This window comes from Carica papaya, chromosome 8 (assembly GCF_054855325.1).
Source record: "Carica papaya isolate Zhongbai chromosome 8, ASM5485532v1, whole genome shotgun sequence".
NCBI lineage: Eukaryota > Viridiplantae > Streptophyta > Magnoliopsida > Brassicales > Caricaceae > Carica > Carica papaya.
In genome coordinates this window covers 25,723,863-25,778,010 of record NC_142316.1, presented here as the reverse complement: position 1 = coordinate 25,778,010, position 54,148 = coordinate 25,723,863, and the positions used below count along the sequence as shown (strand labels likewise).

Genomic DNA, 54,148 nt, shown 5'->3' with positions numbered 1-54,148 from the left:
ATGATCGGACAAACGAGATCAATCGTGATGAACGGTTCAGATCGACGCGTGATGGTATAAACTTCGCGTCGCATGAGAACCCAAACCCTAACTGCCAGCCCCCGCCGGAGAAGAAGAATTAGGCGCCAGAGAAAGAGGCCGATCACTGACCTCTGGCACACCGGAGCCACTACCCACCGCCAAAAAAGATAAAAATTTCCTCTACCTGCTCGAAATTCTATTTCGAGCATCCCTATGGCCAAATCAGAGTAAAAGGGACGACGGGGGAGCCGAAAATCGTGGGCAAAGCCCGAAGGCGCCGCCCCAACTAAAATTCAAAAATCCCTCCGATGAGCCCATTCCCGTTCCCGTTACACGCAATTTTTTGATCAATGTGTTCATCGTACTTTTTTGTGTAGGTTAGTCAAAGAAAGAATCCTAGCCGTGAATGAGGACCGGCAAGCCGCCGTGCTTGGAGGTCCCTTCCCCCCCCCCCCCCCCCGGCCGGTAGGTTCGGTTTTTGTGATTTACAAGCCAACTGAGGCCTTTTAATGTATTTTTCTGCAAGGATACGTATAAAACTTGCCAAAACTAGCAAAAATCGGCCAAAACTGAACAAGTCGGGGTGAATTGCCGCTGTGGGAGGCGGGGCCAGCACCGGAGCACGACGATGCCGCCCCCAAAATTGGCCGAAAAGAGTTTTGGACACCGATTTTGGATGTTTATGGTATTTTTAGGTATGTGACAAGTGTTTTAGATTTCTACAGAAAAAAATTAGGAAATCTGATACCTGTTGGAAGGTGTAGTAGACAGTGTGACGTCTCGAAACACCGATCCGGGTAAAGATCCCTCACCTTATTCTACGTTATGATAAATTGAGGTTTAGTGATGTATAGTTTTGTATTTTCTATGAAAAATTAGAGAACTCTAAAGATAATTATATGTTACTAGTGGAGGCAGAACTGGTTAGTTTACGATTGTCCCGATTTCCTATTTATTTCCTATACTGCTCTATTTGCTTATTATTATATGGTGCATATTCTTAAATTATATTTTCTATAGCTTTATCAATTTATCTGGTTTATCAATTTATCTACATGTTCTTAAATTTATACCGTCAGCATGAATATAGTTTAATTGATATGTAAATATAATATGAGATATTGGTGTGCATGGGTGGTTGTTCTGTTGATGGAAATCTTTATGTGAAAGACTTATTGGGTACCCAGAGAAAAGGTGGATGGGCTCAGTATATATAGAACCCTACCGTGAATGTTATCTTAGTCGAACGGGGCTAGAAAGTCCCTTACCGAAAAAGTTTATGAGATATGGTTCATTCTCATATCAGACAGGGTATTAAGGCGATGGAATATTTGACACTCATTACCAGATGAGGTATGAGGACGACTGATTAATTATTTAAATTGGATATTGGGTTCACGAGTAGGGAAACATCCTTATAGACCCTAGGGGTACCAGTAAAAAGGTAAGAAATGAAAGTTATCGTCTCTTGTTCTCTTATGCGTGAAAATAAAAAGTAGTATGAATATGGGTCTTCATAGGTTGTTTTTGAAAAACTCGTTACGGTAAGTATGGAATAAACGATTTTCTTTATATTGAATGAATTTACTCAAATTAAGGATTCCATTAATTGTTTTATGATTTTTACTAATCTTTAATTTTTTGTATCTGTGATTAGTGTGATATTCTTACTGAGCTAGTGTAGCTCACCCTTTCATTAATTATTTTAAATCAAGAATACAAAGATCCAGATCCCGATCAGTAAGAGGGTTGTGAGTAGTGCACCACCCAGACTCCCTTCAAGTGTTAGTGAAGGTTATCTTAGGAAGCTTATTTATTTGTTATTCTTTTTATTTCCTTAATTACCGTTTTTCTTTTAGTAGGGACATTTCTATAGCCCTATTGGATATTCTAAATTATTGTGTAAGGAATGTAAACCTTAACTCTATTAATTGCTTCCACATTTAAATTATAAATTCATTTCCTTTAAGGTTTCAAGTTTCTACAGTATGTGTGTAGGTGTAAAATAATGTAGGTAGTTACGTAGGTATAGAAACCGCTTATATGCATATTTGAATTGGGAATATAGATGTATATATTTTGTATGAGTATAAGTGGTTTATGTATGTTAAGTCATAATTAGATAAAATATGTATTATTGTAAGAAAGTATATATATGTACATAATTAGAGTAGGTTTATGGTTAAATATAATGGTAACAAGGTAAATTTAAGTAAGTATTATGTGTAGATATGGATTGCGGTTGCTTGTTGCTTACGTAGTACATTGGGTGTATGTTTAATACGATATAAACTGTATATGTTGGACATACATGTATACATGTGATTGCTTGCTTAAATGATTTTGTGTGAGTAGTTTGTTGCTATGTATACTCGTTATGAGTGGAATGAGTCTGCATCTTAGTTATGTAAATAGGTGTGTGAGAGTGATAAGATTGGTTATTGGTTGTGTGAGTGAGAATATAAATTGATACCACTGTTGAATGTGAATTTTCTTTCAAAAATATAAATATAATATTTGGGTAGAAAAAGAATAAAATATCAAGAATATTTGGGTTTTTGAAATTGGAATATGAAATAGAAACAATCTTTGAAAAAGAAAAAGCTTATCGGGTATCATGGGAGAGAGTGTACGGACTTGATACATAGGGTAAACCCTACCGTGGATGAATTCTCAGTCGTACGGGGCTGAGAAGTCTCATACCGGACGGGGTTGAGAATTGATTTAATTATGCTCATAGTAGATGGGATATTGAGATGGTCTATAATTGTGGCACTTTTTACTGGACAGGGTATGGGAAGGCCGATGAATTGTGAAGGAAATATTTGTACATCCGCATGTAACGGGGATCCCTATGGGCCCCCAATGATACCGGTAAGGAAAATGACAATATGTAATGAAAATATAAATGATCTGGATACGTACTTGGTGTGGTTTATGGTATTTGTGAACGAAACGAAATTATCTGAATACGAATCTAATACGATATGATGATATTTATAAATGAGAATAATATGTACGGTACCTAGATATAAATATATTGAAATAGGTAATGAAAAGGATGTGGTTCTTGATTGTTTCTTTTGTTATATTTGCTATAATGATGATGAATAAGGTTGTCTTGCAAATTGGATTTTTATGAATATGAAATTTGAATTGGTTTTATCAAGCCTGTATGCATGTGTGTTTGCATATCTCTACTTTGAAACTACTTTATTCTTACTGAGTTCGTGATGCTCACCCAAATTTACATCCTCCCAATGCATATTAGTTTAGGTCAGGAGGGAGTTCAATATCAAATGAAGACTTCAAAGAATCCTTTAGCTACCTTTGATGCTTATTGTAAACTAGATATGAATGTATTATTATTATGAGATTTTAAAAAATTATTGTGAATATTATGAATTATGATTCCGTACAAGAGATGTATTGTTGATTTATGGAGATCAACATAATGTTGTGTAAAAATTCATCAGGTTCACATGTACGGCAACGCTTTTTTCTCTTTAGAGAATTTGGGTCGTTACAGTTGGTATCAGAGCTGTGTTCCTCAGAACTATTCCTTATATCATGAGGTGTAGGGTTATTATGAGGTTTAAAGTCAAAGGAAATTAGGTGATATACACCTTAGAAGATTTTTTTAAAACTTCCTTCGAAAACATGGGAAAGCATAATTATAAGTTTGGAATTCTAAGGAGATAGGAGTTTCATAATATGTTGGAAAGAAAATGAAAAGGATGTAGTTCTTAATTGTTTCTTTTATTATATTTGCGATAATGATGATGAGTAAGGTTGTCTTGCAAATTGAATTTCTATGAATGTAAAATTTGCATTAGTTTTATAAAGTCTGTATAAATGTGTGTTTGCATATCTCTGCTTTGAACACTACTTTATTCTTATTGAGTTCGTGAAGCTCACCCCAATTCACACCCCTCAGTACAGATTAATTCAGGTCAGGAGAGAGTTCAAGATCAAAGGAAGACTTCGAAAAATCCTTTAGTTACCTTGAACGCTTATTGTAAAGTAGATTTGAATTTATTATTATTATGAGATTTTGAAAGATTGTTGTGACCCTCATGAATTATAATTATGTACAAGGGATGTATTGTTGATTTATGGATATCAACATAATGTTGTGCAAAAATTCATCAGGTTCACATGTGAGATGATGCTCTTTTCTCTCTAGAAAATTCGGATCGTTACACTTCAAGTACTAGTGGAGGTTAACCCCTATAATATCTATTTATTTATTTTTAATTATCGTTTGTCTTTTTTTTTTCAATAAATGACGAATGAACATTCCCGTATCTCTATTAGACATTTTAATTTACTGTATAAAAAATGTAAACTCTAACTTTATTATTCGCTTATGCATTTAGATAATAAATTTTTTTCTTTTAGTTTCGAACTTTTATATTTTAAATTAAAAAATTATTTTAATTAATTAATAATTATTATTTTAATTATTATATAAAATTCACAACTACCTGGTCTCATCTGAAAGACAGTACGATATAAAAGTCTGGTTGTGTTATTTATACTCTTTCAATATATATATATATATATATATATATATATAATATTTTACAATAATAAATGCTCTTTTGGTGTTTCATGCGAAATTAATCTTTAGTAAAAAAAGTATCATATTTAAAATTTGTTAGAAAAAGTGTAATCATTATATAATATAATATTATGACTAATTTTTTGTTTTAAAATTAGGAATAAATAATGAAATCATAAAAAACGATAAGTGTATTTGAAGTTATCATTTTTAGCTTTTAAAATATAAATTATTCATATAGTTTATAATAAATATAGAAGGTGTAATAATTAATTATCATCATATTATATTTTTAAATTATTATCAAATGAGTATATTACAAGTTATATTACAAAAATCATATATATTAATTTTTTAATTTAATTTTTATCAAAAAAAATCTGAAATAATTTAAAAACTGTGTAGAACATTATGACATTCATCTTAATTTAATTATAGATGATACAAATTGTATTAAAACCGTATAAAATTAATTTTTTAATATGAAATTTTTAAGAAAATAAAAAATTTTACCGATTGTGTGATGAAATAATAGAACTGAAAATTGTCACGTACCATTTTTCAATTTTTGAAATATCTTTTAAACTTTAATATTTTTAAATATAAAAATAAAGTTAATCTAATAACATACGTTTGTTGCCAATTAAATTTGTTATTAAATTTTAAGTAAAATTTAATAAAAATCACAAATTAAAAATTATCGAAATTTTCAATTAATTTAGTTAGTTTTAAATCATATTTAATTAATTTTAAATAATTAAATATAAACATGTAATACTAGATCCGAAATTTAGTCCGCGATCAAATTTTAGTATAAAAAAAATAAATAAATATTATTTTTAAATCAATTTAAACTTAATTTTATTAATTAATTTAAAAATAGGTTATGGATGTAATTAAAAATAATTTAAAAAAAAATGAGTGAAAATTTGAATTCGATAGGTGTTTTTGAAAGAAAAATTAGAAATAAGGGGTCAAAGTAAAAATAGAAAAAGTTCGGTCACGTATGACTGTCCAGTCAGCAGTTCCGACGAGCCAGAGCACGCCGTGTGGGGAGGCACGCTAATGTCGGTGCCATGCGGGAGATCCATATGCCTCACGATCGGACGATCCAAGATTGATCCCACGTGTATGAACGGTCCAGATTTGTTTTCTCTTTATGCACGATCGGACGGTCAAGATCAATCGCGATGGACGACCCAGATTCGTTTCCTCCTTATATGTGATCGGACGGACGAGATCAATCACGATAGACAGTTTAGATCAATGTGGAATGTGCATAAATACTTCACATCGCAAGGGAACCCAAACCCCAACCGCCAGCCCCCGTCGGAGAAGAAGAACCAGGCGCCAGAGAAAGAAGCCGACAACCAACCGTCGCTGCACTGGAGCCACTGTCGGCCGCCAAAAAAATGTAAAAATTACCCTTATCCACTCGAAATTTGATTCCGAGCACCCTTGTGGCCAAATTGAAGCAAGAGGAACGACATGTGAGCCGAAAACCGCGAGTAAAGCCTGATGGAGCTGCCGCGGCCAAAATCTCAAAATATCTCTAATGAGCCTCTTTCCGATTCCTGTTTCACGCGATTTTTTGATCATTGTGTTCACCGTCCTTTTCTGTGCAGGTTAGCTGAAGAAGAAGCCCCAGTTGCGAAGGAGGACCAGCAGAGCCGCCGTATTCGGTGACCCCCCGTGGTAGATTCGATGTTTTTGGTGATTGTTTTGCCAATTGAGACCCCATAACATGTTTTTTCGCATGGATATGTGTAAAACTGGCCAAAACCAGCCAAAACCAACTTGGTCGAGGCAGACCACCGCCGTGGGCGACAGAGCCCCGCTTTGTCAGAACCCCAAATTTGGCCAGAAAGAGTTTTGGATACCGGTTTAGATTTTTGGAGTATTTTTAGATACGTGACGAGTGTTTTAAATTTCGCAGAAAAAATTTAGGGAACCCGATACTTGTTAGGAGGTGTGATAGACAACGCGACATCTTGAAACATCGATCCAGGTAAGAATCCATCACTCTATTCTCCATTACGGTAAATTAGGGCTTAATGATGTATAATTTTATATTTTTGTGAAAAATTAGAAACTCTAAAAATAATTACAGGTTACTAGCAGAACCGAAACTGGTTAGTTCACAATTGTCTTGATTTTCTGTTTATTTTTCTGTACTATCCTACTTGTTTAATTTTCATATAGTACATGTTCTTAATTTATAGTTTAATGGTTTTATCAACTTATCTGGTTATATACCGTCAGCATGAATATGGTTTAATTGATATGTGAATATGATATAAGATATTGGTATACATTTGTTGTTTGTTTGTTGATACAAATTTGTATGTGAAAGACTTACTTGCTACCTAGGAAAAGGGCAGACAGGCCCGGTACATAAGAAACCCTACTATGAACATTAACTCAGTTGGACGAGACTAAGAAGTCCCTTAGCGGAAAGGTTTAGGAGATATAATTCACCCTCATACTGGACGGGGTATCGAGGTGATAGAATGTTTTGTGTCCATTACCGGACAGAGTATGGGGACGGCCAATCAATTGTAAAATTAGGTATTGAGTTCATGAGTAGGGGGAACATCCCTATGGACCCCCAGGGGTGCCAATAAGTTATTCTCTCTTGTTCTCCTATGCGTGAAAGTGAAAAGTGATATGAATATAGATCTTTATAGGTTATTTTTAGAAACTCGTTACGATTAGTATCAAACAAACATCTTCAAGTTTAAAGGTATTTGAATGAAGCAAGGGCTTCATTAGTTATTTTTCTGATTTTTACCAATCTTCAGTTTTTTGTATATGTGATTAGTGTAATATTCTTATTGGGGTAGTGTAGCTCACTCTTTCATTAACCATTTCAGATTAAAAGGACCAGGATCTAGATCCCAATCAGTAAGAGGGTTGTGAGTAGTTCACCACTCGAACTCTCTTCAAGTACTAGTAAAAGTTGTCTTATGGTACTTTTGTATTCACTCTTTTTCATTTTTTTAATTACCGTTTGTCTTTCAAAAGGGACATTCCCGTAACCCTATTGGGCATTCTAAATTACTGTGTAAGAAATGTAAACACTAACTCTATTAATCACTTCCGTATTTAACTTTATGAATTCATTTTCCTTCAAGGTTTCAGGCCTTTTACAGTTAGTATCAAAGTCGCGTTCCTCGGATCCATTCTTTACATAAAAACTTAAAAATACTAAATATAAACTATCGCTCAACTCTTTCTTGTGAAATGCAAGTACAAGAAAATGAGGAGAGGAAGAACTTCACTAAACCGAGCAGCCCAGGATGGCTAACTTCGAGAGGATATTGACCACCTCTTTGAGATGCTGGAAAGACTCATCTTTGGTTAGCAGGCCTAGGAGGAAAGGAGGGATTTCTCTGACCCTCCCCCACTGCCACAATTTGAGCCACCGAAAAGATCTGGAGCCACCCCGATACAACCCTATTCCTCCACTATACCATCCGGCACCATGATAGTACAATCTAGTGCCTCCACTACATCATCTGGTACCACCACAGTATAACCCGACGCGTCCACCATATCATCCAGCATTACCACAAAGCCACCAAGTCCATTCCCAGCACAATCCAATTCCTCTTCCATGGGACCTAGTTCCACCCATGATGGACTCAAGCTACATTGAAAGGTACAAAAAACTAAACCCATCTACCTTTGCAGGAACATCCTCTTTTAAAGAGACTGAGTATTGGTTAGCTGAGACAGAGAAGGCTTTCGCGACTCTTGGGTGGTTTCTGAACAAAAGGTTGTACTTGCCACCTACATGCTTGTGGGAGAGACAAACCACTAGTGGCAGCTCAAGAAGGCCAATGTGCCCATTTCAATCACTTGGGAACAGTTCCTAATGGTTTTCAATGTAGAATACCTCTCAGAGCACCTCAAACATTTAAAGAAAATAGAGTTTACACACTTGATCTAGGGTGATATGACTGTGTTTGAGTATGCCCGAATGCTTCTAGAGTTGGGTCTGTATTCCCCTAGAGCATGATGGATGAAGGCAAGAATACAAGGAAGTTCGAGTGGCTGCTCTGCACTGAGATTAAACAGCAATTGTATATATTTGAGCTCAATACCTACTTAGTTGTTCTGACAAAGACACAGCTAGTGGAAAGGAACCTTTGTATCTTTTCTCTAGCAGTAGAGAATCCTAGACTCCCGGTTTCATACCGCAGACAAGCACCCACTGTACCAGTTCAGCAGAACAAGAGGCCTAGGCCAGTGACTTAGACTCCTCCTTAGGCTCTGATAACAGGACGCAGTAGGACTTGTCAGCACTGTGGCAAGAATTATGGGGCCTGACCCTACTATATTCTCAATAATACCTGTCGCATATGTGAGAGTACCCAACATTACGCGAGAGAGTGCCCGCAGAATTAGAACCAGGCCAGACCTCCTATTTAGGGCAAAGCTTACAACCTTACTCAGCAGGATGTTGAAGTCAACTCGGATGTGATACATGGTATGTACACTATTTGTAATCATTTTGCACATGTTTTGATCGATACTGGTGCTTCATATTCGTTTGTCTCACACACTTTTACACAAAACTTAAATGTATCACTGAAAAAACTTTATTTTGTGTTGTTTGTATTTACTTCTGAAAGAAGAACACTACTAAGGAGTGTTATATGCAAAACTTGTATCATAGACATAGCATGTAGAAAACTGAGTGTGGAGCTGATAGAGATTGACATGGGTACTTTGATGTAATCTTGGGAATGAACTGGTTAGCAGCGTACCACGCCACTATAGATTATTTTCATAAAAATTATTTAACCCTCCTAACGAAGAGCTATTTACAAGTTAATGAAAATTTTAAATGTTATTTCCCCAAGGTAATTTTCTCATTATATAGTGCTTTAATTCTGTTATCTTCTTTATATTAGGCAAATCTAAAAAAGAAGTTTGCATTCAAGAGATCCCGGTAGTACGAGACTTTTCGGATATATTTTCTGCCGAACTATCCAGATTATCGGTGGACATGGAAGTTGAGTTCACCATAGATCTTCAGCCTGACACCCAGCATATCTAGGTGGCCCCTTACCGCATAAGCCATATCGAGATGGAATAATGGAGAAAATAGATCAATGAATTATAGGATAGTGGGTTCATCCAACATAATATATATCTTTGGGGTGCTGGAGTCACATTTATAAGGAAAGGGGATGGGATATTATGATTGTATATTGACTATAGAGGATTGAACAAAGTTAAGATCAAGAACAAGTATCCCATCTCTAAAATTAATGACCTTTTTGACCAGTTGCAGGGTGTCCAAATCTTCCCCAAAATAGATTTGCATTCAGGTTACATCCAAGTAAAGATCAAGACAGAGGACATTCCCAAGACAGTTTTTAGAACTAAGTACGAACATTATGAGTTATTGATCATGCCCTTTAGATTAACCAACGCACCAGCCATTTTTATGAATTTGATGAACATAGTTTTTAGAGAATTTCTGGATCAGTTCGTCATTGTGTTTATCAATGATATTCTGGTCTATTCAAAGAGTAGAGAGGAACACGTTTATCACATGACTCAGGTTTTGCAGGTTCTCAGAGAGAAGAAACTGTATGTAAAATTGAGTAAGTGTGGGTTCTGACTTGAGAAAACTAATTTTATAGGGCACATCATATCAAAAGATGGAGTATTAGTAAATTCCGAAAAAGTTGAAGTAGTATTTGGATGTGAGAAATTGACATTGATCAAGGAGATTCGTAGCTTTCTGGGAATGACAGGTTATTACCGCAGGTTTATAGAAGAATTTTTCAGCCTAACTGCTCCTTTAACTTAGCTCATAAAGAAGAACATTAAGTTTAAATAGAACGAAAATTGTGAAAGGAGCTTTACAGAACTCAAGAAGCAGTTGACTACTGCTTTCGTGTTGGCCTTATCGAGTGGGACAAGTGAATATACAGTGTACAGTGATGCCTCATACTTGGGGTTAGGTTGTATTCTGATGCAAGATGGTAAAGTCTAGGCAGTTAAAGAGTCATAAGAAAAATTACCCCACCCACGACTTAGAATTTGCCACCATTATCCACATCTTGAAGACTTGGTGCCACTACCTTTATGGGCAGACTTTTGATATTTTTACTGGCCATAAGAGCTTGAAGTACAAATTCGTTTAGAAAGATCTGAACATGCAACAAAGGTATTGGATAAAGCTCTTCAAGGATTATGATTGTAATATCTTGTATCACTCGGGCAAGGGCAACGTAGTAGCTAACGCACTTAGCAGAAAAAGTACAGGTATGTTAGCTCACCTAATGGTTTCTGAATATAGGGTAATAGAGGCTGCACAATTTATACGACTTCAGAACCTAAAGAGAGTTATATGTTTCGCCCGCCTAACTATCTAACCCGAATTGATATAGAGAATAATAGAAGCCCAATTAACCGATTCCACCATAGTCGCCCTCAAGAAAGATGCAGAATAGGGAATACATCCAAATTTTTGAATCTCTACCGATGGATTGCTCAGGTTTCAAGACAGAGTATGTGTTTCAGATGACAGTGAACTAAAAAGGGACATCATGATAGAGGCTCACCGCTCCAAGTTTTTCATACATCCTAGAAGTACTAAAATGTATCAAAATATGCAACCCCGATTTTGGTAGAGCATAATGAAAAGAAAGATAGTCGACTTTATCTCCAAGTGTCTGGTATGTTAACAGGTTAAGGCTGAGCATTAATGACCAAGCGAGTTTCTTCAGTCATTACCGATCCCGGAGTGAAAGTGGGAGCATATCACAATGGATTTCGTGATATGATTACCTAAGGCATGCACGGGGCATGATGCTATTTAGATAATTGTCGACCAGCTCACCAAGTCCTCTCACTTCTTGGCTATTAAGATGACCGACCCTTTGGACAAACTAGCAAGAACGTATATCCAGGAGATAGTAAGGCTACATGAAGTTCCAGTGACAATGGTATCTGACAGGAACCCCAGATTCACTTTTCGATTTTGGTCTAGTTTTCAGCAAGCCATGGAAACGAAGCTGTCCCTTAGTACTGCATTCCACCCTCAAACCGATGGATAATCAGATATGAGGATCCACACACTGGAGGATATACTCTAAGTTTGTGTTCTAGATTTCGGAGGCCATTGGGATGATCACCTACCTTTGATAAAGTTTGTCTATAATAACAGTTACCAAGCAAGCATCGGCATGACCTCATACGAGACATTGTATGGCCGCCCCTACAAGTCGCCGATCTGTTAAGAAGAGGTGGGTGATAGAAAATTGTTCGACCCAGATTTTATAGAGGAGACTACAACCAAGATAATTAAGATCAGAAAGAATATCCAAATAGATCAGAACATGCATAAGAGTTATTCGGACACCCAGAGGAAGGATTTAGAATTTTAGAAAGGTGATCGAGTATTCCTCAATGTCACATATTTCAAGAAAATCAGTAGGTTTAGCAAGAAAAAATCTCCAGTTCATTGGGTCATTTGAGATCTTAGACATGATTGGTACGACTGTCTACAGACTAGCACTACCTCCAGAGCTATCTAGGGTTCATAATGTGTTTTATGTGTCCATGCTACGAAAGTACAACTCGGAGCCCTCACACATCTTGTCCCACGAGCCCCCTTCACTCCAAGATGATTTATCCTATAAAGAGGTACCATTAGATATTATAGACCAAAAGGCATAGTACTCTATAACAGAAAAATTCCCTTCATCAAGGTCCTATGACATAATTACACACAGAAAGAGGCCACATGGGAGCTAGAATTAGACTTCAGAGTCTAGTATCCTCAACTGTTTGACTAGTGAGAGGGTGAAAAATTTGAGGGACAAAATTTCTTCTTAAGGGGAGAAGAATTGTAATAACCAGGCCTATAATTTGGCATGGGATCAAATTTTAGTATCAAATAAATAAATAAATAATTATTTTTAAATCAATTTAAACTTAATTTTATTAATTAATTGAAAAAATAGGTTAGGGATGTAATTGAAAGTAATTTTGGAAGAAATGAGTGAAAATTTGAATTCGAATGGTGTTTTTGAAAGAAAAATTAAAAAAAATGAGGTCAGAGTACAAATTAAAAAAGTTCAGCCACGTAGGACTGTCTGGTCAGTAGTCCCAACGAATCGGAGCACGCCGCATGGCAAGGAACGCTAACGTCGGTGCCACGCAGGAGGCCACACGGGCGATCTGCGTGCCCCGTGAGCAGACGACCCAAGATCGATCCTGCGCGCATGGACGGTCTAGATTTGTTTTTCCTTAAGCGCGATCGAACGACCGAGATCAATCGCAATAGACGGTCTAGATTAGTTTCTTTCTTAGGCGCGATCGAACGGACGAGATTAATCGCGATGGACGGGCTAGATCAATGCGAGATGGGTATAAATACTTTATGTCGTATGGAAACTCAAACCCTAGTCACCAGCCACCGATGAAGAAGAAGAATCAGATGCTGAAGAAGGAGGTCGATCGCCGACTGCTGCTGCACCGAAGCCACTGACGGCCATAAAAAAAGTAAAAATTCCCCCCACATTCTCGGAATTCGATTTCGAGCACTCCTGTGGCCAAATCAGAGTAAGAGGGATGGCAGGTGAGCCAAAAAATACAGGCAAAGCCTAGTAGAGCAGCCACAGCCAAAAACCCAAAATTCCTCCAATTAGCCATTTTTTGATTCCTGTCTCACGCAATTTTTTGATCATTATGTTCATCGTCCTTTTTTATGCATGTTAGTCGAAGAAGGAACCCCAGCTGCGAAAGAGGACCGACAAAGCCATCTCAACCGATGACCCCTTGCTGATAAGCTCGCTGGTTTTGGTGATTTTTCGGTCAACTGAGGCCCTCTAACGTGTTTTTTCGTAGGGATATATATAAATCCGGCTAAAACTGGCTAAAATCGGCCAAAACTGACATGACCGAGGCGGACCGTCGCTATGGACGGCGGAGCCTACGCTAGAGCACGGCGGTGCCGACACCGGAGCACGGCGACACCACCGTGTCAGAATCCCAAATTTACCGGAAAGAGGTTTGGACACTAATTTTAGATTTTTGAGGTATTTTTATGTATGTGACAGGTGTTTTGAATTTCGCAGAAAAAGTTCAGGGAACCTAATACCCGTTAGGAACTGTGGTAGGCAAGGCAACGTCTCGAAGTAAGAATCCATCACCGTATTCTCCGTTACGGTAAATTGGGGCTTAATGATGTATAATTTTATGTTTTTGTGAAAAAGTAAAAAACTTTAAAAATAATTACATATTACTAGTAAAGTTGGAACCAGTTAGTTCACAATTGTATTGATTTTTTATTTATTTTTCTGTACTGTCATACATACTTAATTTTCGTATAGTACATATTCTTAATTTATAGTTCAATGGTTTTATCAACTTATGTAGTTATTTTGGTTATATACCATTAGCATGAATGTGATTTAATTGATCTGTGAATGTGATATAAGATATTAGTATGTGTTTGTTAGTTGTTTATTGATGAAAACTTGTATATGAAAGACTTGCTGGTTACCCAGAAAAATGGCAAATGAGCCCGGTACATAGTGAACCCTACCGTGAACGTTATCTCAATCGGACGGGGGTAGGAAGTCCCTTACGAGAAAGGTTTGGAAAATATGGTTCACCCTCATACCGGACGGGGTATCAAGACGATGGAATGTTTAGCACCTATTACTGGAGGGGGTATGGGAACAGCCGGTCAATTGTAAAATTAGATATTAGGTTTATGAGTAAGGAGGGACATCTCTATGGACACCAGGGTACCAGTAAGCAGGTAAAAAAAGAAAATTATTATCTCTTATTCTCCTATGCGTGAAAGTGAAAAGTAGTATAGATATGGATCTTCATATGTTATTTTTAGAAAATTCGTTACGGTTAGTATCAAACAAATGTTTTTAAGTTTAAAAGTATTTAAATAAAGTAAGGGGCTCTATTAGTTGTTTTTCTGATTTTTACCAATTTTCATTCCGTATCTATGATTAATGTGATATTTTTACTAGGATAGTGTAACTCACCATTTCATTAACCATTTCAGATCAAAAGGACCAAGACCTAAATCCCGATCAGCAAGAGGGCCATGAATAGTTCACTATTCGAACTCCCTTTAAGTACTAGTGAAGGTTATTTTACGGTACTTTTGTATTTACTACTCTTTTTATTTCTTTAATTATCGTTTGTCTTTTAAAAGTGATATTCTCATATCCCCATTAGGTATTTTAAATTATTATGTAAGAAATGTAAGCTCTAACTCTATTAATCGCTTCCGCATTTAATTTTATAAATTCATTTCCCTTTAAAGTTTCGAGCCTTTACAAAAAATATAATTTAATTTTATATATTAAAAGACATTCTTCAATTAATTAATTAATATGTATGATATTATAATTGTATATAAAGAGTTGTTTGCTTGAAATATGATTATAATATATTAAATTAAATAATTAATATGAAAATAAATTTAAAGGTATAAGTGTGAGTGTGTGTGTATATATATATATATAGGTACGTATATATACATAATTAAAACTCTTTTCCTTTTGAATTTGAAATAATTTTTAAATATAAAAACAAAATTAATGTAATAATATTATATAATAGTTATTTATTTTAATTTTTTAAGTAGAAAATAAACTTTTATTTTTGGTTAACTATTTAACCCACTACTTACATATTTTTATAAATTATTCACAACATTTTTTTAAACTATTATTCATTTCCATATTTCTCTTACATTGCTTCATGATTAAATTCAAATTTACTATCATTAAATAGTAAGTTTTATTTTCATCATTTCTAATCAATCATTATAAATTAATTAAAAGTATGATATCAAAAATAAATTTTAAGATATATTAGAGATAGAACTCTGCCTATTTAATAAAAATTTTATACTTTATTATATATTTTAATAGTTTATGAATTTATTATTAATTGAAAAATTACATTTTAAGTCATATTTTTAATAACTTAAATAAATTACTAAATTTAGATTAATAATTTTCTGTACAAAATATTAGATATGTTGTATGAAATGAGACTCAACTTATCCAATTAATAGATTTATTTCAATTCATATTAATTTATTTTTTTGTGTATTTATTTACGTTAATATTAAATTAATTAATTTAATTTTCATCACTTATTTAATTAAAAATTTTGAATTAAGATTTACCGAAATTTATATAATTAATTAAAAATTGAGGGGTGATTTTGTAATTTTGCCATCACTAAATATCCTGCTAATATACGTAGTAAAAAGAAAGTCCAAACAAATAAGCTATGGCTGTTATTTTTCCCAAATCCCAGTTCCAGCTTCTCCCATTTCTCTCAGACCAGATCAGCTTCTCCATTTCTCTCTCCAAATTCCTTCAGACAGAAAAATAATAATAGTAAATAATAAATAAATAAGAAAAGGTCAATTCTCAAATAAATTCCATTAAATATACAGTAGCAGTGATGTACGTACATAAAAATGGTCATTCTCAATTCAGAGCGTATTCAACTGAGCAGTACTAACTCGTTTCTTCTGTAAGTAACTTTTTTGGGGTCATATTTGAAGAAGAAATGGAGAAGTTGTTAAAGGACTTCGATTTGGACGGCAAGAATCCGTCGGAAGAGGCTAGGAGGAGATGGAGATCTGCTGTTACTATTGTAAAGAATCCTCGCCGAAGGTTCCGTAATGTCGCCGATCTCGCCAAGCGAAATGAACTTGAGAAGAAGAAGCAAAGGATCCAGGTGATTTTCTTTTGCGTTTCCGTTCGTCTTCAATTTCTTTTATCAATTTTTGTGTTTATTACTTAATACGGGACAATCTGCGGATTTTCTCCTGGGATATTTTGTTAATATGTTTTTTTTTTTTTTCTTTTTGTGAGGGTGAGGGCGTTTGTTTGCCAGGAAAATCGAGTAAAAGAATTTCGACTTCATTTTGGACTTCTCTTTCTAACGGATTACCATTTTCTTTAATTACTTTCTTGATGGCCACGATTGGCGGACTTCTCTAGTATTCCCACCTTTTCGCCCGAAACGAACAGAAACCAGCCATCGTTATTGCTACTTTCTGATTTTATGTTTTCAATATAGGTTTACTTGAAATTAGCTCAAACTTAATAACTTGTTTCTAATTACTTTTGTTTTTTTTTTCTGTGAGATTGTGATAAAATATTAATATTTTTCAATTAAGGAAAAATCTCAGTTGCCTGAGAAGCTTCTTTTAAATTTTTAAACAAGCTAAAATTTGTAATTTTTGATTTTTATCAAATGTTCTTTTCCGATGAAAAAAGTTTCCTTTTTGACTTTTCGTCACATACAATGACAGACGAGGAAACTTCCTTGAAGTTTCGTAGTTATAGTTTAGTGGGGTTTTTCTTATTTACTTACTTTTTGAGAGAAGAATTAAGCTCCTTGTCTCATCTTAATTGCTCGGAAAAGCGAATTTAAGATACGATCAATAGTGCTTGGTTAAACCTGAGTTGTTTATAAACATACATGATTAATTTAGTAAATTAAAAAGTGAATTATATAAGTCTAAGTTATTAATTAAGAAAGGGAATTATTAAATTGATATTTACTGGTTTATCCATCTATTCCCAAATCTTATCCACAAATTACAGAGCGAACGTCCAACTTCCTGTCTTTATTCACCCCAAACAAAATTGGAACCTCATCCCATAATCTTTTTCCTTCCCCTTGTCTTTTTGCTTGCCCTTATTGTCCGTATATTTCCCACTTGCATTTTTGAGGTTCTTTAGCGAGAAAGGTGTAAGCTTTTTTTTTTTTTTTCTTGTTGGTTGAAATTTTGAAAAATATTATTGCTAAAAGAATCCTTCCAAGTGTTTTGAACACCAATAAGAAAGCTCTAAAGGAACCTCTTCAATCCAGACTTGTGGGGTGTATTGTCTACCAATTTTTGTTCTGCCAGTCAATGTTCAAGAACATTACAAATTCTGGGTACAAAATTAAAATTTATTCTCCTAAATTCTACCCTTAAGATGCTTAATATCCTCAATAATAATTCCCTACTTCGAGAGATCCACATTTGAACCATTGATTGAGTCCCCTGCTATTTTTGCATAATTGCTAAAACTTTCCCACTATTGCTGCAAAACAAACATTTCTAAGCTTTGAAAAATTTAGAGCACTGTTAGAGAACTTATAAGCTTTTGTTTACCAAACAATAAGTCAAGTCAAACGCTAGTAAATGTAAAGCTTTTTGCAAAATTACAAAGTGTTAAAACTTTAAAAATTATCACTTTTATTATTATATCTATTTTTTCTTAAAAAATAATTACTGAAAACTGAAAGTTTTAGCTATATTAAACTTTTACAGGATTTTCAGCACTATTTCTGAGAGCATCTTTATTTATAGTAAATAGCTAAAAAATTGGAGGGATATTTTTTTTAATAATTGCTTAATTAAGGTTATAACTATGGAATTTTATGCAAAAGAGTTAAAGGAGGTAGGAAACCTGGCCTTTGAGGCGATTTTGAGATTTTCAGCATATTTGTCAATTTTTATCCTTAGTTCTCAAATGAATTTGGGAACTGAATACTGACTGATGTTATCAAGGTCTCAATGACATGGAATCTCAACAATCTCATATTATATTTCTCCATAGTTAATATGAATAAATTCAGGAAAAAAATGTGTATATGAATCTAATTGTAAAACAAGTGAACTGCCACTGGTCAAAGGAAGGCATAGGATGATCAAGACAAGATACAATCCAGTAAGGATATCAAATTGGTGTCTTTCCCTGAAACATACTTGCTAACTCCGAAATTGGATGTGAATGTTGTATTTATCCAATGATAAAACCGATCATTGAACATTATATTAACATATTTGTATGAAACAGTCAACCATGCAGATGATACCTAATGGGAGATGGATAGTCTCCCTTTCATGAGTTAAGAGGAAGGATGACAATCTGAATTTCTGTTTCATCTGCCTTTAGATAGAACTATTCTAGAGGAGCATACAGAATGCAAAATATCTTTCAGCATTTCATCGCTTATCTTTTTTATAAGAAAAAAACTAGTTTCAGAATGAAAAACACTTGTTTCATCTTCCCATGATCAACATGTTTGAGTTGGGCATCTTCATTTACGGATTATTCAAGGTGATCAATTAAGACTGATGTCTGGCAAATGCTAGATTTTGCGCTTTGTATTCATGAAAATCAAGAAACTCTTTAAAGGTTTAAGTTATCTCAGGCACTGGCTTGTGTTTTTTACCACCAAGAATGCAAAATGGCCTCTTGAAGACTCTACTTCTAGTCACAATCTTAAATGTATTGAGCACACCTGCATTGATTCCTCCAAAGATATACTTCAGGACATGATAATGAAATTTTTTGCAGCTCTGGTTTAGGAAATAGCTAGCAACTGTTATTTTCACATCAAGTCTTTCACCTCATCAATTCTCATTTTTATCAACCAGGAAACGATAAGAGTTGCTCTTTATGTTCAAAAGGCAGCTCTGCAGTTCATTGATGGTAATCAGTTCAATTTTTTCCCTTTCCTTATTTGATATTTTCTTTGATGTCATTTTCCCATTTTTTTGTTTTATTTTCACACGTTCTTTTTGTTTTTTGTGTAGCTTATAGTCGAACTGTCTACAACCTTCCGGATGATGCTAAAGAAGCTGGCTTTAGTATTCATCCAGATGAACTGGCACATATTGTGCGAGGCCATGACATTAAGGGCTTGCGGATAAATGGTGGAGTTGAAGGAATTGCACAGAAAGTCTCTGTCTCTCTGAATGAAGGTGTCTGCACAAGTGATGTACCTATCAGACAGAAAATCTATGGCTTTAACCGTTATGCAGAGAAACCTCCCAGAACGTTTTTGACATTTGTCTGGGAAGCACTCCAAGACCTAACTCTAATTATCCTCATGGTTTGTGCAGCAATATCAATAGGGGTGGGAGTTGCCACTGAGGGGTTACCAAATGGTATGTATGATGGGTTGGGCGTTATACTTAGTATATTATTAGTGGTCATGGTTACTGCTATTAGTGACTACAAGCAATCTTTGCAATTTAGGGATTTGGATAGGGAGAAGAAAAAGATATCTGTCCAGGTCACCAGGGATGGGTATAGACAAGAGGTTTCCATTTATGACCTGATTGTTGGAGATGTTGTCCATTTATCTATTGGGGACCAAGTTCCAGCTGATGGGATTTTTATATCGGGATACAGCTTACTGATTGATGAGTCAAGCTTGACTGGAGAGAGTGAACCAGTGAATAAATATGAAGAGAATCCTTTTCTTCTCTCAGGATCTAAAGTTCAAGATGGTTCTGGTAAGATGTTGGTGACATCGGTGGGCATGCAGACGGAATGGGGAAAGCTGATGGAGACTTTAAGTGAGAGAGGAGAGGATGAAACCCCATTGCAGGTAAAGCTGAATGGTGTTGCTACAATAATTGGTAAGATTGGTTTGGTATTCGCAGTGCTTACATTTCTGGTATTGACTGTAAGGTTTCTGGTGGACAAAGCACTTCATAACCAGTTTACACATTTTTCAACCAGTGATGCCCTGACGCTACTGAACTACTTCGCTGTTGCAGTAACTATAATTGTTGTTGCTGTACCCGAAGGGTTACCATTGGCAGTGACTTTAAGCCTTGCATTTGCAATGAAGAAGTTAATGAATGATAAGGCACTTGTGAGGCATCTTGCTGCATGTGAGACAATGGGTTCTGCTAGTTGCATTTGTACAGATAAGACAGGGACCTTAACCACAAATCATATGGTAGTTAACAAGATATGGATCTGTGGACAAAGCAAAGAGATGGATACTGAGCGTGAAGGAAATTTTCAATTGGATGTATCTGAAAAAGTTTCAAGCATCCTTTTGCAGGCTATATTTCAAAATACTAGTTCTGAGGTGGTTAAGGATAAAGAGGGAAAGACCAGAATTCTAGGAACTCCAACAGAGTCTGCATTATTAGAGTTTGGCTTACATCTGGGTGGCGATTTTCATGAGCAGCGTGCGGAGTCTAATATAATAAAGGTTGAGCCTTTTAATTCAGTCAGGAAGAAGATGTCTGTCCTAACAACTCTTCCTGATGGTAGGCTGCGGGCTTTCTGCAAAGGTGCATCGGAAATAGTTTTAAGAATGTGTCAAAAAGTTGTAAATAGTAACGGAGACTCAGTTCCTTTGTCTGAAGAAGACTTTATGAATATAACAAATGTTATAGACAGTTTTGCCTCAGAGGCTCTGAGAACTCTCTGCTTGGCTTTCAAGGATCTAGATGATTCTTCTTATGAGAATATTCCTGATGATGGTTATACATTGATAGCAATAGTTGGAATCAAGGATCCAGTCCGTCCTGGAGTAAAAGAAGCTGTTCAAACATGTTTAGCAGCTGGAATTACTGTCCGAATGGTTACTGGTGATAACATAAATACAGCTAAAGCCATAGCTAGGGAATGTGGCATACTTACAGAAGGTGGTTTAGCAATAGAGGGGCTAGAATTTCGTAACAAATCTTCTAACGAGATGAGGGATATTATTCCCAAACTTCAGGTTTTCAGATCATCAATCCTTGGCTTTAACCTTTAAATTGATACATAGAGTTATGTTTACTTATCTGCTTATTTTGGCTCAGGTAATGGCTCGATCTTTGCCATTGGACAAGCACACCTTGGTTAAAACTTTGAGGAATTATGGAGAGGTGGTTGCGGTGACTGGGGATGGGACCAACGATGCTCCTGCTTTGCATGAAGCTGATATTGGGCTTGCCATGGGTATAGCAGGAACGGAGGTTTGTGCATATGGGTTAAGTAATAGTTCCTATTCTAATTCGTGTCTTTAGATATTTTAAGCATGCCCATGCCCTTTTTTCCACATCCTTTGTTTATTAAATTATTTGTCATATTAGCAATTTACTTCGTGAATTATGTGCCATTTTGCAATTCAGTCCTAAAGATTTTTTAGAAGTTGACATTTGTGCAGAATTGGACCATTTCGTATCATATTCAGTGGAAGAACTGAATTGCATACGTTACAGTATTGACTTGATTAGACAAGTTTGGATCCGGTTTAGACAAAATTATATTTTACTCTCCCTTTCTTTTTTTTTTTAAATTTAAATTAGTTTTTAAGTATATAAATAATCTTTGCCTAAACTTTAGCATAAACAGATTTTTTAAAATATTTTTTTATTTAATTAATGTTCCAAAAGCCTACTTTAAATTAATTTAACTTTGTTATAAGTTAATTTTCCAAAAATCTGCTAGCTACTATAACAGTGGTAAAATGAGTTTTTTTGTTAAATTTATAATAAATTAATTTAAAGAGAGAAATATTTTTAATTTATTTTAAACAAGTTTTTTGTCTAGAATAAAACCAATATTTTTGGTTTAGACTGAAAACCAAACTCCACTGAAAATTTTGGTATTCATAAACTAGAACCAATGATTGGGCAAAATTCTATTTAGTTCGGTCCAATCTAATTTTTTTAGTCCAGTCAAGTCCGAATTATGAACCTTTTTATTTTTTTTCGTTTTAATTTGGTTTTTAAACTTATAAAATTATTTTAAAAACTTAGTTTTTTTAATAATTTTTTTTGTATAAATGGCAAAAAATTTTCCCCTCTTGCTTGGTTGACATTACAAATGACTTGAAAAAATATAATACTTCTGTTGTGGTTCGCTTGTTTTTTTAATGTCTGTTATTATCATTTACATGACTTAACAAACCGATTATTCTTCCTAAATTTATTAAAATAAATATTTAGTTATTACTTTTAAACTCTGCAAAAAGTATAAGTAAAATAGAAAGAATTTTTATGTTATTTATGTAAAAAATTCTAACAATTCTGTAAAAAAGAAACTGAACTGAAACAATTTTGTGAGTAAAAATCAGAGAAAACCTTTTAGGATCTAATCTTAACATATGGTTAATAGTTCAAGGATTAAAGTAATAATTTGCCAAATTTATAAGTGAATGTATAATGTTCATAGGTGAAGGTACAATTTGAAGGTTAACATTATTTTGACTGGAACTAGGCGTAGATATGCAATGCGCAGCGCTATAACCTCTAACTTGCCTTTTGGCACTTGGAGCTTAATTTTTTTTTTCAAAAAAGGCCCCCTTTGGTTATTACTATTAGACTATGTCTTGTTAAATGGTAATGTAAGGGAGAAATCTTTTTGGTGAAGACATTACTGCTCTAGATTGAATTGTATTATTCACTTTATGAGAGGTGAATAAATACTACACATCGAGGTAGTGTCCTAAAAAAACTAAGATCCTAGTTTCTAATTTTTTTTGTATATATCTATTTATAAGACTACTGCAACTGTATCCTCTTTGTAAATGGGTGGTACCCCCTCTATTGGTACCTTGTTTATATATATTTATACCTTACTATTTTTTTATTTCAAAAAGAACACTGCAACTGTAACTCTCCTTACCGCTGCCACCTCTCTTGTTTTTATCTTCACCACCTCAGTTGTCACTTCTGCCATTGTTGCCACGATTCTTGTCGTTCCTGTTTTCACCATCACCACCAACACCACCCAACCCATCACTGCTATATGACATGGTGGCATTATTGTGACAACTATTGTAACCACCATTATCATGACAACTAGTGTTCACCGTTAGCTCTTTGTTTTTTGTACATGGATTTGTTGCCTTCTTTATATAGTATCTGTGTATGTTCTATTTTTCCTCTCACAACAAAATGTAGGTAATGAGATCTTCCCTGTATTTATTTGACTGTTTCACCAGAAGTTCTCAAGTGTCATTTATTTGTATTCTTATATGCTTTTAACCAGTTATGACTGTCTTCTATCTTGCAGTGCCTTTTGTATCTTGTTTTTGCAATACAATTGATAATTTAATTTTAGATGACTACTCTATACAGGTCGCTAAAGAAAATGCCGATGTCATCATTATGGATGACAATTTTACTACCATTGTGAAAGTTGCCAAATGGGGACGTGCTGTTTATATAAACATTCAAAAGTTTGTGCAGTTCCAATTGACAGTTAATGTTGTGGCTCTTATGATTAATTTTGTTTCTGCATGTATCTCAGGTGTGTTGGCTTATGAATAGTCATCTATCTTTATATGCTGATAAAATAGATATTTCGAATTATACACCCTCTTCATCTTTTACTTATTATTCTTCATCTTCTTTGTATGTATCATTCAGGAGCTGCTCCCCTCACTGCTGTGCAGTTGCTTTGGGTAAACTTGATTATGGACACTCTTGGTGCGTTGGCTCTGGCAACAGAACCTCCTAATGATGGACTCATGAAGAGGCCACCAGTTGCGAAGGGTGCAAATTTCATCACCAAGGCCATGTGGAGGAATATCATTGGTCAGAGTATCTATCAACTGCTTGTCCTTGGAGTTCTTACTTTTGGTGGGAAGAAGCTACTGAGGCTGAATGGTTCAGATGCTAACCTTGTTCTCAATACTCTGATATTCAACATATTTGTCTTTTGCCAGGTATGATAAACCAATGCTCCTTAATTTTGAAGGCATCGTTCAGTTGAAACCTCATATTATAGTTGGAAAAGCTCTTTGAGCATTTCCTTTAGGGATAGGACAAATTAGTATTCATCTCAAGGAACCCATTGTTGCCACTGCCACCAAATTATAAAGATGCTGCAAAAATATCGAATTTTTCCTGTTAATTTAAGCAGATAAGTCCATCAAGTTTCTGTCTGTTTTTAGTGCCCAATCTTATGTATATTATGTGTGCCATCTAAATGTCAAACGGAATCCCTTCTGCTGCTTTTGGTGGAGATAGCTTCTATAGGAAATTATAGCTCAGACGAAAAGAATTGAACGGGCTCCCATATTTGAGGCAACAGAGAATTAAAAAGGCTCTTTAAAGAAATCATGCTGTTCTTCCGTTAAGAGAGCATTGCAGTCTCCTATTTTCTTAAAGATCCATCTTTCAGAATGTAAATTGTGTATCCTTTTGGCGATTGGCAATTTAGTGTTATTATTGCTGACGAGCTTATAATTTTTCATTTTGTAGGTGTTTAACGAAGTAAATAGCCGTAACATTGAAAAAATAAATGTATTCCGTGGCATATTCGACAGTTGGATATTCATTATGGTGATGGCTTCAACAGTAGCGTTCCAAGCAATCATAGTTGAGTTCCTGGGAACTTTTGCACGCACTGTACCACTAAGCTGGGAACTTTGGCTACTCAGTGTCGTCATTGGATTTGTAAGTATGCCAGTGGGAGTTGTTCTGAAGTGTATTCCTGTTGTCCAAGATTCAAGTAAGGCTAAGGATCAAGATGGTTATGAACCACTTCCTTCTGGACCGGAAATGGCATGAGAAATCAATAAGAATTTACCCTTTTAAGTAACTTCAGGTGCAAGTAACTCACAAAACTCTAGTAGATAAAAAGAGAGACTCATACTTACGCGGGCTATTTTGCTCTGCTTTGTATTTGGTGCTAGTGGTTGTATTGAGCTTATATGTAGTTTGCAATGGTTAACAATCGACTTTTAAGCAGTTTAACCATAAACTGTTGTAAGTTTATTATAAGCACAATACATCTTTCTTGCATATATAGATACCTATGAAGAGAGGGCCTAATCAAGTGGGCTACTGATTACAGCATTCTCAATTAATCAAATGAACATAATAAAACAATATCTCACTGCCAAATGAACAGTATTAGCATTGGCATCTGACAAAAATGAGTAACTTGTATTTTTTTTAATAATAAATACATCATATGCTAATCTCCCAATCTCTCTCTAGAACAATAATCATGTAAATGGTCATCAAGTTGGCAATCCTCTCCTCACCATCAAAATCAAAATTACCCAAGTCATTCCCAAAAGAATGAAGTAAGATGAGTGACTCATATTCATCTGAATCTCCGCTTTGCTTCCCCATAAGCAACCACCCCAAGAACTGTTATGGTGTACCCGCCAATGCCCATAACTGTTACAGGGTTTCTGAACAGGAGAATCGAGATTACAACAGCCACAGCACCTTTTGCATTGCCTAATACCTACACATATCATCATCCAAATAAGAAGAAAGGTCAGGTTTTACTCTTGTAGAATTATGACACTCTTTTGATCCGTTTGCACAAAAATCTAACGTTCAATGTCATGCTCCAGGGTCATAGCAAAAAATTTTCAAGTAATGTAATTGAAAGTGTTCAACCCAATCCGCGAAATAATTTCTTTTTTAGATTTAGCAGTCAAAATACTTTTTAATTAAATTTCACTCACCAAACCAAGTCATCCCCAATTCAGTCAAATGCAAACCACTTTGTTGGGGCTAAATCACTTACAAAGAAAATATTTGTAACCTTGACCTAAATACTAGGACTCTGAACCTAATCTGTTTTTTGATTCAACACTTGCCTAATCCCTTGGTCGTAATTCATGAAATAACTGTAAAATGATTTCTTGTTACATAGACATTAAAGCCATGATCTTACCAAAAGGGAAAAGAATGTTTGCATAAAGATGCAGGAGGTGGTAGAATCACTACAGATTGAGACGTCAAAATTATATATAAAGCTCTAGTTATAAAACTAAAATACATTGGTTGATTAGCAGTAAGGATAGAGAATGAAAATGGAAGATTTTTAGCAATGGGAAATATCTTTGACCTGCATCAACTATGTTTGGCCATTGGAATCAAAGAATTCTATAGTAACTCATAGAATTCATCTGAAGAACGCAAGCAAAGCTGAGCTTTGCGGAGCGGACCAATCTTCCGTACCGCCCCCCTGACTCTCTCTCTAAAAAGAAAAGCCTGCGGGAAGCGCAAAGAGCTAAGCCATTAATGTTGTGGCGAAGGTTGAATGAATGGATCTGAGAAGGAATCAATCTGTGCCAGTTATCTCTTAATAGCATCAACGAGAGCAGCAGTGGCAGTTAACGGTAAACGATAGGGGGGGTGAGGCTAGAAGTTTTTCTTGGTCTCATGTTCCCATCTGAGGTAGCACCTGAAGTTATAAGGGGAAGGACCTTTAGAAGCTCACCTTATTCGAAAAGGGGACGAAAAGAGTCTATTTACCCTTACAATATTCCGGAATGTATCATGGCCCTATCTATTCATCTTTTTCTTCAAAAAGCAAAAGTTCCGCCTCTCTCCGGGGCCGGGGGAAGAAATAGGTGTGGGGAAGAGGGAGAGGGGGGGGGCTACGAGCCCTCTCCCGTTGCAGTTCCCGGACCACCCATATCATTATTGATAAACCAGGCCTCAGTTTCCGACCAGGCTGGGGGAGACTGCTTTCACCCTTGAACAGTCTGCAAACCTTTTCTCATCCCCCTTACCACAAGGGGGTTTAGGACTTATGTAAACTTCTTCCTGTGGGTCCCCGTTCAGGAAGGCATTTTTAACATCTAATTGGAACAGAGGCCAATGTCGCTTGGATAAGTAAGGCGATGAACCATACCTCTATCTCTAGGCGCTATGATGTCTTATTATGTAGATCATGTCTTGCTTGAGGGTTCCAAACCTTTATTGAAGAAAGAGCTCTTGCCTCCAACTCAAAAGAGAACAGAACGTTCCTTCCGCTTTTTGAAGACCTTTTTTCCTTTTTAAGGCATTGTTTAATGTAAAGTACTACTAACTCTATTACTGTCCATGAGTTAAAACATGTACAATGCACAAAAGATATAGCATGAAAAAGAAGAGAATTAAGAGAGAGAGAGAGAGAGAGAGAGAGAGAGAGAGAGAGAGACCGTAAGGGAATCAAAGTTATACCTGAAGTGTTAATGCACTTGTATGCTTAGTCACCAAAAAATTGGACAAGTTAGCAGCATAAGCCATTGTTGAATTAACTAAAAGAAGCAGCCACATGTATTTATGTTCTTTTCCAAGAGATATAGTGACATCAAGTACATTCGGCTCCATAATAAGTGCTACAGGCAATAACACCAAGACTGCGATTGGGGACATATACAGCATCAAATTCATGGAGTTCAACTTTTCTCTGTTTTAAAGGGTTCGAAAAATTGGAAGCAATTAGTATACAGTTGAACACCAGAGTAAGTAATAATAAATATTGTAGGATTGAAAAAGAAACTAGAGGAAAAACATCTAGCCCAAACTACATAAAAGATTTCATAACGTTTTTTCTCTTTGATTTGTCTCGATAAGGGGTCAAAAGGGAGTATCAAAGATGGATGCATGTATAAAAATGCAGAGGAGGAAGAAGGAAAAAGGAATTAAGTTAATATCATACAAATAAAAAAACACTGTGCATATGTACCGAAATATGCCAGGAAAGCTAAGTTCTTTAATTTGGAATCAATAGACTTGTGCATCCTTTTGTTGATATCATGTCCCCCAATCTTTCTTGGATCCAAACAGATATCAAATGCGAAACTACTTCCTCCGGTTATTCATGAAAATTTTTCCATTTCAACACTCCAGTCCACAGCAGACAACAGAATGCATGAATGTTGTTTACAAGGAGTTTCCTACCCGACTTCATCAATCAATTGTTATACAGGACTATGTTTTCCATATTTGGCCTAAGCAGATTTTAACTTGACAACTAAACAACGACCTTGATCAGATAAAGCACCTACACCGATATCCATAAATTACTCAATCCTGTGTTGCTGCCAAGCCTCTAAGTTTATAAATAAGTTCTTTCAGCATGGATGATTTTGCAAGAAAAGTAATGTTTTGAAGCAAGTCAATTCACTGGAATATGTGACTAGGTAACGGTTTTGCCTTCTCTTCTTTTCCATATTATAAGTGTCGGATACGGTTTCCAACCATGTCATGTTCACTTATTTTTCTTCATTTCAACAAATCTGTTGCTGTATTTATGCAGCAGAGACATGAATTAAAAGTAAAGAAGCAATTACCCTTCAGAAGAAAGCAGGATTCCCTGAAGAACTGATTTGAAGGCCCTAGCAGCAGTTGCACTGATGCACATAATAAATCCAAACAAGTGAAAACTAGGCTCCCCCTGTCACCAACAAATTAAAAGGTTAGAACGTCATTGGAAATGTGGAACCAGAAAGAAGAGTTTTTCCGAAAGAAGAAAAAAGAAAGAGAAAAAAGTTGTTCAAATTGAAGACCTATAACGATAAACCACAAAACTAGACAACAAATTAGGACCAGATTGCTCATTGAATACCACAGAATTGAAAGCAAAAAATAAGTTTTATTACAGCTCTTACGAAGTTTATACAAGACAAGTTGACAGATCTAAGCTTATAAAATATGTAATGAACCTAAGTATAACAAAAAATGCCTCTTGGCATGTCCTCCCTATGTGTCTATATGTGTATATACCTATACATATATATGTATAACATATAGCAGAAGTGTTATGCTCTAAATCAGCAGCGTAAGGCAAGACATGCCAATGAGGCAGCTGCAAGAGTAGTGAACAAGATTAAGGTCTCAATTTAATAAATAAACAATTACTGATGCTAGATCTACCAGCAGCTAGTTCTCCCAAACTCAAGCAAGCCCCAATTTATGGTTTGATGGATAAAAAATTTCCTTCATGCTGCCTAACTTCATATATAATAATCCACAGCTTTCAAACTGTTCCCCGGCCCTAAACGAAAACCTATACTAAAGCAACCGTCATAAATTTTAGCTGCTTTTGATATCCAAAAACGGAATTTGACAAGATTTCCATTTCCTGGAGCTTGGCAACTTTTCATACACACCGTGCAGAATAATAAGAATAAATGGCTGGTGAAAACTTCAAGATACTTTAACATGTGAACAATGCGATACGTCTACGGATGTATGATATTGCAGAAAGGGCAATCATCATTTATCAGAAAAAGATCTCTTTCCCAGAATTACAGATCTGAGTTTCACAAATCTCCCCCTTAAATTGGCATTGTTAAAAAAATCTCAGAAAGAAATCAGCATAAACTAAAACAAATAAATCTAAATAATACCCACTAACGAATCATCTGATTTATCCGGCACAGAGGCTTAAATTGGAAAAGAAAATGAAGACACCAATCAAAATGGATTCTGAGATAGATTGAATTCGATTAATCCAAATAATAATAATAAAAAAAAAGAGAACATACCCCACTTGCAATCACGACACCAGCAACAACAGGCACGAGAGCAGCGTAGGTAACCCAAGCCTCCCTCTTAAGAGTCATGAGATAAGCGAACAAGGCGGTGAAAAACGGCGTCGTGGCTCCAACAGCCTGGTTAAACGACACAGGCAGATACCTAAGCGAGACATTCCCTCCGACAACAGACCCACAGAAGACGACGCTCAAAGTTGCAATCTTAAAGAGCTGCTGCCTAGATTTGATAGCCTGCAATGGCACGACCTTCAGGAATACAATGGAGAGGTAGCTGAGCAAGGCGCAAGCCGCCATGTGGCACATTGTGAGGAAGATTGGGAAACGGAATCCATAATTGGACAATAAGAACTTGTTGAGCAGGAGAACGCCAATGTTGGATGAGTACCAGAGAACGATGAGTGAAGAAATGAAAAGGGTTTGTTTCTGAAACGACATCTTTATCATTATATATATATATATATATTTTATATGTATGTATGTATATGTTTCAATAGAAATGGATCTTCGTTGTTGTTGGATTTGCGGAGGAAGAAGAGAAGGTACCTCTCATCTGACCTTCACTGTAAAATCGCCCATGTCGATTCCGTTTTATTTTTAATTTTAATTTTTATTTTTATTTTTATTTTTCTCCCTTTTTCAACGTTGGTTTCTATGTTTTCTTCATGTAGATGTAGATGTAATATTTATTTTTCCGTTATTTTTTTATTTAATTTATGTGTATTTATTAATTTTAGACTTGTTAAATTTGGTTTGTGTTGTAAATTTCACCTTATTATGTGCAGGTGTCTGCTGTCGCTTAATTATTCATGTTAACACGTGGGAGATTGAAAATATAAGTTGACAATTTATTTATTTATATATATATATATATTTCTCAAAAAATCTCCCAAATTAAGTAAAATATCATTAATTATGCTCTGATATTGTTTAGTGCACTTTAATCTTTTTCATTTTATTTATTCACTTAATTTTTTTTCCTCATAAATTTTAGATAAACAATAAAATATTTAATTAAAAAATGCTAGAATAATAAGCGAACATTTGTATGATTTAATTAATATATTTTTTAATTAATTATCTAACTGATAACATCACCGTCGGACGCATGAAACTTTTACAAAAGTGATTGAAACGGAGCGTTTACCCATCGCCACGTGTCACATGGGCCCATCGTGTACTTTAATTTCTTATGAATGGTCTGGGCTTTTTGACAACCTCCTTGTCTCATTGCCACGTGGGGAATGCTTTAAAATTTTTCAAAATGAAATTAATCAATAATTTATATTTTTTATTGGTTTGCTTAAATATATATCATTAATGAAATTTTATGAAAAAAAAGAAAAAAAATCATTTTTTAAAAAAATTTAACCATACATTTTTCCTTACAAATAAATACTTGTTTATAAACGTTCTCAACCGTTTTCTTTACAATTACAATGGGAATGAGACCAATTATTGTTGTCTATAATATTGTATTATTGCCATCACAATTTGATTTTTCATTTTGAAAATTAAATATTTATGTATGTGATTTATGCTATAAAAATAAATAATAATTTTAAAAAATAAACAAATCATTATTGCAATAAATTTAAAAAAATTATTATTAATTTTATATCATAATTAATATTAATACATACGCATTCAAAATATTATTTACGATAACTTTTAAAATTATTATCATAATATTTAATATAAATAATGATTGAGTGAAAAACATATATGATAGAGACAAGTTCATAAATAATACATCTATTTGCATGTTTAATTAATTAAATATTTTAAACATGATAATCATGAAGATTAATTTAATAAAATTATCTACTCCATTTACAAACAATGTTATAATTTAAATTTTAAATTACATAAAAAAAAATTAATAATTCAAAGTTTCAATAAATTCAATTACCGTGTTTATTGCAATAATAGAAGCTAGAAGCAAAGTAATTATTGATCTGACTAACCTGGGTCCCATTACCAAAAATAACTAACCTCACTCCCGTATAAATACATTAAATTTGGGTTCACCTTTTACCGTGGGTGGTAATTGCCTTGACCAATGCCCTTTCGACACGTGGTAGAACATTTTTTGAAAGTCAAATGTACGACCATCGGCCTTCGCTGCAAAAATGCCAAAAGAAGTAGGCACCGAAGTTTCGTACACACTCCCACTAACTCCTTTACTATCTTGCCCCTTCAAGAAATAATTCTCCTCTACAACGCGGTACATAATAAACATCTGGTTCGCCATCACCAACCAGAATCTCCTGTCCGTTCTATTGAAATCAACGGTGTACATTCATTCGATGGTAGACTTACATGAATCCAAAACAAGAAAAGATAAAGACTCTCCACGTGGTCCCGCCATTTCTATTGTCTGCATCTGAATCAACGGACAGGATTGTTTCCTTCTCTTCGCGTAATCTTAATGTCCCTTTTTACCCTCCACTAAAACTCATATTTTCTATCCGAGAAACAGAGACCCTCGCAGCCTTCTCTCTCTCTCTCTCTCTCTCTCTCTCTCCCCCTCCCTCTTCACTGCTACTCGTCTCTTTCTCCCTCCTTCTAAAAGCTCGACTTCCCGTCTAAGGAAGTAGAATCTCTCGTATTCAAGGTCTCGAAACCCTAGAAAAATGTCAGATTATGATATTTTGATAGATCGAAGAAGCTCGGTATCTCCTTTCTCCCCACATTGATTCGTTATGGCATTTTCTGGTACAGTTATTATTCTCACTCATATATTCGAGTATTTGGCTTCCGAGAAAAGCTACATTTCCATTTTCTCGCATTGTTTCTATCATCTCATACGTAAATCAGTTCATCGTTTACTTTTATTTCCGTGTTTAGTCTTATAGTAAGTGACTATTGTGGCATGGCATGGTTATGCTGAGCTGTTTTTGGTCTCCGATCATTGTTACTCTGTGCTTTGATGAAGTATTGAATGTATTAATCATGTCCTCGTTTACCAGATGAACTCTTCTTGTTGCCCTCTGTTTTTGCTAAAATTCGAAGTAGTTTGTGAATGAGCAGTTTACATCTTTTTCACGAAGACGCTTCTAGTGGCGATTCTTCAAATTTCGATTGTTAGCTCGATATTCTCTTCTTCTTCTTCCATTTTTTTTTAAAAAAAAAATCTGCCGTATGGAATTTTATGATGTCTCTCTATTGCCTTTTCCTTTCCCTGGCTACTGGTTGAACATTGCTATGCTTTTTTGATTCTTCACTTGTGGAGAGATCATAACCTTGTCGTCAGCTACATTTTTAGGATAAGTAGATAAAGACAGAATCAATGGATCTTGATCCTTGGGGCCCATCAGGACTGTCCGATAGTCAAGGTCCGTCATTCTTCTTTCCAGTCATCATCATTATATAATCAATGACTCAATGATGGTTTCCATTTCTTTTTTTAAGAAGGAACCGTGGTTTCTTTTATTGATTTTTGAATAGTATTTACTTTTCAGTCGTGCAAGATGGAAACTGCTACATGGAACTTGGATGGATGTGTGATTTCCGTTTTGGTTATGGATTTGGTAAAACCACGCCCATTTTTTCCCTTGTTGATTTGATTCGTCGTGGGAGTCTGACCATTTAACAGTTTATTATTTCACAATCTTTTCTCTCTTACGGTCTTAGATGCTATGGAAGAAGATGCTCTCAATGAGAAATGCTGTGTGCAAGTTCTAAGGATATTGAATATGAAAGCAGATACTGAAATTGATGAACTTGAAAGGGATTTGGTTTACCTCCAGAGTGAACTAGCCTGGGCTGAATATGATGATTGGTCCAGAGTTTGCTGTAGTGCCTTGAGAAAAAAGATTGAGTGCCTCGACTTATCAATTAGAAGTTTAAGGAATGAGAATGATGTCGATATTCATTTAATAATACACAGAGAGCCTGCCGAGAGAATACATGAAATATTAAAGACTCTGCTGGATAATTATTGCTGCAAGAAATATGAGCAGGTATATAGATGATAGCAATGGTATCTGGAGATTGAATAAATTATCCTTCACTGTTGGCTTGTTTTAGAATTTATTGTTGAATGGTTGAACTGACCCTTGACAATTCATGCTTCTACTTATGCAAGGAATCCAGTCATCATACTCTTGTCTCGGACCTGCCCCCTGCATCTCCACATCAGGAGCTTGAAGTTTTGGACGAGAATGGAAGGCTGAGTGATTCTGGTGATGCTGAAATCATTCTAGACAAGGAAATGAAGGGACCCCATGATGCCCCCTTGGACAATAGCGATGTATTTAATTCATCCTTGCAGCCTTCAGAGAGAAACACAAATGATTTTGGAACAGTACAGGTCTATTTCTTAGTGTTTGTGCTTGTACATGATTGTTTTTTATAGTTGAACGACATAGATTAAGTATATAAACATGGAGCAGGTCTTTTTTATTTTTTATAGTAATATGGATTTCCAAACATATTACAAGTAATTTAAATTCATGAAGGTTTTACTTTTTTACTAGGACATCCGGATTTTTCTTTTCAGAGGATGATGGCAGACTATGTTCTAGGATGTGGAAATTTTAGCTTTTCATGTTATGTCATTATGTGTATTCCTCTACTCAGTTTAATTCTGTGGGAATACATTGAAAGCTGATCTGAAGTTTCATTCCTTTGATTGTCATTGAAGATGGATAGCACTTAAATTATATGCATAAATATGCAAGCGCCTAATTATATGCTTAAATATGCATGCAGTGAGGGAGCTCAATTTCTGTACATGCATGCATGCTGATCAGATTTTGCTGTGTGACAATTTGAGATTCTTTAGTGATCTTTATGGAAAGAGCTTTTAAAAGCATAACCCAATATTCTGCCCATTTTGCTGACATATTAGCTTTTAAAGTTTGAAGGATACAAAAATATATTCAAATTTGTTGGTTCTGGTTGCTATAAACCTGCACACATGCTATGTGACTAGCAAGCAAAATATATTCAAAATTGTTGGTTCTGGTTGCTATAAACCTGCAATCAAGCCTGTGAACAGGCAGGCATTCAGACAGTAATGCATAGTATGCTTCCAGTAGCCTATTTGCCTTCTGCATGTAATTTAGCATAGATATTCTTGGATGAGAAAGAAAGAAAAGAGGAGATTGAGGTGTTTGTTTGATATCAATGTGCAGTTTTTCCCCAATTGATGATTGTCAGATATGCCTTGACAGAAACTTTCACACCATATTTTGACTATTAACAGCTTGCAGATGTTAATGGCAAGGGCCACCCTCTGCATTCTTTGGAGCCTGCAGCTGGCCACTCTGTTAAATTGGACCCTGTTACTTTAGAAAGTACTGGAGATGAAGAAGTCAAAGGACATGATTTTACTGCCCATGACAAACAAATGCTTGAAATTTCACCTTTGAAGTCTATAGATGAGAAAAAAGGTGACCTGGAAAGGACTAAAACTCAGGTAGTTCTTCCTTGTTCTCCCATGATTTTCATAGCTCTGATATTCTTTATTTGTTTGTGTTTTAAGTTAGTAAAATTCCGAGGGAATACTGCTTTTTTGAGTTTGACAATTTAAAATTATAGTGATAACCATGTGGTGCTGTCACGATGAATTCATTTTCTTTCATCTTCTTTTGGCTGTTGATATGATCATTAAAGGGAAGAAAAGTGTGTTTGAATTCCTAGCTCTGTGACTTATTTTGTTTGAAAATGAAATCATATTCTCATAATTAAAAACCTTTTCGTGGGTGATTTCACGAAGTCATTTGTGATTAAACCACTTTTAAAAGGAGGGGCAAAAGGGAAAAAAATGAGACAAGTAAATGGGCATAAATGTGGGAGTTTGGACAAGTACTGAGATTATATGAGAGATGTTCCAACTGTTCACAATTTCATGTCCTTCAAGTTCAAGATAGTATTGGCAGCTGGTTCCGTATTCTTTCAATTTTTACTTTACTATTGCTTCCAATAGCTTATTTGCTTGCTGCATTTAATTTAAGGAGGAGATTATTGGAATAGAAAGAGAACAGATTTAAGTGTTTGTTTTATATTAATGTGCAGTTTGTTCCAGTTTATGACTGTCAGTTGTGCCTTGACGGAGACCTTCACACCTTATTTTGGTTTTCCACAGCTTGCAGATGTTAATGGAAAGGACCCTTGTCTGAATTCTCTGGAGTCTGCGGCTGGCCACTCTGTTAAGAAGACAGCATTGGAGAATATTGATTTCAAAAGTACTGGAAATGGGGAAGTCAAAGAAGATGATTCTACTGCCAATCATGAACAAATGTTTGAAGGTTCACCTTTGAAGTCCACAGAAGGAAAACATGACCTGGAAACGGCAAATACTCAGGTAGTTCTTTCCTGCCACGATCCATCCCGCTGCAAAAATTTTCATTTTTTGTATTTTAAGTTTATAACCTCTTGAGAAAAAAATGCTTTCGAGTTTAATAGTTTAAAATTCAGTTATAACCATGTGGCGCTGTTATAATGAAATCATTTTCTTCCCTGCTTTTTCTTGTTGATGTGATCCTCAAAGAGAAAAAGTAGCTTTATGGCAATGCAAATTAAACTCTTGTGACACGACTTTTATTTTCTTTCATTTGCTCTACTATATCATTTTTTCCAAGGAATAACAATATGAATCATGGTTGCAGGAAAAGTTAAGTAGCGTTTCATAAGACTTCAGGTGCCATTCAACTCCCACGCATTTGTATACGAGCTGCAAATAAGGGGAGATACCTAATAATCCATAGATAAAATAAGGAAAGAAAGTTTGGCTGCTGAACACAGCCATATAATTGTAGTGCTAATGTTAAAGAATATACGTAATTTTTCTGTGTACAATTTGATTCATTAAAAAATAGAGCAAAAGTTGGTATTTCTCTTTGTATAATTTCATCTTTGTGGATGGTCATTTCTATATGCTAGTCTTGTAAACCATAGCATTAGAAAATAAAATTTGATAGAGGGAAGAAAAGTGGAAAGAACAAAAACAGTAGACCAAAAAGATACATTTTTGGAAAAAATTTTGGCTTCAAGAAATTTATCTATTTTTTCCTAGTTTCTTACTAAGATCTGTTTTTCTTGCTTTAATCCTTTGTTATTTCTTCAACACATTCTTTCGCTACTCATTCTTCCTCCTTTATAAGCTATTTCTTTGACAATGCCCAGCTTTCAGAGACTGCAAAATTCTCCAGTACAGATGCTTTGAAATATTCCGTTGGCTTCTGCCACAACCATAATATTTCTGCTTCTGAATCAATAATCATAAAGGAGGAAGCGGAAGACATCAGTTCTTTGTCTATGATAGATAATGCAATCTCAAATTATCCAACTACAGCTCATGATATAAATCCAAAGGTTAGTCTATCCCCTTTCTCTTAGTATTTAAAAATCTTGACGATCATGTATCTGAAGACTTCACAACCCCAACAAATTGGACATTTGCATGATCCTATTCTGATATATTCTGATCAAAGATGATTAATCAGTAGTCTAACCTTTTGCTATTGGTTCTTTTCCTCCTAAAATGAACAGCCTACAAATGCTATCGTCAAAGATTCTCATGCATGCATAATCGGCAATCTGAATGAGATAAAAAAATTATGCAAGACTGATTTGAGACCTAACAACCATGGCAAAATGGGAGGATGCAACACTACTGCCGCAGAAAAAAGGGAAGCTTTATTCATACAGGCAACAAGTGGAAATTCTGGTATAGAGCAAAAGCTATGTGATTTTGCAGCAAATGCAGCACGTAAAAAAAGGCTGAAAGAATCAAAGGTTGCTTCAGTTGACAAGATGAATTCTTCAAATTCAATTTTGAAGGTGGAAGGGATGAAGAAAAATACTAATTGTCACACTAGTCACGTTTCTAAGGTTGGACAAGCTGGTCTAACACTTACTGAACATACTGCATTAAGCTCACTTTCAGCTCTGCAGGACAAGACAGAGAAACTTGCAAGCATGGTACACCTCAAAGAGAACAAAAAATTACCAAACAAAGAAGTGCAGATGGTTGAAATTGCCGTGAATGATGATGAGTCGATTTTGAACTTGTCCCTGAATCAATCAAGGAAAAAGGCTAAGAGGATTGTGCAATCAAACTCAGCAAGTGCCCAAAGCCCAAGTTTTCTTTCTACAGGAAATGTTTCACGTTCCTCTTCTGATTTCAAAACCAAGAAACAAACAAAAAACTGCAGCAATGCCAATTTGAAGAATTCTTCAAGGACGAAGATCACAAAGAGAGTTCTGCAGCACAGGCTGCAGAATGCTGAAGAGCAAAGTGCTGGTTTGGACGACAGCCGAAATTCCTCAAAGAAAAGAAAGACAAGTACAAGTGTTCCAATTCTCCTGCAGATGACAGGCTCATCTGGTCAAATTGAATTTTCAGAAGGGCATGGTAATCCAGTGATTAGTGAAAGTAAGAATTACCTAATCAAAGAATCCTGCTCCCATACTGATCCTGGCAGAGAGGTCGTGGCACTAAAACATTCTGCAACAACTAACCTAAACAGTCTGAAAATATCCGACTTAAGAGCCATTGCTAAGGAACATAAACTAACAAATTACTATAAGCTCAAGAAAACTGACCTGATCCAACAACTAATTAATCGCCTGAGCTGTTGCTAAATCCACAGGTGGGTGTACAGATAGGAAACATTTTCTCATATTGTTTACTTAGAATGTTTTTGGATGTGCCTCGAACACAGTTTGTATACATATGTTTTCAGGGAGTATCTTGGATAACTGGCGAGATACGGGTAGCTGCATCTTTATTTACAGGAGGAAACAGGAAAGTGTTTACAGGGAGATATTTGTAGTGGATACCGCTAAATTTGATAAGACATCAAGTTTACATGAAAAAAATCTAGTGCTTCACAAGGGGGGGTATATCTGAGAATGGGGGTTGGCATACCTCTAGAATTAGTTTTTGAGCAACTCATTTCAGAATGTATGCTTGGCTCAGTTATGGTGGAAAAAAGTTATGAGTTCTTCAATTCCATTAGAGTTAATGAAATGAAAATTAAATTTCTCTAATTATATTGAAAATTCATTTACGCAGCATTTAGTTTAATTTTCATTTCTTTTTCACCTTATTTTAAATGGTATACTTAATCATTTCTACCTTAAATTCTTTGGGAAAGATATGAATTTAGTTACTATAAGTTGAAGAACAAATTGAATTCCCGAGTGAAGGTCACCATCAAACATACAAATTATATGCTAAATTTTTATTCATTAAGACTGATATGAAAATTAAGTATAAAACTTAATTTTTTGAAGTATAAAAATAGATTTTATATTGATAAGAGTAATAATAAATAAAATTTCATTAATCTTGGTTGTATCATATAAATGTCAATTCACAATATACATCAATTATTTACTGATGTGCCATAACCATATCCTGTGAACCATGCACGGTTCAACTACCATAATTCTTAGTCTTATTTCGTCCTATATAAAATGAATTCTATTAGGTTGAAGTCGGAATCATTATTTCATCAAGAAATGAATTTTAAGGCCTCCTAGTTATTATTATTATTATTTTACTCTAAGACAATAGGTACATTGCAATTCTCGTAAAGACTAACTGTCTCCACTTTGAAATTGATCAAAAATCAATGAAATCAATCTTGTAGTATTGATTGTTTCGCAACTTTAACCTACAAGAAAAATACTGTTCCAGATGATCAAATTAGAAAGTCATGTTAAATCACAATCAAAAACCTTTTCCATGGTTGGTTTCTCCATTATTTCTCATTAAAGACTAGTCTGAAAGCAAAATGAAAGAAAGAAGATCTAACAAGTATACACATATGATAAGAGTGTGGACCAGTAATCAGGTTCTCTAGAGATGTCTCGTCAGTTCACAATTTCATGTCCTTCAAACTCGAGATAGTATCTTTTTCCAAATTGGGAGCTGCACAAGAAATGCATCCATGTCATACAAAGATGAGATCGAATTAAGTCTTACGAAGAAGATGCAGTGAAAAGAATTTACTAAATAGAATATTATAGTAAACTCCAGCTCATAATAATAATTTGAACCCAACCTTTTAGTCATTAGATTCGATTCTATATGCAGTTTAGTCTATTTCTTTGAGTTAAGCTAGTCCAAACAATTACTCCAGAAGACAACAGGAAGAGAACAGCAAAATGGTTGGAATTAGACCCTAAATATCAAAATACTTGAATTGTATCTCAGGTCATGCTGGTTCCAAGCAGGCCAGTGTTTCTTTTCCTTTTCAAGGAATCCAAAATTACTGCTCAGGTGTACAGATTTTACGTGCTAGTTTCACAATATAGAAGTTCAGCAAGTAAAACACTGACTTTGTCACAAGAGCTATTAAGATGTGTACCTTTCCATTCTTCCGACCTTTGATCAGCCTGCTTCAATGCCCGGACTAGATGTTTTATTCGGTACTGTTTTTTCTCATTTTCTGCTGTGAGGTCATTGACCTGGAAGTCACATATGAAGTTACTATTATGCTATATATAGATTTCAATATATATTACTATAATACAGAGAAACATGCTTTACCTTTACTTGTTCTACTACCAGCTTTGCATTTGCATCTTCTAGCTTAGACTGGAGTTCACTAATTGTCTTCCAAAGATCCTCATCTCCAGCATCTGAGAATTAGCAAGATCAATTTTATCAAAAAGCAACCATATAAGTTACTAAAAAAAAATCTAGATTGGGCACCTACCTTTCTTACTTGCAATAGCAGCTTCAATTCTTGATAAGCGTTCCTGTAATACAAAAGATAATATTGCAAAAAGTTGATGCAAAGAACCGAAAAATTCACCAGATAATAATTGGTATTCTACAGTAATATAAACTGAAACATTGACCTAACAATTTTGCAGATGGATAAACCAGAGATGCTAATCACAATCATCATATTGTTCTTTATGAAAAAATTAAGCATCGTCCAACAGGCATTGCTGAATGAAAATCGGATGGGAAAATTGTTGAAAAACTAAAGCAATACCAGCAAGTGAAGTTCAGAGAAGAGACTTTATTCAATTGGCTACCGCCCTCACCCTGAATTACAGCAATTAGGCTCTTTAAATAGAGCTTTTCTTACCTGTGAAAGCATGAAAATAGGATAGTGCTCCACTAAGTCCTATTGTATCTAAACTAAATAACAAACCGATATTTTCTACAACAAATCAGCTACTAACTATGCTGAAGACTAGGATAACTCAAATTGAACATGTGAAAGTGATTGCAGATATTCAATAAACCCTCCCTTAAACTGAAACTTACCTGTTCAGTTTAATTATTCTAGCAACAAAATGCTTTCAAATGAACAAACACCAAGCAATTCTCTGAACTTCACAAAAGATGTCAACTTAAGGGGTTTGGTGAAAACATCAGCAATTTGATTTTCACTTCTGCAATAAGTGAGATTAATCACTCCCATCTTTTGTGAGGTTTCTTAGAAAGTGATACTTCACGTCAATATGTTTGCTTCTTCCATGAAGAACAGGATTTTTGAAGAGATTTATTGCTGAACTGTTGTCACAATAAATAGGAGTCAATCTTTTCTGTTGGAAATGAAGTTCTTCAAGTAACTTGCACAACCACACTACTTGACAAGTACATGATGTTGCTGCAACAAATTCAGCTTCATTAGTTGATAATGTTACAATTGATTGCTTCCTTGATGACCATGAAATTGCTCCTGAGCCCATCATAAAAACACAACCAGAAGTGCTCTTCCTATCATCCAAATCTCCAGCATAATCACTATCAGCGAATCCAGTCAAGACTGATTGTTCACTTTTCTTGGATAACAAACCAAAATTGATAGTTTCTTGCAAATAGCGAAGAATCCTTTTTACAACTAGAAGATGCATCTCCCTTGGACTCTCCATGTATCTACTAATAAGGTTGACAGCATGCATAATATCAGGCCTTGTAGCCGTTAAATACATCAAACTTCCCACTATTTGTTTGTAGAGAGTGTTATTAACTCTTCTTTCATCAGGTTCTTTGATAAGCTTCAAAATTTGTCTTGTATAACCACTTTACACCAATTGTCTTTTCTCCCTTTGGCAGCTCAGTTAATTCCCATGTGTTGTTTCTTATAACTGCTGCAATTTTTTCATCCATTACTTTTTGCCGCTTCGAGTCTTTCACAGCCTCATCAAAAGTTGTAGGATCATAGTCTGAGAACAAAGCAAAATGTATAAACGGATCTTCAAATTGATCAATTCCAGTTACCTCATAATCTGCCATCCATGCAGGTCGTCTTCTAACACGTTGAGGTCTCTCTTCTTCATGCGTAGGAACTGATATTGGTGATTGAGTTGCAACATTTTGACGTTGTTCATTCTCCATAGTTTGTTGCTGCTTTTTTTCCTCAAGACAATGGAATTTGCTGTTGAAGTTTATTATCATTCCATGGCCAGGTTGCACTTTCATCAAAGATCACATCACGGCTAATAACAATTTTCTTGGTGGTAGGATTGTAGAGCTTGTAAGCTTTGGATTGATTACTAACACGAAGAAAAATACATTTTTCTCCCTTATTATCCAGCTTCTTCCTCTTTTCATCTGGAACATGGGCATAAGATATACATCCAAAAATTTTGAAATGATCAACACTTGGTTTGTGTTTGCTCCAAGCTTCTTCAGGGGTCAGATTCTGGACAACAAATGTTGGACTTCTATTCAGTACATGAGTGCTCCAAACAACAGCTTCTGGCCAAAATCTTTTTGGTACATTACTCTTTATTAAAATGTTGCGCACCATGTTGAGAATTGTACGATTCTTTCACTCACAAACACCATTTTGTTGAGGTGTGTAAGCTGCTGTAAGTTGCCTCTTAATTCCATAAAGTTCACAACAATTGATAAAACTTTGTGAGGTGTACTCTCCTCCACGATCTGTGCGTAATACTTTTATTGGGTTACCGATTTCTTTCTCAACAAGTGCTTTATAAGATTGAAAGGCACAAATGCTTCAGATTTCTCCTGCAAAAAATACACCCATATTTTTCGACTAAAGTCATCAATGAAGGTTATAAAATATCTCTTACCTTCATTGCATATCAGTGTTATTGGTTCACATATATCTGAGTGGACTAATTCCAATGCCTTTTTTGCTCTCCATGATTTTCCTTGTGGAAATGAATTGTGATGTTGTTTGCTAACAACACAATGTTGACAAATATCAGAAGGAGCTGTAATTTGAGGAAGTCCAGTCACCATGTTCTTTTGATGAAGAGTTTTCAGTCCTCCAAAGTTCAAATGCCCATGGCGAAAGTGCCATAGCCATGCTGCATCCTTTAATTTCGCTGAAAAACATGCATTATGCATATTATGAAGATAAAGTAGAAACATTCTATTACCAGTCATCTTCACTTGAGCAATTAAGCCCAATTTTGCATCTTTGATTTTGCAAGCTCCACCTTTAATAGAAATCTCATAATTTTTCTCTTGCAGCTGACCAATGCTTAGTAGGCTGGTTTTCAAATCTAGAATAAACAAGACATCTGAAATTGTATGAGTAAAATTTTCATTGGTTTGAATTAATACCTTTCCTTTTTCCATGACTGCAACTTTGGAGTCATTCTCAAACTTTACAATGTCACGGAATGTATCATCAAGGATAGAAAATATTGATTTATCTCCACTCATATAATTGGAGCAACCGGTGTCAAGGTACCATAGATTCTTGCTAGTTTCTTTCTTGGTTTGACAAATCATCAGTAATGATATTTGTAATACCTGGGTCCGAAATTTGGTTCTGGATTAATTTTAAAATTTAAAAAATATATAAAAATCTAATTTTTAAATTAATAAAATTTAATTTAATGTGGAATTATGAAAAAAATAAGTTGATAATGAAATTGAAAACAACTTTGAGAAAAAAATGTGAAAATTCAGGTTTGGATGGTGTTTTTGAAATAAAAATAAAAAACTGAGGGTCAAAACGCAATTAAAGAAAATTGCGCCACGTAGGATTTCAAGTCAGCAGTTTCAACGAATCAAAGCGCGGCGCGTGACAAGACACGCTGACTCAGTACCACGCGGGAGGCCACACTGGCAATCTGCGTGCCTCACGATCGAACGGCCCGAAAGTGTTCCCGTGCGCGTGGATAGTCCGGATCCGTTCCATTCTCAGGCGCGATCGGATGGTCGCGATTAAACGCGATGAACGGTTCAGATTTGTTCCCTTTTTAAACGCGATCGGATGGTCAAGATCAAACGCGATGAACAATCCAAATTTAAGCAAGATTAGTATAAATATTTCGCACCACACCGAAGAAAAATCCTAGTCGCCAGCCTCCCGCCGAAGAAGAAGAACTAATCGTCGAAGAAAGAAGCTGACCGCCGCTCGCCGCCGCACCGGAGCCACCTTCAACTACCAAAAAGAAAAAATTCTCCGATTCGCTCGGAATTTGATTCCGAGTGCCTCCATAGCCAAATCGAAGTAAAAGAAACAGTGGGTAAAGCCTGGCGGCCGCGTCGCGGGCAAAATCCAAAACCTCATCCGACGAGCCCTATCCTATTTCCGGTTTTGTGCGATTTTTTCACCATTGTGTTCACTGTTCTGTTTTCTACAGGTTGATCGAAGAAAAACACGCAGCCGCGAAGGTGAGCCGGCAGAGCCGCCGTACCGGAAAATTTTACCGCCGGTAAGTTTCTGTTTTTTGATTTTTTTCGGTCAATCGAGACCCCTAACGTGTTTTCTCGTAAGGATGAGGATAAAACCGGCCAAATTTAGCCAAAAATGGTCAGACCGAGGTAAACCGCCGCCTGGGCGGCGGTGCCATCGCCGGAGCACGACGATGCCGCTTTATCGAAATTTCAAAATTAACTGGAAAAGATTTTTAACACCGATTTTGGATTTTTTTTGGTATTTTTAGGTACGTGAAGCGTGTTTTAATCTCCGCATGAAAATTCAGGAAACCCGGGGACAGTTAGTAGGCGCAGTAAAAAGTTTGGTATTTCGGATATCGATTTGGATAAGAATCTTTCACCTTATTCTCTGTTATGGAATTGAAATTTAATAATCGATAAATATGGTATTTTATATAATTAAGAAAACTTTGAGAATAATTACAGATTACTAATGGAGCCGGAATCGGTTAGTTCTTTATTTGCCTTATTTAATTGATTGTTGAATTTACAGCTTTAAATACATGATAATATACTGAAATGGTTAAACGATTTAGTTGTGCTTACTTGATATATATATTACTTGTCTTGCGTGATTTACGGTTGATTTGTGAAATTGAAAATTAATATGCAAACAGAAAATTGATTGGTCATGTGAATTAATGAATGGTAGGCTTACTGAATATTCTGCGAAATGGTGGACGGACCGGATACATAGGGAACCCTACCGTGAACGTTGCTTCATACCGGACAGGGATCGAGAAATGGTATTTTTTACGCTCATACCGGACAGAGTATGGGGACGGCCCGATTCGCCCTCATACCGGACGAAGTATTGAGAGATGATATTTTTTGTGCTCATACCGGACGGAGTATGGGTACGGGCGGTTAGTTGACAATGTTGAATATTAGTTCACGTGTAGTGGGACATCCTTATAGACTATCGAAGATACCAGTAGGCAAATAAAAAGGGAAAGTGCTTGCTATTACTCACTTGAAAATGAGATTGAAATGTTATTTGAATTATTGTATCTCTATAGGTCGATTTTGAAAATCTCGCAACAGTAAATATATACAATAAATGGTTTTTTTTATGATAAATGAATTTACTTAAATAGCTCCATTAGTTATTTTTATGATTTTTACCAACCTTCAGTTTCTGTATCGGTGAGTATTGTGATATTCTTACTGCCCTAATGTGCCTCACCTTTTCATTAACTATTTCAAATCAAGAGAACCAAAATCCAGATCCTGATCAATAAGAGAATTGTGAATAGTTCACCGCCCGGACTCCCGTCAAAAGATAGTGACGGTCGTCCTAAAATACTCAATATATTGTCTTTTGTTTATTTCTTTAATTTTTATTTATTTCTTTTAAAAATGACATTTTCATACTCCTATTAGACATTCTAAGTTATTGTGTAAGGAATGTGAACCCTAAATTCTATTATTTCGCTTCCGTATTTAATTCATGATTTTATTTCCTTTTAAGTTCCCGACCTTTACAGTTGGTATCAGAGCTACGTTCCTCGAAACCATTTCTTACACAAATACTTAAAAAAACACTCAATACGAACCATCGCCCAACCCTTCTTTGTGAAAAAAAATAAGTACAAGGACATGAGGAGAGGAGGGCCCCTACTGAACAAGGCAGCCCAAGACGGGTTGCTTCGAGAGGATGTCGATCGGCTCTTCGAGATGTTAGTGAGACTCATCTCTGCCCAGCAAGCCAGGAAAGGGAGGAAGGAGCTGTCTGACCCTCCACCACTGCCACAATACGAGCCACCCCTACAACGAGAGGATTTAGTGTTATCTCGATACAATCCTGTCCCTCCATCGTATCATCTAGCACCGCCATAGTATAATCTGGTACCCCACCATACAACTAGGTGCCACCACAGGGTCACCCAATTCTTCTCCAGTAACATTCGGTTCCTCTTCCACGGGATGGACTCGGTTCCACCCATGATGGACCTGATAGAGGTTGACATAGGGGACTTTGATGTAATCCTATGAATGAACTGGTTAGCGGCGTATCACGCCACCATAGATTGTTCCCACAAGAAACTTGTAATTAAACCTACTAGCGATGAGTCATTTACAAGCTAATAAAAAGTTTTGAATCTTATTCTCCCATAACAAATTCCTTATTACATAACGTTTTAACTCGGTTGTTTTCTCTACAATATACAAACTTAAGAAAGAAATTTGTATTCAAGAGATTCCGGTAGTCCGAAACCTCCCGGATGTGTTTCCTGATGAACTTCCCGAACCACCAGTGGACAGAAAAGTTGAGTTCACCATAAACTTTCAGTCTGACACAGAGCCTATCTTAATTTTTCCTTACCGCAGGAGTCATGTAGAAATGAAAGAGCAGAGGAAACATATCAATGAATTGCAGGATAGTACATTCATCCGACATAGTATGTCTTCTTGGAGTGCTGGAGTCATATTTGTAAGAAAATGGGATGGGACGATAAGATTATGTATTGACTATAGGGGACTGAACAGGTTCACAATCAAGAACAAGTACCCCATCATCAGGATCGATGATCTTTTTGATCAGTTGCAGGGTGTCCAAGTCTTCTCCAAAATATATATGCGTTCAGATTACCATCGGATAAAGATCAAGACAGAAGACATTCCCAAAACAACTTTCCGAACCAGGTACGGACACTATGAATTCTTGGTCATGCCATTTGGACTAACCAACACACCAGTCATCTTCATAGATTTGATGAACAAGCTTTTTAGACAATTCCTGAATCAGTTCGTCATTGTATTTATCAATTATATCCTAGTAAGCAGAGAACAACACACTCACCATCTGACTCAAGTTTTGCAGGTTCTCAGAAAAAAAAATTGTATGCAAAGTTAAATAAGTGTGAGTTATGGCTCAAGTAGACTATCTTCCTAGAGTACATCATATCAAGGGACAGAGTGTCAGTGAATCCCGAAAAAGTTGAGACAGTACTCGGTTAGGAGAAATTGACATCGGTCAAGGAGATTCGTAAATTTTTGGGGATGACAGGTTATTACCGTAGGTTTGTGGAATAATTTTCTAGCCTACCTACTCCTTTGACTCGGCTCATAAAGAAGAATGTCAAGTTTAAGTAGAACGATAACTATGAAATGAGCTTTTCTGAATTAAAGAAGCGGCTGACTACTGCATCTGTGTTGGCCTTGCTGAGCGGGACAAGTAGATATACAGTTTACAGTGATTCCTTCTACTTGGGGTTAGGTTGTATTCTGATGCAGCATGAGAATGTCATAACCTATGAGTTCAGGCAATTGAAGAGTCATGAGAAAAACTACCCCACTCGTAACTTAGAACTTGTCGCGATTATCCATACCTTAAAAACTTGGCGTCATTACTTGTATGGGGAGATTTTTCATATCTATACCAACCATAAAAGCTTGAAACATATATTCATTCAAAAAGATCTCAACATGTGTAAGAGACAATAGATAGAACTCCTCAAGAACTATGATTGTAACATCTTGTATCACCCGAACAAGGGCAACGTGGTAGCCGACGTACTCAGTAGAAAAAGTGCAGGTATATTAGCTCATCTGATGGTTTTAAAATGCAGGGTAACAGGGGCCGCACAACAAGTACAACTTCAGGACTTGAAGAGAGTTACATGCTTGACCCACATGACTGTTCAACCTGAGTTGATCCAGAGAATAAAGAAAGCTAAATCCGCCGATTTCACCCTAACAGCTCTAAGAAAAGATGCAGAACAAAGAGTAAATTCAGAATTTTGAGTCTCTACCGATGGTTTGCTCTGATTTCAAGACAGCGTGTGTTCCATGTGACAGTAAGTTGAAAAGGGACATCATGAAAGAAGTTCATAACTCAAAGTTTATCATGCATCTCGAAAACACTAAAATGTATCAAAATATGCGACCCCGGTTTTAGTGGAACGGGATGAAAAGAGAGGTAGCCGACTTTGTTTCCAAGGGTCTGGTGTGTCAGCAAGTCAAGGCAGAACATCAACGTTCAGGCGGGTTACTTCAGCCATTACCGATTCCAGAGTGGAAGTGGGAACACATCACAATGAATTTCATGACAGGATTGCCTAGGGCACGCTCGGGACATAATGCCATTTGGGTAATTGTTGACCGCCTCACCAAATCTTCCCACTTCTTACCATCAAAATGACCGACTCCTTGGACAAGCTAGCAAGAATGTATATCCAAGAGATAGTTAGGTTACATGGCGTGCCAGTGACAGTAGTATCCGACAGAGATCTCAGACTCACTTTTCGGTCATGGTCTAGTTTTTAGCAAGTTATAAGAACGAAACTGTCTCTTAGTACTGCATTCCACCCTCATATTGATGAACAATCAGAAAGGACGATCTAGACATTGGAGGAGATGCTCCGAGCTTGTATTTTTGACTTCAGGGCCATTGGGATGATCATTTACTCTTAATAGAGTTCGCCTACAATAACAGCTACCAAACAAGTAACGACGTGGCTCCATACGAGACGTTATATGGCCCGCCCATGCAGATCGCCAATCTGTTGGGAAAAAGTGAATGATAGAAAATTATTCGGCTCAGATCTTACGAAGGAGACTACAACCAAAATAGTTAAGATCAGGAAGAATATCTAGACGGTTCAGAGCAGGCAGAAGAGTTATGCGGATATCCAGAGAAGGGATTTAAAATTTGAGAAAGGTGATCGAGTGTTCCTTAAAGTCACTCCTTTCAAAGGAATCAGTAGGTTTGGCGAGATGGGAAAACTAAATCCCACAGTTTATTAGGCTATTTGAAATCTTAAACATAATTGGTACCGTTGCCTACAGACTGACACTACCTCCAGAACTATCTAGAGTCCATAATGTGTTTCATGTGTTTATACTACGCAAATACAACTCGGACACCTCTCACATCTTGCCCACAAACCCCTTTTACTGTAGGAGGATCTGTCTTATGAGGAAATACCGGTGGGCATTGTGAACCGAAAGAGTAGAGTACTCCGCAACTAAAAAATTTCATTCATTAAGGTCCTATGAGGAGGTACCGGTGGGCATTATGGACCGAAAGAGCAGAGTACTCCGCAACCGGAAAATTTCATTCGTTAAGTTTTATGACAGAATCACACAAGAGGCCACATGAAAGTTAGAATCAGACTTCAGATCCCAGTATCTCCAACTGTTTAATTGAATGAGAGGGAGACAAATTTGAGGGACCAAATTTCTTTTAAGGGGGGAGAGTTGTAATACCCGAGTCCAGAATTTGGTCCGAGATTAATTTTAAAATTTTGAAATAAATAAAATTTAATTTAATGTGGAATTATGGAAAAAAAATAAGTTGAGGATGAAATTGAAAATAATTTTGGAAAAAAATGGTGAAAATTTAGGTTCGGGTGGTGTTTTTGAAAGAAAAATCGAAAGCTGGGGGCCAAAATGCAATTAAGGAAAACTGCGCCCCGTAGGACCGCCCAATCAGCAACCTTGACGAACCGGAGCATGCCGCGTAGTAAGGCACACTGACTCGGTACCATGCGGGAGGCCACGCTGGCGATCCGTGTGTCCTGCGATCGAACTGCTCGGAAGTGTTCCCGTGCGTGTATTTTAATTTTCACAAGAAAATTCAGGAAATCCGAGAACTGCCAGTAGGCACAGTAGAAAGTTCAGTGTTTTGAACACTGATTCGGGTAATAATTGCTCACCTTATTATCTGTTATGGAATTTAAGCTTAATAATCGATAATATGGTATTTTGTACAATTTAGAAAACTCTAAAAATAATTACAGGTTATTAATGGAGCCAAAACCGGTTAGTTCTTTATTTGTCCAGTTTAACTGATTGTTGAATTTATAGATTTAAATATATAATGATATACTGGAATAGTTAAACGATTCAGTTGTGCTTACTTAATATATATATTGCTTATTTTGCGTGATTTACGGTTGATTTGTAAAATTAAAAATTAATATGAAAATAGAAAATTGATTGGTCACGTGAATTAATGAATAGTAGCCTTACTGGATATATTGGGAGATGGTAGACTGGGTACATAGGAAACCCTACCGTGAACGTTGCCTCATACCTGACAGAGTATCGAGAAATGATATTTTTGGCGCTTATACCAGAGGGGGTATGGAGTCAGCCCGATTTACTCTCATACCAGACGGGGTATTGAGGAATGGTATTTTTGGCACTCATATCAGAAGGGGTATGGAGACAGTCAGTTAGTTGACAATGTTGAATATTGGTTCACGTGTAGTGGGACATTCTTATGGACCCCTAGGGATACCAGTATGCAAATAAAAAGGGAAAGTGGTTGTTATTGCTCACTTGAGAATGATATTAGAATATTATTTGAATTATTGTATCTCTATAGGTCGATTTTGAAAATCTCGCAACAATAAATATATGCAATAAATGGTTTTTTCTTATAATAAATGAATTTACTTAAATTAAAAGCTTCATTGGTTGTTTTTATGATTTTTACCAATATTAAGTTTCTGTATTGGTAAATAGTGTGATATTCTTACTGGCCTAGTATAGCTTACCATTTCATTAACTATTTTAAATTAAGAGAAGTACGACCTAAATCTCGATCAAAAAAAGAGTTGTGAATAGTTCACCACCCAGACTCCCATCAAAAGGTAGTGAAGGTTCTCCTAAAATGCTCAATATATTGTCTTTTATTTATTTCTTTAATTTTTGTTTGTTTATTTTAGAATGGACATTCTCGTAACCCTATTGAACATTTTAAATTATTGTGTAAGGAATGTGAACCTTAAACTCTATTATTTCGCTCCCGCATTTAATTCATGACTTTATTTCCTTTTAAGTTCCGGATTTTTACAATATCTCTTCTTCCTCCTTTTAAATGAAGTGAGATCCTTCTCCATGCACTTTGGATAAGTCTGTTCGACATTCTGACTTATAATGACCGAATTTGTGGCATCTATAACATTCAACTTTGAACTTATCTGCTGACTTTGAGTTGTTGCCACCTTGTCCTCTTCCTCTTCCATGATTATGATTTTCTAGTTGTTGATTTCTTTGGTTTTGACCTCTGCCTCTTCCTCTACCCCTACTATTCCTTCTGTTGTTTCCCCATCCTCCATTTCGATTATTTGAAATTGATTGATTTTCAGTTGGAGCCTTCAATGCTACCTCCTCCTTCTCTTGTTGATTGATATTTTGTTCATGAATCAACAAAGAGCTCTGAAGTTCATCAATTGAGAGCATATCAATATCATGAGATTCTTCTATAACACACACTACAAAATTAAATTTTAGTGTCATTGACCGAAGTATCTTTTCGACAATCGTAACTTCCTCCGTCTTGTCTCTATGAACATGCATTTAGTTGACTACTGTCATTACCCTTGAGAAATAGTCTGAAATTGACTCTCCAGATTTCATTCGAAGAGTTTCAAACTCTGAACGAAGTGCTTGAAGCTGCTGCTTTTTTGCGCTTGTTGATCCTTGATATTTTTTCTTCATAGAATCCCATATATGTTTGGAGATTTCGTTAGAAAGAATAGTTTCTAAGATGGAGCGATCAATAGCTTGAAAGAGGTAGTTTTTTGCCTTGAGATCCTTGAGTCTTTGTGATTCTAACTTAGTTTTTTGTGCATCAGATAATATTGTGCGAGCTGCAGGTTCATGGGTTCCTTCAGAGACAACTTGCCAGTATTCTTTGCAAATGAGGAAATTCTCCATTAGCATACTCCAATGGTCATAGTGACCATCAAAACGTGGAATTGCTGGTTGAACAAAAGTCTAGTTTGCCATTAATTTGCTGCTGCAAAAGGTACTACTATACCTAATTAATCACTCTTCACTCTCTTTCTTCACGTTCTCACAAGTGTTTGGAAGCTCTGATATCATTGTTGAAAAACTAAAGCAATACCAGCAAGTGAAGTGAAGTTTAAAGAAGAAACTTTATTCAACCCTGAGTTACAGCAACTAGGCTCTTTAAATAGAGTTTTTCTTACCCGTAAAAGCATGAAAATAGGATAGTGTTGCACTAAGTCCTATTGTATCTAAACTAAATAACAAACCGATATTTTCTGCAACAAATCAGCTACTAACTATGCTGAAGACTAGGACAACTCAAATTGAACATGTGAAAGTGATTGCAGTTACTCAACAAAAATGAGAATGATTGGCATTTGAAGGCCCAAGGAGGATTAGTAACATATTCACAGTTTTGCTTTCCAGCAATGACATAGATCTTTATGTCAGTTATTGAGTTCTGGGAAATTATATCTAATAGTATCGTACAAGCCAAAACTTCTTAAAATGAGGACCAATTTGAGTGTGGATCAGACAGCATTGACCATGTCCTGCTCAACAAATCATCAAAACGGCATTTGAGAATTCTATTCTTATCATTATGCAACCAAAAATTTTCTGATTAAACAAAACAAAACAATTCCAAAACGATTAACCTGCCAAGTTAGGTAAAATCTACGCTGACTCCGCGGTAATTTTATAACATTTCATAGAGATTGATAACTTTGTATAGTAATTACATAATATTTTTTAGTAATCAAATAATGTTATGTAATGATCACTATACAGTTACTAAATTACAACGGAATATTAGAAAATCAACTGGAGCTATGCACTTAGCCTCCAGGACAGCATATCAGATCCCATCAGTTCCAACTTTTTTTAACCTCACTTAATGATGATACAAAAATATTCACACCCACAAACTATGATGGAAATATGCATATTTACATTTCTTTATATCATATATATAACAAATAGAAAACACACACACCCTCCGAAGCCTGATTCATAAGCAAAAATGGAGGACCTTTACACCCCGATTCTTAAAATGTCGAGTTACCACAAAAAATCCCCACGTCTTATACCTAAACAAGAAGTTTAACACATAAACTTATATATAGATACTAGTTAACCGTACAAATTTGAATATTCATCAAGTGTAAGGAAAACCAGAGTGACAACATAAATTGGCATCAAAAGAAGTATTTTATGGGCCTTTCCGTGAGACTGTGCGTAGATACATATATATATATATATATATACACATAAATGTAATTTATGAATGTATGTAGAAGAGAAGGGTCCATATCTATGGAAGAGAATATTGAGGAGAGGAACTATCAAACCTCAGCTTCTGTAGCCCTTATGAAGAAGGGCTTCAAGGTCTCCTGCAGGCTGTCTGCATCCTTCGCCATTTCTTAACCTCTCTTTCTCTTTCTTATGCGTCAGAAGCCACAGGCCCTCTACTGGATTGTCGTCCCGGCGACTCCACTAAGTTTTCGACTGTGTATCTCTCCACTCTCCAGCACTTCTATGGCGACGTGAGGAACCACTTTTACCAAATCACCCATCAATCGGAAATCACCTCAATTTTCTGCTAAAAATTTTATTTCTTTACAGTTTAATTTTATTGAGAAGTTCTCAGTATTTTTTTATCTTAGAATCCAGGTCTAGTTTTTCAATATGTACTCTGAAATGAAAGTTATAGAATTATTTAAAATATATTTTTTTGTATTACTTGAATGATATATAAATACTTATAAAATATAATTTTTTTTAAATTTTAAAATTAAAAAATTTAACAAATGTTGATTGGAATGTTTTTTTTTTCTTTATTAAATTTTATTACTATTATATCTATGTTTTAATAAAAATTGATTAATTATTCTTATTAAATTTATCCAATTTAATTAAGTTTTTGTAAATTTTAAATTTTAGAAAGAACAAAGTGTGAATAAGATAGAAAAAAAAAATTTATTCAAATTTTAATAGTTTTATAAAATTTTAAAAATAATAAATTAAAGTAATTTTATAAGTATAAAAACTAAATTATAACAAAAAAAGTTAGGACCTAATTATTGAAACTAAAATTATAATCACTTATTTATTTTATTATTGAATAAAAATACAAT

General features: G+C 35.5%; 4 protein-coding genes across 12 annotated transcripts; 2 read left to right on the top strand and 2 right to left on the bottom strand.

Annotated features, from left to right (window-relative positions):
* The first annotated feature begins 15,882 nt into the window (after positions 1-15,882).
* LOC110807156 (putative calcium-transporting ATPase 11, plasma membrane-type) lies at positions 15,883-25,156 on the top strand. The gene is made up of 7 exons (XM_022032191.2): positions 15,883-16,339; positions 19,044-19,098; positions 19,203-21,136; positions 21,219-21,374; positions 23,484-23,655; positions 23,775-24,073; positions 24,612-25,156. The coding sequence occupies exons 1-7, from the start codon at positions 16,169-16,171 to the stop codon at positions 24,918-24,920; spliced, it is 3,096 nt and encodes a 1,031-aa protein (XP_021887883.2). The 5' UTR covers positions 15,883-16,168; the 3' UTR covers positions 24,921-25,156.
* Positions 25,157-25,181: 25 nt separating this feature from the next.
* LOC110812200 (UDP-URONIC ACID TRANSPORTER 1) lies at positions 25,182-30,225 on the bottom strand. Its single transcript, XM_088210124.1, has 4 exons — positions 29,636-30,225; positions 28,439-28,542; positions 27,324-27,552; positions 25,182-25,608 (listed from the first exon to the last, which is right to left on the bottom strand). Exons 1-4 carry the CDS (start codon positions 30,086-30,088, stop codon positions 25,462-25,464), a joined length of 933 nt encoding a protein of 310 aa, XP_088066250.1. The 5' UTR covers positions 30,089-30,225; the 3' UTR covers positions 25,182-25,461.
* Positions 30,226-32,116: 1,891 nt separating this feature from the next.
* Positions 32,117-38,644, top strand: LOC110812166 (Rho termination factor). Of its 4 annotated transcripts, XM_088210053.1 has the most exons (10): positions 32,117-32,359; positions 32,910-32,979; positions 33,106-33,174; positions 33,278-33,606; positions 33,732-33,956; positions 34,854-35,066; positions 35,736-35,954; positions 36,776-36,964; positions 37,142-38,244; positions 38,338-38,644. In XM_088210053.1, exons 2-9 carry the CDS (start codon positions 32,934-32,936, stop codon positions 38,234-38,236), a joined length of 2,385 nt encoding a protein of 794 aa, XP_088066179.1. In that variant the 5' UTR covers positions 32,117-32,359; positions 32,910-32,933; the 3' UTR covers positions 38,237-38,244; positions 38,338-38,644. The 4 variants fall into 4 exon arrangements, with proteins under 4 accessions (XP_088066179.1, XP_088066178.1, XP_021894581.1 ...); XM_088210052.1 differs by having other exon boundaries at positions 32,898-32,979; positions 37,142-38,644; XM_022038889.2 differs by having other exon boundaries at positions 32,118-32,359; positions 37,142-38,644.
* Positions 38,645-39,228: 584 nt separating this feature from the next.
* On the bottom strand, positions 39,229-53,691 carry LOC110812206 (threonine-tRNA ligase 2). Of its 6 annotated transcripts, none has more exons than XR_015814154.1 (6): positions 53,363-53,691; positions 42,662-43,352; positions 40,884-42,557; positions 40,606-40,701; positions 40,321-40,363; positions 40,047-40,243 (listed from the first exon to the last, which is right to left on the bottom strand). XR_015814154.1 is itself a non-coding variant. In XM_088210056.1 (5 exons), the coding sequence occupies exons 1-5, from the start codon at positions 53,429-53,431 to the stop codon at positions 39,478-39,480; spliced, it is 357 nt and encodes a 118-aa protein (XP_088066182.1). In that variant the 5' UTR covers positions 53,432-53,661; the 3' UTR covers positions 39,229-39,477. The 6 variants fall into 6 exon arrangements, 1 of the variants encoding a protein (XP_088066182.1); XR_015814156.1 differs by having other exon boundaries at positions 40,606-42,267; positions 42,373-42,557; XM_088210056.1 differs by lacking the exons at positions 40,606-40,701; positions 40,884-42,557; positions 42,662-43,352 and adding an exon at positions 39,229-39,530 and having other exon boundaries at positions 39,970-40,069; positions 40,152-40,243; positions 53,363-53,661.
* Between the last annotated feature and the right edge of the window lie 457 nt (positions 53,692-54,148).

Coding starts and splice junctions, on each gene's coding strand:
- LOC110807156 (XM_022032191.2), top strand. CDS start 16,169: ATGGAGAAGTTGTTAAAGGACTTCGATTTGGACGGCAAGAATCCGTCG. Junction 19,099..19,202: donor AGCTCTGCAGTTCATTGATG/GTAATCAGTTCA, acceptor TTTTTTGTGTAG/CTTATAGTCGAACTGTCTAC. Junction 21,375..23,483: donor TGGGTATAGCAGGAACGGAG/GTTTGTGCATAT, acceptor TACTCTATACAG/GTCGCTAAAGAAAATGCCGA.
- LOC110812200 (XM_088210124.1), bottom strand. CDS start 30,088: ATGATAAAGATGTCGTTTCAGAAACAAACCCTTTTCATTTCTTCACTC. Junction 28,543..29,635: donor GTGTCGTGATTGCAAGTGGG/GTATGTTCTCTT, acceptor TGTTGGTGACAG/GGGGAGCCTAGTTTTCACTT. Junction 25,609..27,323: donor CAAGTGCATTAACACTTCAG/GTATAACTTTGA, acceptor TGATATGTGTAG/GTATTAGGCAATGCAAAAGG.
- LOC110812166 (XM_088210053.1), top strand. CDS start 32,934: ATGGATCTTGATCCTTGGGGCCCATCAGGACTGTCCGATAGTCAAG. Junction 32,980..33,105: donor AGGACTGTCCGATAGTCAAG/GTCCGTCATTCT, acceptor TTTACTTTTCAG/TCGTGCAAGATGGAAACTGC. Junction 33,175..33,277: donor CCGTTTTGGTTATGGATTTG/GTAAAACCACGC, acceptor TTACGGTCTTAG/ATGCTATGGAAGAAGATGCT.
- LOC110812206 (XM_088210056.1), bottom strand. CDS start 53,431: ATGGCGAAGGATGCAGACAGCCTGCAGGAGACCTTGAAGCCCTTCTTC. Junction 40,364..53,362: donor TAAGGGCTACAGAAGCTGAG/GTTTGATAGTTC, acceptor TTTGTATTACAG/GAACGCTTATCAAGAATTGA. Junction 40,244..40,320: donor TGCTATTGCAAGTAAGAAAG/GTAGGTGCCCAA, acceptor GCTAATTCTCAG/ATGCTGGAGATGAGGATCTT.